At 37.1% G+C, this 60,948-nt stretch overlaps 3 protein-coding genes across 3 annotated transcripts; all 3 read right to left on the reverse strand.

Annotated features, from left to right (window-relative positions):
• Positions 1 to 17,043: 17,043 nt before the first annotated feature.
• LOC145764382 (NACHT, LRR and PYD domains-containing protein 12-like) lies at positions 17,044 to 30,154 on the reverse strand. The gene is made up of 10 exons (XM_082575998.1): positions 30,027 to 30,154; positions 29,512 to 29,658; positions 28,952 to 29,071; positions 27,898 to 28,020; positions 25,518 to 27,259; positions 24,719 to 24,874; positions 23,264 to 23,425; positions 21,454 to 21,615; positions 20,086 to 20,247; positions 17,044 to 18,415 (listed from the first exon to the last, which is right to left on the reverse strand). Exons 1-10 carry the CDS (start codon positions 30,148 to 30,150, stop codon positions 18,371 to 18,373), a joined length of 2,943 nt encoding a protein of 980 aa, XP_082432124.1. The 5' UTR covers positions 30,151 to 30,154; the 3' UTR covers positions 17,044 to 18,370.
• Positions 30,155 to 38,650: 8,496 nt separating this feature from the next.
• On the reverse strand, positions 38,651 to 41,778 carry LOC145765187 (uncharacterized). Its single transcript, XM_082576965.1, has 3 exons — positions 41,574 to 41,778; positions 40,685 to 40,811; positions 38,651 to 39,991 (listed from the first exon to the last, which is right to left on the reverse strand). The coding sequence occupies exons 1-3, from the start codon at positions 41,734 to 41,736 to the stop codon at positions 39,841 to 39,843; spliced, it is 441 nt and encodes a 146-aa protein (XP_082433091.1). The 5' UTR covers positions 41,737 to 41,778; the 3' UTR covers positions 38,651 to 39,840.
• A 781-nt stretch (positions 41,779 to 42,559) lies between these two features.
• LOC145764755 (transmembrane protein 143-like) lies at positions 42,560 to 56,348 on the reverse strand. The gene is made up of 8 exons (XM_082576419.1): positions 55,881 to 56,348; positions 52,960 to 53,273; positions 51,126 to 51,250; positions 50,435 to 50,551; positions 49,938 to 50,093; positions 49,256 to 49,437; positions 44,010 to 46,613; positions 42,560 to 43,211 (listed from the first exon to the last, which is right to left on the reverse strand). Exons 1-7 carry the CDS (start codon positions 56,038 to 56,040, stop codon positions 46,363 to 46,365), a joined length of 1,305 nt encoding a protein of 434 aa, XP_082432545.1. The 5' UTR covers positions 56,041 to 56,348; the 3' UTR covers positions 42,560 to 43,211; positions 44,010 to 46,362.
• Positions 56,349 to 60,948: the final 4,600 nt, after the last annotated feature.

Below are 60,948 nucleotides of genomic sequence, written 5' to 3' on the forward strand. Positions count from 1 at the left end.
TCGGAAATGAAGCTATGTCTCTATGTTGAGTCTGGGTGCAACCTATTTCGTCCCCTGAAAAATTCGTACCCTGAAATCGTGTAACAAAATCAAATTTCAACCTATTTCGTCCCCTGAAAAGAACAAGAGAAGTTTTGAAATGTTTGCGGCAACTCCGGTCAGCGACCTCGGCTATGTTTTTTTTTTCTCAATCTTTTCAGGGTACGAAATGTTCAGGGGACGACATAGGTTGCACTCGTTGAGTCTCTATGTTTTCTTGTTGCTAATTTACTTGTTAAATTTTTCCTTTGGAAATGACAAAATTACTACATTTTCTGAGTAAATTGCGGGCCCTGTGCGATCGCACGGTTTGCACACCCCAAAGACCGGCACTGGTCAAACCGAAAAGCTTTGGTTGGCTTCAGTTCAGAAAAGTTACTTTTATGCCACATAAGTGAATAAGGTTAGCCCATAAACTCACGATGATAATATCGTAGCCCAGGGTAAGCAGGGTTACTCAACTAATGTTAACAAAGGTCCGGTTTGACAAATCGAATGTTTTTAGCAGTCCAGTGAATAAATTATTTCATACGCAACCACAAAAGTTAAACTATCAGTGCCAGAACCGAACCATCTTTTTTAGGTAAAATGTATCTCCACTTGAATTTGTGACAAAGTGTTCAGGGGTCTTGATTTTGTTTACTCCCAGTAGAAATCTGTTTAAAAAAGCCCTGAAACGTGGCAATGAGGTTATTCTTCCAGAAGCCCGAGGTCCACCATTAACATCCAGAAGGTCCGGATTCGTACCGCGGTCCACTAGTTGAGTAGCCTTGTCGTAGCCAAAGGTTTAAGAGTCACACCCTTTGCAGAGATCTATGTGACGTAACAATAAATATTTGAATATCAGTATTAAACATCAATGCCATTATTTTTGATGCAACTGTCGTGGCGTCACAAAGGTTAAGGGGCGACTAAAATTATGCAAAAGAATTTTAGCAGATTTCTAGACATAACAAAGTGACGCACGGAATACAAACTGTAAGGCTTACTTGACATCGCACTTTACAAAGTTAATGTGCACTATTGAAGTACCCATGTCATAAAAAATTCTTGGACACAACTGTCATGTATAGGCATGTAGCCTATACTTTTTGGCTTAATGTACAATATAAATTTTATGCCACAGTAGACTGTCTATAACGCACATAACAATAGAGATATAATCTACCAACGAAACAGGAAAGCTGTTGAAGTTTGTGCGGCAGTGTAAATGCGCGATTCAAAGTTAGAATTACAGTAATAAACCTTCAAAGAAATGGCTATGGGGGGTCTTTTATCAATGATTTCTGAAAAGTAGCAAAAAAAGCATCATAGAAGTTACAAAAGAACTATTGTTACTTCGGTATTCATCAATGCAAACTAGTTATTTATTCAACACAAACATAGATTGACTAAGCAATAGCTCAAAAAAAAATAATACAACGGAAGCTTAAAACAGATTATCTAATTTGCAACAATAACCTTCCTCAGCCAGCAAATTAGTTTTCCTTAACATTGATTCAACGTTTGCAGACGTAGATGTAATGCAAAAAAAGACGAATTTACCAGCTGGGATCTACACCTAAGCATTAGCAAGTTACTAACATGATACGAGACTTTTGTGATTTTTCAAAAACTAGATGTGTTTTGCAATGAAGAAAAACTGGTTGATTTTAACAATTTTTAATAGTGATCGAACCAATGCGTGGCAGTCAAGGCAAAATCTTCCTAATCTGCAGTATGACAAGCAACTACTGGTTATAAAATAAATCAAACGTAATTGTTGGTTGCATAGCCCAAAGAAATGAGCCCTTAAACGACTCTGAAAAGAGCGGCGGTCCGCCTGAGAGCTTGAGGCATGTCTTTGGCAGAATATTAAAGGTATTGATTTTTGTTGTACAGAACTGATGCAAGCTTCGGAAAAAGTAAGAATGCCTCCGCGTTACGCAACTTGATCAATGTTGCATGAGATTTTGTCGAGCACCTTGCTGTGTCTTTGCAATACACCGACAAGCTTGAGAATGGACAGAAAGAGTCCTTGCCCTCTCTTTCACTTGATCTAATCTTTACCATCAAGTAGAGGCTTGATACGACCGTTCTGATGAAATTATTGAATCTTCAAACCGGTATAATTGATATGACTTGTTACGGTACGCGTATTTGTAATCTGCAGGCTGCTGCAACAGATGCAGTGTTTTGACCGGCAGAAATCTTAAATATATGACAATTTTCCCTATAAACCAGCTGACTGCAATCCTTGTGACCTTTTTAACACTCAGACAGACAATTGATTAGGCTTTGAACTTTGTTTAATAATTAATGAAAGAAAAAGTAACGGCAACGTGGGAATCGAACCCACATCGAGATCAAATCATTATGCTTGTCTGCGCTTACCGAAAAACTCTTTTAATTTGCTTGATAGAAGACAGTTTTGGGAAAGATCATGTGGTATCTGCAGTGACCTGCAGATTAGAAAGACGCTTACGCTCAGTCAAAACTTATGATTAGTATTTTATTGGCTATAATTTATATAATCTATAATTCATTTAGCTAAATTGACCTGCCTTGTTTGCACTTTTTTCTTGGAAATTAATCGCATGTTTGTCAGGGACCGATATAGGTAAAGCATTTCCTCCTCGCAATATAACTCATTCGAGAACTTTCGCACGAGATTAACCATAAACAAAATACGTGCACGCTAGAACTATTGAACAGAAACCGCAAAGCTATATTATGCAGATTATATCGCATTCTATCGGATGGCAAGCAACACATGAGATAGCATAGCCTAAGCGATTTAAGTCTTGAAAAAAAGAGTAAAATATCATCCACTTATTCTTCTACTGTCAAAATACAGTACGAGTTGCAATAATTGACTGCTTGAAACATACCGGGTAGTAGTTTCGAAAGAACATTTTTTGTTACTGGATTTAGAGTAGGGAAAGTAGACTACACTACAGTTATTTTGAAAAAAACATAACTTGACTAATTACTTAGCCTATGTCATTATGTTTTGAAGTTCACGATAAAATGTTTGAAAAACTCAAAACTAATACAGTAAAATAACGAAACTAAAATTCGTGAAAACTATTACACAACCGAGGTATTTTTGTATTTTAAACTGAAGGTAAGAGGCACCAGCGTCTGAATCGTCATTTCCACAGCTTTGTCTACAGGTCTACATAATAACTTTTTGTGCATTTGTTATAAAAAACGTGTAATAAAGTACGGGCTGAACGAATTGCGTTATATTGTAAAACAGCAAGCCGGCGCAATGGCTTAGTGGTTTAAGTGCTCGCCTCTGCTTCGGTAGATGTGGGTTCGATTCCCCATCAGCTTAGGTAGCCTACTTCCCCAACGTCGTTCGCAACCGCTGAACACTCTGCTCTCAGTGTCGAGGATAACCTCGTTAACCTACTACGGGTTAAGCGATTTGCGTTCGGACAACAAAGAGGAATCCTTCAAAAACCAGGTACCGGTAGTTGATTGACAATTTAACGTTAGAGCTTGGGAAGAAACAAGCAGCAGCAAGTGCTAAAAATGCAGAGTCAAAGTTCAACTCTTACGGACAAGTAGCCTACTTGTGTGCAGGTTTTTTTAAGGTTTGGTTTGGATGACCGCTAAGTAGTTTTAAGAGACCGCAAGTGTTTCATTTAAATACCAAAAATAGCCATAACTACATACAATCAACGCAACATAAAGTGAATTATTCGACAAGGCACAGCTTAAATGATGGTGACAGCGACCAAACAGCCTGCCCAACACGGCCGCCAAACAAGTTTGCTGCACAATCAAACAAAGTGTGCTTGTTGGCTTCTGCTTGTTATGTTTCCACACGTAAAAACTGATCATTATGCGCCATAAATCAGAAATAAACATTGACGAGTATCGAAGGTGCACTTCTTTTGTGAATAACTCTTTGATTCAGCTGTTGGCTGTACCTCCACTTATTCTTTTTTCAGGACGTGATTCACGTGAACTATTGATCGTAGCCTATATTCGTATTATCGACAAGACATAGCGAGAAACAACCATTACCCTTCTACTGTAGCCTAGTTGCAAGTCCAAATTTTGGGAAACCGCTGGAGAAATTTGGGAGACCCTTGCGGTCCCCCAAAACACCTCAAAAAAAACACTGCTTGTGTGTACGTTCGGCACGTTAAATAGACATTAAAACTACAATAATATTTTGCCCAAAAAATTTTTTTCAAAAAGCAAAAAAGTGAATAATTTTGTTCAGAAAGCTAGAAATCAAAGGAAAATAACAGAAGAAAGAATTGGTTATTCAACGGGTTCAATCTCCTCAATGACCGAGCAACAGTCGGAAGTTGTAGTTGAGATGAAAAAGTTGAACAATTTCACAAAGCTTTGCACTCGAAGTAGAACTGGAATGTTTGCTAGGCTATTTGTCATCGAACAAAATGCGCAGTAAGCTTGAACCGGCAAACAAGCTAATTGAAAACTATTCAAACTTAAGCTTACGGTACTTTAAGTGCTGACCATTGAAATCACTAGGGGTATTTGTGAACAAAAGGTCAGGGTAAATATTTTTACTAGCATAGTCCCATAGCTTGATGTGTGCACTGTGCAGATATAACCGTTAAGTCCATGATCCATACAATTTGGGTGTTTAAAGCACGCTACGGGGGCATATTTTCTTTATATTTGCTCATATTTCGCTTTTCTCGTGGCCTTGTTCCGTATTGTATCTGCTCATCAATGCTTCATTGTCAATGCGTTGGAGGTTTTTCGCGTCTTGCACACAAGTGGCCTACCGTACATTGCAAGGAACATGCTTGAGGATTGTAGTAGAAGTGTGCGAATGACCCAATACATTCTTTAGGATTGACCTATTCGGTTATGAAAAAATCAAACTTGAGACCTGGACAATGCGGGTAGAATGCAATTGCCTGGCTTTCTTTCACATGCCTCTTCTGAAGTCACATACAAAATACAAGTTACCATTTACTGTTCATAACCTATGAGAGCTCACTCCATTTTAAGACCTTATAACGGAGTTGGAACCTTTTCGTGATGTGGAGGCTTGTGTGAAGGATATCTACGTTTCATCAAGAAAATAACCTGGCAAAGACCAAGTCCAAAACAGACGCTAGAACAGAACAACAGTAAACGCAGGTAAACATCTTCCCATAAAAAATATTATTTAAAGACAAGATACCACAGTATATGTACTGGTACCATTGTACAATGCATTTTATAACATATAGCCTAATATGTACTGTAAGCTACATCAGAGACTGCTGGACTGCAAGTTTATTTACACGATCACGCATGGTCCTTTTTGAGAAATGTTTTGAACACCATTGACAAACAAGCATGAATCAACTTTTGAATTGGGGCGAAGACTTATTCACAAAACTTTTCCGCTCTGACCTAACCACGAAAAATGCAGAACGTGAGTCAGTTGGGGTTCGTCTCCTTTGTTTACAAATGTTACGGCCTAGCTTGAGAAAACTTGTCCTGAAAAGCGTTTTCGGTTGCTCAACAGCGATTCAAAACAAGCTGATCTTTTTATCTGCAAATCGTCACGGATGAATGAATGCAAATTCCTTTTAACAATTTTCACTGTTTGAATGCTCTTTGAATGCTCAAGATCTTCTCTTGTGCCACCAGTCAAATTAATAAATTTCTAAAAACATCTCATGTTTTTTTAGTTTTGCTTTAAACAGATTATTTTACAATTTATTGAAGATACCATTGGTTGCAGTGATTTTATTCCAAATAGCGTAATTGACATTTTATATTGTTTTTTTAGCGTTTGACGGCGTTAAAATGATGCAAAAATAATTTAAGCCGGCTTACTAACTTCATTCATCAAACATCCTATTGATTTCACCTGCTTGACAGCATTGCATTGGCACACAAATTTAGAAATTACACTAAAAATTAAATAAAACTACAAAGTAAGAAATAAAGTTGCTGCAAAAATTTCTGTGCTGCAAGAGGTCTTTTTAGAAAAGGATTTCAGGTTGTTCATTTTCAGTTCTTCGCAAGGTTAAATTGGGAGACATTACATCAATTTAAACTTTTCACTTCACTAAATGCCGTGTTTGAAAAACGAAATGCAAAAAGAACAAAAACTTTTTTAACATTAACACACCGATCGAACGAAAATGGAAGACGCCATACTCGAGTTTCACCTTTGTTTGGGGTTATCATGTCATTCTTTCATTTTTGTTTGATCTGGGTCTTAATGACTTTACAAACCCTCACATCTCCTTAAATACTTTCTTAACATTACGTTTTTCTCTCATTTCTTCTTCTTTCCATCATTAATGTGTTTGCTTCAGTGTATCTAAAATAGCCTACTTCAGTTATTTTTAAGATTGAAGTCCTGTCGGAAAACCTTTAATCTCTAACAAGCCTACACCCCATAATCGATACTTTTTTCAAATTCTTTTCAAATTTCAGTTGACAACTGTTTCATGATGCAATATTGTGGCACAATGTTGAAACAGAGACAGCATAAAAAGCTTGTTTTTTGTATTTGATGACGTTAAACTGTCACAAATTGGGGAACTGTTTCAAAAGAAGATAAGCCTAAGCGTGTACGGCCTAAGCCATCATGTGACAGACAAAGTACTCCTGTTTAAAGTGACAAGTAGGTTACACAGGAGTTGTCACAAAACCACTTGAACTATTATGCATTGCCAGCTAGCAAAAAGTGGCATCTTTTACATTGTTACAGCTTCTTCCGACGTTTAAACGATGTGAAAACGGTAGCTTTTTTGATTAAGATGGTTCCAAACATGCGGAAGAGAAGCAATTCCCAGCCAGCAAATGTGGTATTTTTAACGTTGATTTAACGTCAACATTTTACAAAGTTTGTATGTTGAAGGGACAAAATTGGAGGTGAGAAAAGGTTAGGTTAATAAAAATGGTCATTTGTCTGGCCCAACGTTTAGAAGGGTTAAACCAATATAAAATCGATCCATGTTACAAGCAACTATTACACTCTGAGGATTGTGGGTGCATTGCAAAAAAAATTTAACCCGATTTTAATTATGATTGCCTTTCTCACCTGGGTAAACAAAATAGGGAAGTTACTGCTATGGAAAACCTTCTTCCCGGTAAACATGAGCGATCGAAATACTAGCGATGCGCCTTAATCTTCCAAAAACTAGTATCGGCAGATGTAATACGATGATACAGATACTGGGGGTATTCTTTTGGAAACATAAGTTGCAAATTGCGGACAAGAACAAACGATTCAATGTTTTCTCGAATCTTTTGGTCTGAAAGTGAAACGCTAACAGTTCTTTCGAAAGCGAAACTGCTCAAATAGGCATAAATTCAGAATGTTGAACACTTGTCTAGGCGATGCTGACATTGGCAAAACATGTGAAGAGATCATACTTCACTAATATTAATACAGTCGTGAGTAAATTGATTGCAAAAACTTTTCTATTAGTTTACGGGAGTTATTTATAAAATTAATGTAAGCTATTGCCCTATTTTTAACATTAAGCTATGGCATTTTGTACACTAAAGAATAAAGCAAGGTCCGGTTATATTTATGTCCAGGCTATGGAAAACAACTCAGATGTTAAATGAAGTTGTGGCTAATCTAATCCAGTTAAAGTAGGCTACATTTGGCTGGCAGATGAAAACAAAAACAATTGAACACCCCTGGTTTAGAGTTATTGCTGTCAGGTCGATAGTGGAAATAGCCTACAATTGCTTTTCGATTGAAACTTTGGTTGTTGCTGAAAGCTTTTGATTTACGAAAAAATTGCCAATTTGTCATTCACGTAAAATTGGGGTTAGCCAAGAGTTATGCCATTGCTACAAAAATTGGCCTTTGTAATGTAAAAAAAAACAAGAAAAACATAAAATCCAATTTAACAGAAAAACGTTGAAGTTCTGTTTCCGTAACTTAAAACTTTTGAACTGTTTCCTCAAGCCAACGAATTCAAATCATTACTTCCCTATATTTCCATTTGAGTCATAAATTCGAAGCAATTGGGTTTACCAGGTTTCAAAACAAGACTATAATACCGCTATTTGTTTTGTCTTCAAAAGCAATCAAAAAATGGTATTGGCAGAAAAACACTGTTTACAAAAAATCAATTGCTTTTAAACTGAACAAAAGTGAAAAATCTGTGAGTTGCCACGTGGAGGTTGCCATTTTAAGGATAGTTTCTGTTTATTTTTGGAAGATTATTAAGTTAAGCAAACCACGGGTATTCACCATGTGTATCACTCTCATAAACCCAGCTAGCTTAACTATGTTGTCCTTACAGCTCAGACATTGCTTGTAGGTCTTAAGCATTGGCGGATTTGGGAGGAGGGGCGATTGGAGAGATTCCGATTGCCCCTTCCTCTAAAAAATAAACACAGAAAATTAAATTTTTCTTGCACTACATTTGCATGGTCGGATTATGGTAGACCTGCACAGTGCACATCCTTGTGTATTGTTGAAATCACCCTCAGTCAAATGCTATTTGTTCGATCTGGTCTGAAGAAATGATAGGTTATTCTGACTGAAACTTTTCAAAAGTATTTTTAGCCCCAGCGGTTACTTTTGCATCAAAATCTAGGCATGGACCATACAATTTCGCCTTTCATGCTTCAGAAAATATATTTTGTGACATGACGCTTCCAAAAAGATATTCCGAACAACAAGACGTAGCCCAGTGGTCGAAAACCTTTTTCAGTAAGAGAGCCATTAAAGCTATATTTTGGGAAATACATTTCCGTGAGAGCCATAGGTTATACTGTAATGCTTTAACACTTAATACAATTAACACGTGGTGGCACTGGTGAAGTTTTGAAAGTGGTAACGCGTCTTCGCAAAAGGAGAAAAACAGCGGGGGTTTTGGGGGGTCTCCCACAACAAAAACAAATAAAAAATTATAAATAATTTGGTGCATTCTGAGCGTATTTTTAGCTCTAAATTGTGATGAAAAATTAAGATAAAACTTTTGCGATTTGCACTTTAAACGATTGGATTTTTTTGCGAGCGAGATGCTGTCGTCAAAAGAACCATATATGGCTTGCGAGCCATAGGTTCCCGACCCCTAACGTAGCCTATCAAGCAAGCGCCAAAATTAATGATCTTGGCATCGGACGGTTTGTTCATTAGTGCACACGGTAACTTGTCTTCAACCGACCCCATTAGGCGAATATGCAACTTGTAGTTACAACACAACATGAATTAGCCGAACTGGAACCTCTGACACCTTCTTTGTTAATCTAGGACTGCAACATAGTTCAAGGGTGAATTTTAACATATCAACTTGAAAACGTGATTTGCAAAGTGGATTTGGCTTTTGTGCTTATCATTTTAACTTTATAAACCACGACTAAACCCTATAGACGGAGAATGATGGGGGGGGCTGCTAAACCTGGTAACAACTGACTAGATTCTAGTCTAACATAGATGTATAGGGACAGTCCAGACAGATGTACCTATACAGTATCAATATACAGGCCCGGATTTAGGGGGGGCAGAGGGGGCAGTTGCCCCGGACCCCCCGACTTTTGAAGGGCCCCTATGTGGAAAAAAATGTGATTTTGTGTTATTTTATTCCTTTTGACCTTTAAAGTTTCTGCAAAATGCTGTGCAGTACTGGACTGATGCTACTGTAGACGTAGAGATGGTTTTTACGCGCCGCAGGCGCGAAAAATTTTTTTTGCACGGGGCCTCCCGATCTAAAAGTGCCCCGGGCCCCCCATCAGCTAAATCCGGCCCTGTCTATATAAATGTACCTATACAAGAAACCCCTGTAGAATACATGAAGTCCCAAAGTTCACTAGTTTTTACGAATATTATGTTTTTCGTTTATGTAAACTTGTGGAATTAGCACAGATTTATTACAGAAATTGTTTGCAACTTTGTGACAGTTAATGTTTTCATACGAAAGCAGAAATTATGCTAGAAAAAACAAGTTGAGAAATTTAGCAACGTTTTAGTTTGCAAAATGGTCATGCAGTATAGCCATAAAATGTTAGTCCTATCGATCTATTCAATGTTATTCTCCTTCATTGGTTTGCTGATCCTATCCTAACTACAACAATCATGCGCAAAAATTAGTTTTCTGTGCTGCGATTCGCTGTGACTAATTGAGCTACTTATTTTCAATGTTGTTTAAACTAAATTTGTAATGCTTTGATCTCAAAGGCATATGTGTTGTATTTTGTGAAAACTTCGTGGCCATAGCACATATTTACAGTTCAGTTGCTTCAAATTTTATCACGATGCAATTTCAAGCTAATCCACGCATAAATAAAATATGAACATATTTTGCAAGAAAACAGGCAATATACCGCTCAGTCTAAGCCGTCAAGTTTTCTTTTAAGATTAAGTTCCACAAGTGAGGCCTATATCGCATGGTTAACCTTTTTGCACTGTCAGATTTAAATATTTTACACTGGCATTAAGTTTTATCTAACGGGCCAGCACTCCCTATTTGTTATAAAGCCGTCAATTCATACACAGGCTCAACAAAACTTTGATTTATTTCGTAGCATCCAAACTTATGCTTGGAAGTTCAAGATTTAAATTAAATGTACAAAAGCCAATCTTTGTATCCATCTTCAGGCATGCCTTTAAAGTGGCCGTCCACTACTTAGGTGAGTGGTGACTGGTGAGAGCACTGGTACGACGCTTGAAAGGGTGCTGGTTCGCGACACCGCCCAAGAGCATGCGGCAGTGTCTTTGTTTAGCTCGAAAAATGTTGAAAACAACTATTTTCATCATGTCTTACTTTAAGTGTACGTGAAGCCAATGTGTGAAAGAATCACCCTCGTGACAGGGTGATCGTTGCAAAGTTGGTAAAGAGTTCTTTCGAGATATCAGTTTAACTTGAGTTCTCACCAGGGCCGTTGACAAAGTAATTTAGGCCCGATACCAATGACAATTTTGAGCTCCAAATCAAGACCATTGTAAGAAAAATACGCTATATCTAAAAATACGCGGTGGTTTCTTTAAGTTTCTGGGGTCCTTAGAATTGTTAAGGACCCTTAATATCATCCCGGCTCTGGTCTAAAAGTACCCCGTATCGTTAGTACGGCAAGCATATTTGTGTTTTGCTAATCGCATCGTTGCAACCTTTCTAGATTTGCTTGAGAATAACTTTTGCGGTTGAAAGATAAAACATGAATGGAAACTCGAGCTTATTCTCTAGTGCAGGGTTCTTAAACTTTTTTTTATCACGAACCCCTTAAAAAAATTGGTTTGCGTGGATCCCCTTTGTGGCCTAGTATGAGAAACTTTTTTGATTAGCATGAATTGGACATAACGCAATAAAATTAAAATGAATTGGTAACAAAGTTTATGTTTTATTAAATTTAAGAAATAGCGAATGTAGATTGTTTTTCAATAACTTTGATTTAATTTCATTAATGTGAAGAATGCTGTTGAGAAGGAGCGATCTTTCTGGCGTCAGCACTACCTGACTACTCACTATAGAACAGCGAGCATTGTGTTTCGCTAACCATACCGGTGTAGCCTATGTGGCGGGAACTAGTGGTACGGTACTGATGATCCCAGCCTCATGGGCGAAACACGGGTCTATCGCTGAGTTCCTGCTACACTCGACTGCCGAGAAACACGTGAAGAATGCTGCTGTTTGTTTTCAACAAGAACATGAAATTGTGGCTTCGTGTTTGATAGGGCTGATAGGATAGTTGTTTGAACTTAATCTTTTTTTCTTTTGAAAAATTTATTCCATTTTTGGAATTATACACTAAGATTTCTATTGGGCCTTCATGGGCCTTTCATAACACTAGTCCGGGTACCCCTGTGGGTCCACGGACCCTAGTTTAAGAACCCCTGCTCTAGTGCCTCAACATGACGTGTTTTCATTGTAGTTTGGGATTTGGTTTCTGTTCACAATTTGTGCCGTTGAAGCAAAGTTGTTTCGTTTTAGCCGGTTCACAGTTAGCGTTTGAGTTGCATTGTAGTGTGATTATGTATTTTTAAGATTAATGTAGGCCTACTTTTTTAAATAAGTCTGGTCGCCACTTGCAACACGCTTTTTGTAAAATTTCAGAAAACCGCCAGAACCTTCCCTACAGGTTTTCTCTGATCACTAATCAACATCGTGGAATGATGTTGCAATGTTATTACAAAATTCTTCAAATATTTTATATCTGTAAAACACTGGGAGTTACTGCTTGACAATATTGAAAAATTACAGCATGTAGTTGGCAGGTAACAAAACTTCGCTTTGGTTTGGTATTTTTATATCGTGATTCATTTGTTGTTATCGCTTTGAAAAAACTACCTCTGGGGGAATTGTCAGCAGTGTCTCAGATTTCAAGAAAGCGCCTGTCGTAATGTCGTATTCCAGTTCGGTGTGTTTCTTGATGATAATGCTGCATAACATGTTTCCACTTTTCAAACCTTTTGTGCTTGCTTACTACTGCCCATTAGTGTCCAAATTTATTTTCATTTAAAAGAAATTTATTTCAAACAACCTTGCCTTATGGACAGGGTTGCATTCCTGGGGGGGGGCTCAGCCCCCCGAAAAACGAAAAGGCTTGATGTAGGGGGGGCTCAGGGGGGGCTCGTTCAAGCTTCCATTTTTCAGCTTTTCTGGCTGAACAACAACTTCTCGACTGAACAAGTAACACTTTAACAGCTTTCTCACAACAGAACTGCAAAAAAATACGAACATAAGTTGATAGCAATCGCCAATTATCACTTTTGTCAGAAACTCTCCACACTGGGATATCAACTTCGTAGTAGCTAATCGTCATGTCAAATGGACTGTTAATTCTCTACTTCAAATAAAAAAAGCTATTCAAGAAGGAAAGTATTCCTTTGATGAAGTTGTTAACTTGAGTCCCGGAAGTACAAAAAACTACTCCTTCAAAGGCACAACATTGGACCAGTTCAAAGCTCGACGTAGAGACTAGCCTACCCTTCTTTTGATCGTGTTCCAGACGGTTGTTTGCCTGGTCAAACGTCATGTAGAAACCGTTCGGGTCTACTGAATATTACGTCATGGAAATTCCTAAAACATGAGCCAAAATTGCACCATCGTCCGTAAGACTCGTGTCAAACCTGTTTAAACCTGTTTCAGTTGAAACCTGTTTGGACATGAAATGCTGCGTCGCGCTACTGCTGGCGTGCCTTTGAGTTATCACAAATTTTTCTGATTCATTCTTGAAGTTGTGTGTTGGAAGTCGGTCGCACATTTAACTGGTTTATTTGGTGCTTGCTAGCTGGACAAATTCTCCGTCTTTTATCCAAGTAATCTGTATCGTAGTGACAGTTTTAGAGATGTACGCATTGCATCTCAATTTCGATAGCCGCGGGCTAATTTTACAGAAATACACTGTTTGAAAAGAAGTTCAAGTGTGTGTTTCTTCGGTCATTATATACAGACGAACGGATTCGGGAACTTTATGTTAAAATTTTCCCACGAAGAGATTATGGTTTACCGCTGTGACCAGATCGTAATCAGTTTATTCAAGCTTTGGTTGAGAACATTGGAAGCAGGATGGTGGACACCAACAATGAAAATTCTGTGAAGAGCTTGGAAATTATTGTACCAGAGTTATGGCCTGCTGCAGTCGAAGTTCCATGGCAAGAAGGAGAGCAGAGATTACGAAAAATAGAGGAGAGATTTCATGTCATCACTCCTATTTCTGATTTTCGATTGTATGTTGACAATCCTTGTCATATACCAGATACGATAAAGTTGCTCAAGAACGTAGTAGCCTACTAAACATGATTGCTATAAGCAGAGGTGGGCAAAGTTACTTTCAAAAGTAACTGAGTTACAGTTACAGTTACTTGGCCAAAATAGTAACTGAGTTACCGTTACAGTTACCGATTTCAAAAATGTAACTAGTTACAGTTACTAGTTACAGTTACTAGTTACTTTCAGTTACTCATAAATCTCAACATAAACGCTGTAATCCAAATTTAAACAAACAATTATTTGCGGGAGGCGCATCCATTCTCCTCAACATTTATTAGATGTATCACGCACCCTGTGGTGCAAATTCTTTTCTAGTTACGCAGTTGCCTTTTCCTAATGTAGTTTGTTTTCCGTTTGTCTGTTTTCCACACTATTGCTTATAATCGTTGCGTGTTTCTTGATGCTTATAGTCAGTTAGTTATAGTTACTTTCAAAAAGTTTAAATTTATTACAATTTATACATATTTTCAGATTCCTGATGAGGGCTTAAGTTAAGCCGAAAACGTTTGACTGTTAAACTACTTGTAAATATGTAAACTATATTGTTGTAATGCTCAACCCTGTGGTATTGTTGTGTTTTGCCTGTCTTTGGTACAAAAAAGAAAACTCTCTTCCGAAACTATATTCTCTTTAAATTCTCGAAACAAAGGAAATAATTTGTTTTCCCTGCTATGACTCGAAGTTACTTAGACATCGACTTCCAATTTTGAATCGAGAAAACAATGATGTAATAAGGTTGCGAACAGTGAACGTAACACCGAGACTCCGGGTCCTAAATCCTCCAAAAATACGACTCCTGTACACCTCTGGCAGCTATACGACAAGCATGAACTGAGCTATCAAGTGTTGCCAAACACTTTTGCTAAACATTGCATAGAAAGTCACATATTGATCAATCACCAAAAGCAATTAATTTAACCAAATCAGTTCTCAAAAAGCGCTAAAAAAGAGCCAAATCGCCAAACCATAAATATGAAGCCAAACGTCTTAAAAAATCGTCAGATTTCTGGATTTTGGCGATGAATTTGCCAATATGGCAATTCTGCTCCATAAGATCACAAAACAAGAGCGCCGCGCATGGGCAGTGCTGCTCCGATACAGCTGCGAGAAGAATGCATTATTGAGCAACGCGTAGCAAACACGCATAAAGCATGACACAAACATGTGCAGAGTATAATGGACGGCAATTAGAAACATAAATTTCAATACAAAAGTAACTTGTAACTGTAACTGTAACTGTTGAAAAAGTGCTAAAATAGGAACTAGTTACCGCGTTTCGTTACTTTTGGAAAATAGTAACGAAGTTACCGTTACAGTTACTCAAAAAGTAACTAGTTACTTTTGTAACTAGTTACTGCCCACCTCTGGCTATAAGTTCTGCTGAAGCCGAACGTGGATTTTCACAAATGAACTTGGTCATCACACAGCTACGATCACGGCTGACTATATCACTTGTTTCAGCATTGTTGTTCATCAGCATCAATGGACCACCTCCTCATTTATGGAATGGCACTGCGGCAACTCAGAAGCGGTTGCAGACTCATCGGTCGGCTGTGGATGTTCAAGTTAAGCATTCTAAGCTGCCCACATTGAATGAACTCAGATCTCCGCAAAAACTGTTTGCTGGCTAAAATCAAGGACTGTCGTGGTGCTTTAAACTTAGCCCATAAAACCAAAGACCTGGCAGACAGGCTGTTTGTTTTGTGTAATCTCGTTTGCACCAACTTGGAATATGCTTTTGCTGTAATTGGAGTTTTTTAAACTGTTCGTTAATAACTAAATGAGATTTTAGTGTAACTGTCAGATTGGCAGCTTATTGGTTCTTATATATCAAATCTGCAACCACAAGCGCTCATTTCAAGAATTGCATTTCCTTACTTTCCTATTGCAGTCAATGTTTTTGCAAGTGTGCTTAGGATTGGCTCATACAAATAAGTTTACAATTGAGTTAAGAGATTGGAATTAGCTCATGGAAATCGAGTTTCAAGTGTAGGCCTACGCAGTAAAAAAAAAAGCAAAGGAGATTGCAGTGTAGCAACCAAGCCAAATTCCAAACTTATAATTTTATATCGGATTCAACCACGCTTTCACGTTTTGTTGCTTCTACCTTTTTCTGTACTTCAAGCTATGTTTTAGCATGGGTTGTTTTTCGACATGATGTTCAGAAGTAAAAACATACTGAACAGTGTTTCCTTTTAAAAAAGGTAAACATTGTTGGCTAACCTACACCGATTACTTAGCCTATACATACTTTGTCTATAACAACACAGCTAAGTGTTAGAGCCCCCCCAAAAAAAATTTTAGGAATGCACCCCTGCTTATGGACAGTACAGAATTAAACTAAGCAGATAACAAACTAGTGTCTGATCTCGGAATAGTACAACATGCACGTCACATGTATGTAAACAACTTCTTTTAATGCTACAAACTTTGTGAGTTTTGAAAAATTACACAGGTGAAAAAATGAATGAAATTAACATTTTTCGAGTAAGAAAATGGTAGGATTTTTTGGAAAGCCCACTGATGAGCACTGGACTGTGCAAGTGTTCAGCTGCACAGCAATCTTAAATCAAAATCCTTAAACCGACTCAACGACCTATAGTTGCTTGATTACCGTTTTTGCGTCAGTAAATTTAGGTTTGCTTCATCATCGGGCCATATCAAAAATATTTTCTTCTTCTTCGTTTGAACCATGTTCTTCGCCACTTCAAGGGTCGAGGGGCTCTGCCTTTTACCACCCTTGGGCAGTGGCGGCGACGCGGTCTAGATGTTTAAAAACTTTTAAACTTTTAAAAACGGTTTTAAATTTCATTCCTGCATGGCACTCAACAAAGGAGTGGGTTTAGGGAACTGACGTACTTCCCCGACGTTGTTCACAACCGCTGAGTACTCTGCTGTTGGTGTAGGGAGATAGGCCAGCTCCCTGCGGGCAGAATGAATTGCGCTTGGACAACGATTAGGACTCCTTCAAAAACCTGGCAGTTGATTGCGATTTAAGACGCCCTCAAGACTAACCCTGGGAAGAATCCCAAATTGCTCAACAAACAAACAGCAACCTTAACCAGCTCAGTGGCCGAGTGGTTTCGCTTTCGGCTCTGGTGCTTGTAGATCTGAGATCGATTCCAGGTCGGGTCAAACCGAAGACTTTAAAAACGGTACCGATTGTGTTCTATCCTGCATAGCACAGTGAGTATGAGTCGGGTAATAATGTGATAACATCGTAAACCTGATACAAATTAAAAATGAGCCCTATCGCTAAAAGACCTTAGTTGTTGTAGAGCGACAATAAATAAAACCGTAACATTATTATTGACAGCAACCTTAAAAGTAAAAAAAACTGTAAAACTGGTTGAAAGACATTGTCAGTCATTTATTTTTGTTCGGATACAAAACAACACGTACATAGAAAAATGAAAGCATATGGTGAGTATTCAATGAGTGCGAAAGACCGCAACACTAATAGGCGTGAGAGGTCGTCGAGTCTGCATTCTCTCTGATAATGTCATACTAATGTGATATTCTCACGTCTTGAGATAGTATTGCTCACGTCATGATACAAGATAAATACAAGAGTCAATGAATCCATCTTTTTATTGAATTGAGTTGCAACAATGCAACGTATATTACTTTAGTGGAAGACGTTGCATGCAAATATTCTTGTGAATGATTGTGAAGAAAAGATTGCTTCGTAGTTTGGAAGCATGGGTATGCACAAAACAATGACGCAGGGTTTAACCATATCTAAACATCATGGCAAATGGAAACGACAAATCAGTAGCCTAAGTCATAATCGACTTGGTGATGTCATATCTATAGGATTTGTAAAAAAAGTAAGCACCTCACTTAATCAGGGATAAGCAATACGTTGCATATCACCAATGTTGTTAATAGGGGTCTATGAAATATACTTGGACCCAGGATAATGTTAAAACCCCAAATTGTTCAGGGGTTGTGAAATGTAAAAAAAAAACACTGCGTATATTTTGAAACTGTATTGTTTTCTTTCGAGATCTCCTATTGTTTGGGAAGCTCGGGCTTCTCAAACTCACCGGGTCCAAATTATCCTCTAAATGGTCCTCCACAATACTTCTTGAAAGAGAAAACTTATCAGATTCATGTGTTTCTTTGGGAACAAAAGGCATTGAACGAACGATTATTCTTTGAAATTTGCATTCGTAAGTGCTTTCAAGGTAAATATTTCGTCGACACAGTAAATTAGATTCAAAAATACAGTAAAAAAAGTGCACTCAGATGTGACAATGTGACGTCAGATGTGACGTGATGTTGACAAAAATATTGCTTTTCTTAATCAAACGAACAAAACTTATGCGCCAACAGCAGATCTATTAAGCGACTGATTTAGCTGATTCAGTGATTAGATGATGGAGAATTATGTCGTGCGAAGTACATCGATAGCCTAGATCGATAAATACCGGTTCTAATCAGTGGATTGCGACTATTGCATCAAAGGAATGATTGTCCACGAATTAAACTTTTTATCGTTATTTTTATTTTTTTAAATCCGTGAGCGATCCACTGTTGGTGCATTAAAGCATAAGTGTCGAATCGTTGCTTGCTGGACAACCTTGATTTAAGCGTTTCAAGCATTTGCTGCTGAATGTTGCTCTTTAGTTTCTTTTTTTGACCTCCTTTCAGGTAGGTCAATCCATTCTTCTTCATTCCACTGGCAGTTGAACACACAATCCAATCACTCTCGGTTTCTGTAAACCACAATAAGATTTATGGTTATCGTAACAGCAACAATTAAACTGAAAGATAGTTGGTGTAACTCTGTTTGTTTGTTTGTCGTATCCAGGCTTATACCCGGTGATTGAAGATTTAGATTAAATGGAAGGCAAGGAAGCCAATATTCGTGTCCACCTTCAGGCATGCCTTTAAGTGTCTTCCCAAAGACACAGCTGCATGCTCTTGAGCGGGGTCGAACCGGCGCCTTTTCGAACGTTGTTCCATGGTTCTCACCACTCGGCAATGCAGCCGATGGTGTAGCTCTGTGTGCATCTCATGTATAGGCAAAACTTTGCTCAGTTTAACTACGTTTTTTTAGAGAACTACAAAATACTAAAAGCTTTCGCTTCTTTGTATGAATAAAAAATGGTCAACTGAGAAAATCAATTGATGAAACCAGCCTTTTACTAAAGCTATTGCAAACGTGAAACGTTGTTTAAAGAAGGTTCATACTCAAATTCAGCATTTTTTCTCGTGGCAAATGCTTATACTATGAGTTTCTGTGCGGGACTATGCTTGTTTTGACTTGCTAAACAAACAACTAGTCATTACTTTATTATTCCAATAACTAGAACTAGACGAGACTTGACCATATAACTGCGATAGAAATATCTCACTGAAGAAACGTTTGGCGCTTTATTGGCTACGATCTTGGACAAAAGAAGAAACACAATGATCAGTAGCGTAGCCAGGAATTTTGAAAGAGGGGGGCTGACAACCCAGCGGCGGGGGGTCTGGGGGGCCTCCCCCAGAAAATTTTGAAAAATTACTTTGAATTTGGTGCATTCTGAGAGCATTTCAACAAAAATGTGGTTACGAATATTCCTGTAAAATGGTGGTGTCTGGTGGCATAGCAAAAGGATAAGATCATGTTTTCTTCGGCATTTTTCGGAAATAAAGCTAAGTCTCTATGTTTTCTTGTTGCTAATTCCTGGCTGAGATGTTTGGTATTGGCAAAACTTGCTCTTTTAATGCAATTTTGTTTAAAATTAGGCAATTTTTTTTAGACTGAAAGCATCATTCTCAATATCGTGACGTCACACGCGTGCCAAAGGGGGGGGGGTTGTAACCCCCAAAACCCCCCCTTGGCTACGCCACTGACAATGATGATGTTTCTATCCAGCTTATAAAAGATCTCTCTCTCTCACAGGCAAAATTGAAGGAAAACGTGCCCAAGGCAGACAAAGATTAAAATATTAAACCAACAAAACCAAAACCAACATACACCTAATATATTCAGCAAAAGACTTAGAATCTTGGAAACCATTCATACAATAAGCAGTCAATGCTTGGAATCATGTACGACAATGAAACAAGATAAAAGATCAGTCTTTTCTAATATTACTGAAAAACTGGGACTGAAGTTATGGAGCAAATACTTTTTGCCAGTGTTACAACAATTTTCTGAGCTCTGTAGCTGCAAGAGCTTTTAAGTTGGCATTGTGGATGTTTAACTTTCATTCGAAATACCAGTAAGCCTTATAGTTTATTTTTTCTACTTTCATAGCTTTTTTACTGAGTAACGTTATTCAAAATGGACTGGATCTGAGCAGAAAGCAGAAAAACCGGAGGAATGCAAAATAGCTCCGGAGTTGATATTATCTTGATATGTATGAAATACTGTGGATAGTTTGATAATACTTACAGGATTTGGAATTATCGCCAATTCGTCTTTAATTTTGTCCATGCCAACGTGTGTTATGTGACAACAACTCAAGTCCAATTTAACAAATTTATTCAAACATTCAGAGAGAAAATGGGCGCCTTCATCACTGACGCTGTTATAGCTGAGATCAAGTGCTTTCATCTGAAATGGAAAATACGGTGATAAAAAGACGTAAATTTGTTAAAGCACCCTTTTACGGTTTTGTATCGCCGTATTTTACAAGTCACCAAACTGTTTTGAGAAAGGGCCAAATGGTGGGGAAAAGAAATACTCGCGGCGGCCTGATATCCATTTTGTTCACCACAGTCTGCAACCTGTGGTGGTGATTCAACAGAGTAAGTAAGATTTATTCAGCTGTGAGCAACTGTTGACATGTTCTAAAAATATCTCGCTAATTTATCATAAACTCTCTAAGTCACATAGACTTAATCTTTCAGAAATAGCTGTTTTCAATTTTTTTTGTAGAAAATAATGATGGGAAATGGTTAATATAATGAAAGTTAAACATTTCAATACTTCACACAGCGTTAACGTTTGACTGGATTCTTATTCAGCGTAAAAATCACATTTTTGGCATAGTTCAGTGGACTGGACGCACGAACCTCGCGACCAAGGTCTGGCCGCCGGCCATGTTTGGTAACCCCTCGACTAGAGGAACAGCAAAGGTGAAATAACGGATGTAGTGAAAGGTATACGCCTTTTGGATGAGTGGAAATAACTTTGTAATCTATGTTAACTTCAGATTATATTTCGGAAGTTTTTCTTCTGTAGGCTATGTGTATTTGGTTTTATACAAAAGGTTTTGTTGTTACGTCAAAAATAACGTTACGTTACGTCAAATAATAAGTTACGTCAAATAATAACGCGTTTTTACGTCAAAAATAATGCAACAACATTATGAATATTATTTTGTAAAGGTTGCTCGAATAATCAAACAACTTCAACATTAGAAAAGCAATAAAATATCAACAAGAAAAGTTTTTATAGTTTTTCTTGTTCGAAACTTCATTTAGGCAAAAGTAAAATCTTGTTGTAAGTTACATAAGTTTTTTCATTTTTTTCATTAAAGAATTGTCATTTTACCATACAAAATAATGAATAAATAAATGCCAAGTACTAGTGGCGGCTCGTCCTGATAGGTGAACTTCTTCCCTAGTGAAATTGGTGAATTTAAATGTAATGTAAAACATTTTTGCAGCCTATTTAAAATAGCCACGAGCCATCACTGCCAAGTATAGGTTAGCCACTAACAAGTTATTTCACTAAATAACCCTTCAGGATAGGCATTATAGGCTAACGAGAAAAACTTTTTTTTTAAATGCTAAATTCTTTGTGATCAAAACTCACCGGCTGGGAAAGTGATGCCATCTTACTGGTGAGTATTTTGACCCCTGCATCAGCTATGTCATTGTGGCATAGTTCAAGCTTCTGTATTTTGCGCAAGCAATCCGACAAATACTCTAAACCAACATCACCTATTTTGTTGTAACTGAGGTCAAGTCTCTTCATCTAAAAATTGATAACGGCAAAATGTTGAGTAATTTCCGTGTTTGCAAAACAGTTAGAAACATAACTGAAAACATGATTGCTACGATTAATGTTCATGAAAAAAGTCGTTTGGTTAGCTAACTTTTGACGCTCACTAAGATATTGCGCATGAACCGTCACAAAATATTGATATTTATACCCATGAGTAATTTGGTTTCCGAGTATGTAATCTTCACAATGCTTTGTGACATCAATACAGGACAATAGCATTGACTTTCCATGCAAAAGTTGGTTTAGTGGCTTTTATGATCACTGACATGTAGTCACAAGACGGTAATAATCACCTTTAAAAAATTTTGTAGCCCATAGGCTAGGGCCTAGCCTATGGGCTACAAAAATTTTATGTCAGCTTCTTAACATTTATCTGAAAGTTTAATTATTATCATTGAAATTAATTAAAAAAAGTCCCTGGGCTTCTGACAAAGTTTCTATAGTAGGCTATAATGTTACCCTGAATGATTAACTGTCCTGCTAAGGAGAACGGTTAACTGGAAACAATATCGTAAAGCGAAGGGAGAGGAAAATGACAGGGAGTAGAAACAGAGGAACGTAGGCTTAAGTTTTGTAATTAAATGCATAATTAATAATATAAAGAAATATAATTAAAACAATGAAAACTATTAATACTACAAAAAGTGCTCAATGCCAAGCAAAAAGTCAAAGCAGAGCGAATTAAATCAAATATAGTTATTACTATCTGAAGCCTTCAGATAGTAATAACTATATTTGAAGAAATATAATTAAATATAAAAACAATGAAAACTATTAATACTACAAAAAGTGCTCAATGCCAAGCAAAGTTAGGTGAAACAATTTGTAAAGGCTTCAGATAGTAATAACTATATTTGAAGAAATATAATTAAATATAAAAACAATGAAAACTATTAATACTACAAAAAGTGCTCAATGCCAAGCAAAAAGTCAAAGCAGAGCGAATTAAATCAAATATAGTTATTACTATCTGAAGCCTTCAGATAGTAATAACTATATTTGAAGAAATATAATTAAATATAAAAACAATGAAAACTATTAATACTACAAAAAGTGCTCAATGCCAAGCAAAGTTAGGTGAAACAATTTGTAAAGGCTTCAGATAGTAATAACTATATTTGAAGAAATATAATTAAATATAAAAACAATGAAAACTATTAATACTACAAAAAGTGCTCAATGCCAAGCAAAGTTAGGTGAAACAATTTGTAAAGGCTTCAGATAGTAATAACTATATTTGATTTAATTAAATATAATAAAAGTTATAGAATAAAGAAAAAACAGAATACATTGTACACTGTAGGCCTACAGTATATGAAAACAGTGTTGAAGGAAGAAAAGCAACGGGCCTGCGTAGAGAGGCAGCGAAATATTTAAAGAAGTTGCTTTTAGTGGTACAGGTAGATTTATCAAAAGATTTGTTCAAGTGCTTGTCGTTAGAATGCAGTAGACTTTGGTACAATGAGTATGGGCTTCATGAATCATGATGTATAATTATATACAGTAGATGTAGCCTACAGATAAAAAAAAGAAACTCACTTCAAAAGCCACAAAAAATAGAACATGAGAAGGCAACATTAGTTTAGTTCCAAAGAAAGATAAAAATGTCGTTGCTTACCGGATGCGTAAGTTTTGCAAGTTTACAAGCTAGCATCTTTACTCCAGCATCGGTGATTTTAATCTTTCTTAGCTCCAGTTCTTGTATATTACGAAAACAATCCGAGAGAAAAAGCAATCCAGCGTCGTGTATTTTGTTGTAACTGAAATCAAGCTTGATTATCTGGAAATATTGACGACAATGATGACAAAACCACAACAATAATGTATCAGGCTTACGGCTTGGCAAAAAGGTCTGAAAATTTATAAATAAATATTTTCCATATATAAGGTAAGAATGTAAGCCATAGAACGACATGAATGGAGAACTTAACTTACGTTGTCTCAAATTTATCTACTTTAAGTTTACGATTGTAGACCAATAGTATGGAAAAATGTAATAAACGATCACTATGTTATCAATGCATAAGGCTATTACTTAATAGCATTTTGTATTGATTATAATATAGCCAAACAGTAAACTAAGAACGGATATGTGGCATGAATTAGTGGTGCGATACTGATGAGCTAAGCCTCATGGGCGAAACACGTATCTAGCGCTGTCAATTCTTGCTACACTCAACTGCCGAGAAACACATGTATTTGGGAAAAGTCTTGATGGTTAGTGTGGAAGCTACACCGGTATGGTTAGCGAAACACAATGCTCGCTGTTTTATAGTGAGTAGCCAGGTAGTGCTGACGCCAGGAAGATCGCTCCTTCTCAACAGTAAACTAAGAAATTAAATAGTAAGTTAGCTAAATCTCGAGATATTAAAACCATACATGAACGGTCGTAAAGTAGCAAGTTCTGTAGCTGGCACGCTTATAACCACTCTCCTCTCCCCCCCAAAAAAATAAGCAAAAAGCAGCCAATAAGAGACAAACAAACATAAATTGTAAACAAATACAATGAAAATGTTATCGTTAGGTGCAAAAAATAATTTTTGTCAGTTTCAATGTCTGTGTGAAAGTGAAGGCGTCATAATAGATGGAGTAAGACAACCGGATGCGTATTTGTAATCTGCAGATCGCCGCAGTAGATGAGGTTTATTAAACCAATCAGAAGGCATGATTTAAATCAGCTAATTGCAATCATGGGACTCAAGCACGTGATATTGTGAGCGTTCTTCTGATAAAAAGTAAATTATTTGAAAGCTTTGCCGTCGGCAGCGTGGCCTAGCGGGTTGAAGGTTAGGAAAATAATCATTTCGATGACGTGGGTTCGATTCCCATCACTGCCATTACCCTTTTTTTTGTTCTGTAAGTTTCAAACAAATTTCAAGCAAGAACCAACTCTCTAACTGAGTGCTAAAAGGCTCACAATGCTGCAGTTAGCTGGTTCATAAAGAAAATTGTCCCATGGTTACTTAGTGTCTACCGGTCAAAACACCCCATCTGTTGCAGCGACCTACATGTTACAAATACGCCAACCGCACATAAAAAATGCTCTGGTGCTTGAATTTGAAGCAAATCTTACTGATTGCTGGGTCAGCTTTTTCGCAATTGCTTCGATTCCGACAGCGGTGATACCGCAAGAGCGAAGGTGCAGCTCATCGATTTTTTCCAGACAATGGGAAATCGCAACTGCTCCATTGTCACCAATTTTTGTCCTTGTGATGTCAAGCTTTTCTACCTTCAAGCCGTATGCAAAAATATTTTAAAGATTATTTTCTTTGCACTGATAATTTTAATCTGCACTGAAACGAAATCAGTGTAAGAAGAATAAAAGAAGGATTTATTCTGAAAATTGAATTTATTGTTCATGCATTGTTCACATGTACAATGTATAGCAGGATTCATGCAGTAGCGACCAGCGTTGACAGGAGGTCCAGGGACCTACGTTTGGACCCAGGCCCAGGATGTTTTTAGGGGCCCGTAACCTTTCCAAGGGGCCCAAACAGTATCTTGATTTGGGCCCCGAGAATTTCATTGGTACCGGGTCCAAATTATCCTTTCAACGACCCTGGGTACATGCGACACAAAGAACAGTTGCCTACAGACATGTAAAACAGAGTTCGTATAATAACATAGCCTACGTACGTAACTCACATGCCACAGTGCATGCAAAGCTGTTGGAATATTTGATACTTTAAAAGACAAAGATCACAAAACTTGTATATCTACGTACACGTCTCATATTCCCAGTATTGCTGGGGTAAGACCCGTATATAGTCTAGCAAGGATTGGATACATTTATAAAAAATAAAATAAACTTAAGCTATAGTCTAGTACGCTTATACTGTAAGTCACCAAATATTGTTCATAAAACTTCTTACCTTCATAGGTAGCAATGCAAGTTGTTGACACAAGAAATTAAAATCTTCTGATGAAATTAAAGTGTCTCTATGAAACTTGATATTTAATGGTGTTGTGGCATTTATTAAGAAGTATACCACATTGACAACATTGGTAGGCAATATTGAGCCTTCAAATTCAATGACTTCAGGAAAATTATTAGCAACTATTTCGTTTAATTCAGCATTTTTAGCTTCATGGACCCAGCTGCATAGCCTGAGGAATCTTGAACAAGACAAAGTAGTTTTCAAGAAACAATTGACGGATTTAAACAAAGCGTCCTTCCTTTCATCCCAGCTCTCGGAAATTTTTGGATACAAGACAGTCTCTAATCTGTCTATGACAGCGAAGTTACACAGGCCAAACATAAATTTGCTAACTACTTCCCAGAGAGGTTTGCTAAGCTTGTCGCTGTCAAAAAGACCGCAAAACTCTTCCAAAGGGTAAAACATCATGACGTAAATAGCTACAAACAATTCCTGCCATGTTAAATGAGTGAAACTGCTTTTCTTATCTCCTTGCAAAATGGTGCTGCGCAATCCTCCTTTGACGTAGGTGCACAGAAATGCTTGAAAAACATCGGGACTAATTTCGGCAGCTTTAAAATCTCTTTCATCAAAAACAATTTTATTTGCGGAAAAACCGTCCCAAGCTAATTTGCTTAGTCTCCATACCTCGCCTCGTTTTGTTCTGACGTGTTCTGATCGTACGAAAACATCAAGAGCGTGCACAAAAATGTCTGTTAGAGACTGAACATCGATCGTCCCATGTTCTTTTAGTCTGTCATACAGAATGCTCATTGTGATAATACAATTCACTGGAACATAACAGCTTGCAAATATATCTGGATTCAGCTTTAAATATCTTATCACATCAGCATATGAATCTTTACAAATTTGCTTGCATATATCAAGCTGAGCTTCTTCATTTAATCCTACAATATCTACAACAAAACGAGGCCTGTAATCCGTATGTAGATCAAAGAGCTGTCTGGGACGAGATGTTATCAGTTTTTTTGCTTTTGGAAAAATCTCACCAGTTAGTATTTTGGCAACAAATTTGTCAGCTTTTTGCAGACTGTACAAATCACAATGAGGTGTGTACTCAGTCAAACAAGCGGTGTTTGCTTCATCAAGACCATCAAAAATGAAAACGGCATCTTGGTTTTCTTGAAGCATTTTGATAAAATCTTTTTCGGACTCAGTGGTGAGCCTATGCTCCAAACCATGACAACCAGTCAAAATAAATTTCATCAGTGTAGTTTGGCATAAAAAGTCTACTTCTCGAAAAGGAATATAAAACAAAAACTGTGTTGTTGGTAATGTTTCTTTGTCTAAAATATATTGTAACATCAAGCGAGCTAAAGTAGTTTTTCCTATGCCTGCTTGTCCAATTAATCCAACAGTGTTGCCATAACGATGCACGTATTTCTGTCTAGCCGTTTCGTTGTCAGTTTCGTATTTGGATTTTGCTTCTGCTGCATCGCTTGCAGACTTAAAAATGTCTTGTAGCTTTACATCTCCTTGAGCTAACTTCATGACACTTCGAAAATCACTTCGCTGTTTGTATTGACCCTTTCTGTCCAGATTACTTAGTGTTCGTTCGATTTTCTTGGTCAGCTGAAGAGGAACTCGATTAATGCGAAGATTTGCGCTAACCGGAATGGTTGTTTTGCCACACTCTGCTCTTGCATGGTTTTTCAACATTGTCTCAATCAAGGAATCTAAGATAAATTGCAAATAGATGATAGTTAAAAATGACTGAAAGATAAAAGCGAGTTAATTTGAAGTGATTTTTAATAAAACCGAAACCTGTAAATAAATAGTTCTTGCCACATATCTTCTTTCAGAAGCAATCAATTAATTATAGGAAAGCAAACACCTTTTGGGCAAAGTAGAAAACCTTAAATCCCATGTCAAACCGGAATTGGCCATAGGCCTAGGCCTCGCCTACTAGCCTACTTGTGCAACGATGAAGTGGTTCTACAAAGTGAGCCTAACTATCTGCTCCTAGGCTATATCACTGACAATGGATCATTTTTTTGTAAGTTATGTAACAATGTCCCATTTTTTAGACTATTAATAAAATAGGCCTAAAACGATTTTATTCCGTACTGCAGTAGCCTATAAGGGCAGTATAAAGAAGCGTAAGCCGAAAGTTCATTGAAGGATATTTATCGATCATGACTTTAATTTACCGAAACAGTAATGTCTTGGTAGGAAACGCTCTTCTTGACATAAACTATCATAAACTATCTTACTATCATTGGGAATAACAATCACCCATGCTACAAAAGTTGGCTCCTGAAACGTTACAAATGTATTTTCGTGGTCAATTTATAGGCCTATAAATCTATTGCACCTTCGGTATTTGGAACGGAAACTACTTCTTTAGGCTCAGTTTCTTCTTCGCTGATGCAAGAACATGAGCTTGGCAGAAATAGAGGAGAGCTGATTTCACCGTTCCAATGTTGATGTTGAGACTCTGTGTCAACAATATTCACTGGGTATCCTTCGCTGATGTTGTTGAATTGCATTTCCATTAAAGTTTAAAACGTTAGTAAGAACATAAGCTAGCATCATACGTTTAAAGTACGGTACTATACATAACTTGCATTGTTTTAAACTGGCTAAGAAAGCATAGTTCAAAGTGCAAAGCCGATTCCCATTTTGTGTATCATGAAACAGTTTTTTGTATCATTGCCAAAAACCGAAGTATGACAGTAACATATGATTGGCAGTAGTAAGTATAGATTAACTCTATTTTTTGGACATCATCCAATTGACCTAACCAAAGGCCTACCACTTGCTATGTGATGCTTGCGGTAAGCCATTTGAACAAAGCTTTTTGTACAATTTCGTATCAAGAAAACTACAAGACTGAACTATTCAAGTAGAGATGAGGTTGATAGAAGTCAGGCCCATCTTTACAAACAAAATGGTCAAAATGGGCTTCTTCTGGTATGCTTTTTGTCAAAATCACTGCACTTGCATCAAAGTAATGCTAGCGGACGTCTTTTCAGCTACGTTGGCGCAAACAGAAATTGCATCACCGTGGATATAATATATAAATGTACGAAGAGATAAATAATATCTGCTAAGGAGTTTGTTAGCGACATGGTCGTTTACTGTATTTTTATTTCTGCAATGAAGAAGGAGCACTATCAGGCAATGTTAATTGGTTCAATTCTCGAAGGGTGCTTTTGAGCAACCCACTTACACTGACACTAAGTGGATCGAGTAATACCGGTGACAACACTTTAACAATAGACAGGAAACCCAACTTTGTCGAGCACGATGACCGAACTGACCGTTCAATGGTTCAAAGATTCTGCAAGTTTGCGAAAGTGCTCGGGCTAAGCTTCCAAGAAGCATTCTGAGTTCGCAGGAGAAGATTTCCAGAATCTGTTAATTACCTTCACTACAAACAACTTCTTTGGGAATTGTCATTGAGTTTGGTTCTGAACCACCTGGTGATCCAGAGAACATCAACGATGTGCTTCTTTGCGTCATCATCCGCTCTGGAACTTCCAGCTCTGCATTGCGAACACTTTTGGTAAAAGAGTGAGTTATGCAGAGTTAACCACTAACATTTGTATCAATTCTGTGATAAAAGCATGTTGTAAAACTCGCCTTGAAATGAAGAATGTCCTTGAATTTTTTTTTTATTGTTTTTGTCATCCTTCAAAGTCTAAATTTAAACTTTTGCTAATGTTTGTCCTGAGATAAGTTAACAAATTTTTACACAAGTTTGAATCCTTATTAATTTCAGAAGACAAGGCTGGTCGAGACGTTTTATTACATACTCTGGTGAACAACTGGCCAAGGCCAAAGACCAAATAAAGTAAAATTTTCTGTTAGGCGTTGCAAGTTGTTTAAAAGTTTACATTCTTCAAATTAGCTGCTATGCTGTGGTAGTAGTTTACTCATATCCAGCAAAATAAAGCTAGTAGCAGACAGTCAAAGCTACACAAACCGTCAAGTTCGGTGCTTGTATTCGTCACGTAAATTCCAGAACTATCCCTTATGTCGTATGTGGTATTTTCACTGAGAGTCCTCGTATAATAGTTGTTGGTCTGATGGGGTGCATAATTAATGTTCACTGCCACATTCATAGGACTCCCTGAAACCAAATTGACAAATTTAATTACAGTATGGTAAATAGTTTGGTTAAATAGCAAAAAAAAAACGTTTTTTTTAAGATTGACTGTTTCAAGACAAAAATCCCACACTAGACTGATGATAATAATTTTTGCATATGGTTGTGTTATCTGATTGGAAAACAAAGTTTGGTAAGCCTTTACCTCTCACTTTATTTACACATAGCGCATTACACCGATTCAATTGGACGCCACTATCAAAATTATTGAAGCAACAAAACAATTCTTCCCAAAAGCTAAAAGACGATAGCCTATTTGCATAAGCACTGCATTAATTGTAAGTTGTTTTGATTGCTAATATCTCATAAAAAAAAACAAAAAAACAACTTACCATTGGTTGAAGTAGGAAGCTGACTCAATGCTTGGGCTACAACTGATTCAAGTCCTTCCTGAGCTGGTGTGGAAATAGAAGGCCTTGTTTCAATGGATATTGCTGCTGATTCATTTGGATGCATTGCAACAGGGTATTGTACTGTATAGGCTTACAACCTTATAGTTTGCAACAACAACAAAAAATGAAAGCTAGTCAATAGGTAGCATTAAAAACCTGGATTTGCTATCAGAAACCTGGATTTTAAAATCAGAGAACCAAAATTGTATCTTCAGAAAAATCTTCTTTAGAAATACTCTATCCACAGAGCACTGACGCCTGACGGTCATGAAGAAGAGGGCCGAGAAAGTGTTAAAGTTGAGGTAAAAGTCCAGGGTCAGGATTCTTTCTGAGGAGTTCTCTTCATTTTTGAAACGTATATAACCGATTTACTACATCTTTAATCTTGTTCCACAAACTACACCTTTCAGTTAAATTGTCTTGTTTAATAAAAGTAAGCAAAGGTTTCATACTCAGTTACTAAGCTTTGGGGAATGAGAACATAAGGTTCTCGTTATACTAAGTCTTCGTCGCTAATGAGAGTAGGGTAGTCAGTTTCTCTCTTGGCCGCTTTTTGGTCAGCAACTATGTCAACCCAATTTATTACACCCTGGGTAGAGTTGAGCATTGTTTATCAACAACCAGCTAAAGCCCGGTATAGAACCAGGTTAATAATAGTAGGGTAGCTTTTGTCTCTAAACTCCGATACTGCTTCACTTTGCCACACTGTCCCTGGCTAGTGGGCTATGTCCTGTTTGTTGAACGTGACTCCAGGCACTTGTTTAACTCTTCGCTGCAGTGACATCTGGACAGAGGATCTACGTCAATGTTTCTTTCCTTTACCCATACCATTCGCAATAAATTGCTTTCCCAAAGCGTCTTTGAATTTTGTTTTAACGACGAAGTTAATGCGATAGCGCCCTAGTAAAGTCGCTAACTAATAACTATCATGTTTAATGCAGATCACTGGAATAGGCCTACTTGGCGGTTTGGTACGCTTACAGTTTGGCTGTAGCATTGTGCAGTGATGGACTATTTGTAGTCACAAATAGTTTTACCACTGTTGTTCATAAACAGCAAACGTGAAAAGTGAACCACAGAATTTGAGAATTTATTCTTTGTTTAAAATAAATTTGTCGTTTTACTTACAGTACATAGTTATGTCTATTGCTTGACGACATAACGAACAGTAATAAGTATATTTATTGCATTAGATCAGTCACCAATACAGGTTAAAAATAGATTATTCTATTTTCCACTACACACAGTTGATGTGCGCTTAGAATATAAACCTAAGTTTCTTGTAGAAACTGCTTCCTTGATTAGATTAATTCTAGTAAACTTTGAAACAATCTAATAGACATTGTGCTTTATATGCAATGGAGCCTCAGAACGAAATTTTGTTTTGCTGACACATAGTCATGTGTCGTTGTTCAATCCAAACAGTAACAACGAAAAAATGTCATGTGATTGGCCGATCTTGAGGCGCTAGGAATTTTTCTACCCGTGATATTAGATATGTAATTTTTGTTGGTTCAACCTAACGTTGCATTTTAATGTTCATAATAAGTTTCATCTAAGGTTTAATAACTTGCTTTAGTAGGTGGAAGGCCAATATACCATGGTGCAGGTTTTTGCGCAAAATCTAAGCATAACAAATATGGTTGTGATCAAACACAGCATATAGTAAATAAGTACACAATCTTACTGGTATCGTACAATCCTTGTTCTACACCCGGATGTTGACAATATCTTTGTTTTTAACAAGAGGTGAGGCTTATATACTCTGGCACCTAGTGAATGGAATAATTCCTCAGCAACAACTATCGAAAAATTCACTCATCCATCTCGGTAACCAGCCCTGCGTCAATGATTTAAAGCCTCTATAAGTATGCAAAACTGTCAAGCATACCCTATCAGAGGATTTGTTAGTCCGAGAATAAAGATTCAAAACCAATCCAAACAAGTTCAAAAAAATCAATGTTAATCAAGACTACCCTATTTACATTTTCACCGGTAACTGCAGTATTCAACCAATAAATCAGAAAGTAAAACAAGAAACACACTGACCACTAAACACGAATTGCATGCGATGCATCACTGATAGCCTACTTTGCGCATCATGGCATAGCGCACCCTTAGGGTGAATGACTGTACATATTGCCATGGTTACTAGCGTTGGTGAAGGGGTCCAGGGGTATTGTTATATTAAGGTCTAGTTTCGCTACTTGAGTGTTGTTCAAGGACAACAAGGCCAGGCCTGCACAACTAAAAATGGTACAAGGGTGGCAACAAAAATAACTATATTTGGCTAGTAGGATGCAAACGTTGTTATATAAAGGGACCATCGGGTTAACAAATTTTATTCAGATAGAAAAAAAAAATGAAAATAATCGCCCTAAATGTAACCGCTGAAGGAGCGTATCACATTATTTTTTTGTTACATCTAAAAACATTAATTGGTGTTTATTTAAAATCGAATTAATAATAAACATACATGTAATTCATAAAAAGATTTTCCCGGCCGCATGTGGCTCGCGCCGCCGTATGTTATGCAGCTTATATCTTTATATCTGAACTTGGCTTTATATAAAAAAAAAACAATGTTTTAAAAGCTGCTGTTAGAAGATAAGCATCCCTTCTTTATTAGCTTGGCTATTTTTCATAAGTTACAAATTAATTTACTTGAAAAATGAACTTGCCTGGTCCGACCTTCAAGTTGAAAATGCGGCTGAAAGCTAAACAGCCAGCAAAGTTACAATCTTTGCATCGTTTCAACGTCGATCGATGGCAACAAAAGATAGAAATGGAAGCGTTTTTTGGCTGGTTAGTGAATACATGAGTTTCTACAGCAAGACAATATGTCAAAGACAAAACGACTTACTTCCTTGTTTGCTGTCATTGTAAAATAGTGCAGTAACTTCTGTAGAAAATCTAATGCGCCTTCAGAAGCACCTTTCTATCGGCATCTACTGTATAGCCAAAACAATATGACCTTAGCCTAAATGTCTCAACGAACCTGGCAATTTGAAAAATAGTAAGAAAATGATTTAAAGTTTAAATTGTTTTTAAGGTTTTGGGAATTTACGTTTGTTTATAAATCATCCTCGCTTATGACAACACCTTCCGTTTTGAGTATTGCTAGAGTTACCTAGAAAAGATGGATATGATTGTTTTAGAAGTACAGTAGTTTTCAGATCAATGTGATACATGCATCTATTGCAAGTCCATGTCCGATAAAGATTAACATTGGATAGCGGGTAACAGCCTGGCTAATAGCGACACGGACAGTACCATTGACAAGGGGTCCAGGGTTAGAGGGTACTTTTAGACCATGTCCTGCATGATATTAGGGGTCCAAAACCTTTCCAAGAAATTGGAGCTCGACAATCTCATTGGTACCGGGCTCAAATTATCTTACTGTACATTGTAAAAAATTGTCGGATATTTATGTTGTTAAAAATCAAACTTTGCTTTACAGCGTTTTCATAGTAAACATATATCAGCATAGGTTAACACAGGACAAAACATTTAATGTAGTAAATTAGCAAAAGCAAGTTACTGTACATTAATAAAAAAAAAACTATGGATTTTCAGGGAAATTCAAATAAATTAAACTTTGCACGGCTAAATGTTTTTTGTTTCGATGGCATATGCGTCATCTGGGAAAATTCCAGACTTTACAAAGAATGATGTAAGATAAAGTGAAAACAACTTTTTCAACGGCTGAGTCCAGTTGGTGCTGATTACGTCATAGCTCAAAAGTTGCTTTATGAGCATTTTCATATCAGCAACTCGATTTTCAAAACCTGTCATTATTTCTTTGTGTAGAATTTTCGGTAGCTAGCTGTACCACAGACTAAAAATAAGGACCGTTGAAAGAGGTAATATGGGATCAGTAGCAATGAGATCCCGGGGTCTCTAAATTTCAAAGTTTCTACAAAAACAAATCTACAAACAAGAAAAATCTAAAAAAAAATACAATACTTTTAATGCCATCAAAGAAAGAAGTATTTTTTCAACAAAAAACAAGAGTTGTTGGATTATTAGATACAAACACACTACAACAAAATAATACACGGTGACTCCTTCAAGATCCTGGCTCCTAAGAAAACTGTTTCGAACCACGAAAATTACCCCGGCTCCAAAATTACTTTTCGGACCCCTGTATTAACCCTACTGCTATACAGGTTCATGTATTGTTCTGCCGGACACGTATTGGTCTCATGTTTATAAATTTTTGTTTTTTTTGTGCAATGTTTGTTTGAAAAAATCTGTGAAACATTTAACTTTTGTTTCTAGATTCGCAAGTGACGCCAAATGTCTCATCGAGCACAAAATAAAATAATTCCTTGCTATCATAGCTTCAGAAAAACAACTAACATGAACCGGAAGTTTCACCAGGCATGCATTGTAAGTTCAATTAAGACATGATGATCTTGTGAATGGGCTATTTTAGCTATATCAACAGCAGACGATGCAGACTTCACAATTACTATTTTGATTTAGATCGTGCTGCATGCTACAAAGTGTTGTGCAATGTTTATGTTCATAAAACAGCCTTCCAACAAAGCTGCAAGGCATGTTTTTTCTTGATGACATAATTAGCCTATGGAGCTACAGTAATCTACTTTTAGTTCAATACAGCAGCTTATTTGAATTGTTTAAATTTACAAGTATGCCATATTTTTTTGCAAACGGAAAACAAACTGCAAGATCAAGGCTACACGTTTGTAAAAAATCACAATTAAATCTTTTAAAACTTGGAACGTTGGTTGGTTAGTTCAAAAATTGGAAGCTTACAAAGTTTTGTCTAAGCATACGGGCTTAACGTTAGTCTCCAGCCCACTCACTAAGCAGCCTGCTCCAACTATCGATTTAAAATTAAATAAAAGCTATCGGACATACCTCAACACTCTACAGTCTACACAGAGATGGACAAGGTCGCCAGTTTTAGTGATCTTGAAGATTAAGATCTGCTTTTAGATAAACTGCCTTTAAATAAACCTGCCTTCAGATAAACCGCTCCAAACAAGAATACAAAAGCTATTCAAAAAAGAGGCAGCATATGTTTTCACATTTAATATATTTGTTTATACTCAGACCTTAAACAATTAATAATAGTTTAGTACTAGTTAATTTTCTGCAATAAACCACTTTACCTGACCAAAGTCGGCTACAGAGTCCAGTTTTTTTTTAGCATCACCATTCTAAAATTTTTAAACATCCAAATTTGGGTCAAAGAAAGCAAACATTTTTTAAAATTTACAAAACAAAATTGTAAACAAAGTTAAATCGTTTTCTATCACACGTCAACATAAAATATATACGGAAGTTGACTTATTTATTATAACTAACTCAGAAAACTTTTAAATTTTGAAATGGCAACCATGACCAAGTTATTAAAACTTCAAATCCACTTTTCTTGCGCACATGTCTTAGGCTACTAACAGTGGCTTAATGTTAGTCATCATCATCATCCGTCCAGTCGTTTACGACTCTCGGTCACTCTATACGTCATCTTTCTCCACATCTCTCGATCCCACGCAGCCTCCTTCAATTCATGCACTCCCATGCCACTGTCATTTACAATCGTGTCAAGCCATCTTGTTTTCGGGCGCCCCCTTCCTCTTCCTCCGCTCACCAAACCAAGCATGATGTCTTTTTCCATTGATTTGCTTCTCATTATGTGGCCAAAATATGAAAGTTTCTGCTTGACGATTCTAGCTTCTAGGGATATGTCCGGTTTAATTTGTTCAAGAATTTTCTCGTTTGTTATTTTGGCTGTCCAAGGAACACGCAGTAACCTTCTCCAACACCACAATTCAAATGCGTCAATCTTTCTTCTGTCTGTTTTGTTCATTGTCCATGTTTCGCATCCGTAAGTTGCAATTGGGAATATTATAGTTTTGATCAGCTTCTTTTTTGTTTCTAATTTTATATCCTTGCTCTTCCAAATGCTATTCATTCCAACAAATGCATTTCTTCCCAGCGCTATTCTTCTCCTTATCTCTGGTGAGTTATTAGAATCCCAGCTTATTTTTGAGCCTAAAAATATGAATTCATTCACTGTTTCAATTTCTTGATTTTCGATCTTGATGTTTATGTTATCTGCTTTACCAGTTGTTATAATTTTTGTTTTTTTGATGTTGAGTTTCAATCCAGCCCTTTCACTTTCCTTTTTCACTTTGATGATTAAGTCTTCAAGATCTTGTGCGTTCTCGGCCAAAAGGGTAGTGTCATCTGCATATCTCAAGTTGTTTATAATTCTGCCACCGATTAATGTTAGTAATTTGTCACTAATTACTTTGTACATTACGAGTTCTAAAAAAATGCCTTTATTTTGTTAGAAAACTTTAATTTTAAAGTGCTCTTAATCTTATTGTTTTTTAAGATCGAGATCACTAAAAAAAGTGATCTGGAAGATCAAGATCACGCCCATCTCTGGGCCTACACAACTTCAGAAAAGAAATACTTCACTGTTACTTCGGGCCTGCTTAGACTCAGTCCTCAGTGACACAAAAAATACAAGCTAGATTTTCCCACTTCCGGAGGTAGGCTACGTCAATTAGCCTATGCGTCATGATGTTGAGTTTTTGCAATCTATTTTTATTTTAACAATAGAATCTTGCTAAAAACAAACTCATCTGCTTAATTGTATTTGTAAAATTCGCTGACATCTAAATTAGCCTTACATTAAGTTGCTAAAGAATTGTATCTGTATATCGGTATCAATACAACACAACTGGTAGGTTGCGAGATCGTCTATTTATTCTATTGCATTTGTCGTGGTGAACATTTTTCAAATTGACAAAAAAATGGGTTTTGATCGATTCTATTGCAAGCTAACCAGGCAGCAATGATGACATTTTTTTAAATTTGTCCTAGCAGGGTAATCACCTACAGTCGCAAAAATGTTTGCTGATAATAATTTTTGCTAATTGCAATTAGCCCAGAAGACAACTCTCTGCTTTTTGATAGCATTGGCCAGAACATATAGCCCACAAATTTGGAATAACAAACCAGAAAAAAAAAAGATAAACCGTTTAGAAAAGCGGGGTAGGCTATCTCGTTAATGAAATTTTCCATAGTTGCTCTTCCATAAAAAATCAATTGCAAAAAAGTGCAAGATGATAGCAGCAACAGTAAGCTATTGTACCAGTATTTTTCCACACGTCCAGCCAAGAAATTGCACCATAAGCTATGCGATCACTTAACAGCTTACTTTTTGCGAGGTGCAAAATGCGTATCTAAAGAGAATAGGATAACATTATTATCTATTTAAACAAACTTGGGTTGTCATATGACTTTTGTTTAATACTGTAATATAATTGATACGCTCACTAAATAGCTGAGATAGCTTACAACTTCTCTAATGTAATTTATTACGTCACTATCTTTACTTATTTTATAGAGCCATCGGTGACAGATTGTAATAAAAAGCTTTGAAAAAGTTTTTAAAATGTTTCAGAAATTTTCTACCAAGGAAAGCTATGTTTAACTATGTATTTGAAAAAAAATGAGCAAAACTGACGTTATTAAAGTGCTAACAAAAAGCTTTTTTGGAAGATAATCTTGTTGCAGTAAAATAGTGACTTAGAATACTTATCCTATTAACTCATCTCTCTCTCAAACTATATGATACACAAGCTGCTTCAAAAACTTAGATAAGATTTTATTTTACATAACTTACAAATTCACATCTTCTAGAATATAATTGTGCGCCAAATGGTGCGCGTGGTCTGCGCGAACTGGCTGACCAATCAATTCAATCGACTGAATGATTGTATCACGCGTATTTCTTTGACTTCTCTTATTAAAATCAATTGTTTCATTAGCAGTTTTTCCGCCATTCAAGTTGCTTTTTTTCAACTAATCACGATAAACGTGAATTATACTGAAAGTTTACCAATTCAAGATTTGCTGGCTATTTTTCTTAATTTGAAGTTCATTTTTTTCGCGATCCCGGTGTTGTAGGTACAGCCGCAATGTGGGCTGTAGGCTAGTCTACTATGAAATGTCGTCGAACAAAGTCAAAGACATCTGAAGACGAAGCATGCGAAACACAAGCGTATTATTTTACGCGCCAAGAAGCGATATTGAAGCGAAACTGGTTTCACTCAGCAACGAATCCAACGCTTTCACTTAGCCTCTAAGCAAGTCGAGTTGTAGTAGACTACCTACATTCCTATTTCCTACAACTGGTTGTCTCTGTCTTGTCTATAGCAGCCACCATATGCTCTCTCCGAGCCGAAGGTAGACTGTCATTTGCTTCCACACGTTCCTCTGTTATTCATAGCTACTAGCAACCATAGATTGAAAAAAATAGTAGAGTAGGCTATTGAAATTGTCTATCTTAGGTCGCGAGATTTTCACCAAACTCAGATTTGAGTCGCGCTTAAAAAACTTTGGGAACCGCTGATCTAGCCCGAGTCACCGCCATTGTTCACCGAGTCACCACCACTCCAAGGGTGGTAAAAGGCATAGGAGTGGCAAGAACGAAGGTTTAAAGGCAAACAAATTTGTCTAAAACTAGTAGAGAAACTGAGGGTGTGCGAAAAACAACAGTTCGTTAAAAATTAGCAGATAGTCTAATATGTTTAATGACTATTAGTAGTCAATCAATCCATTTGCATATAAAATGTAACCTTTAAGCTGTGTTACATTTCCTTTGCATTAAAATGTACACACCAGAAATTTAATTTCCATTATATGAGTAGGTTACCTACTTTATTAGAACTGATTGCAAGAAAATTTCACGTTATTTACTAGGTTAAACTTTCCACAATCAGCATTGTTTGATTAAATAATTTAAATTTTGAGGCCCGAAATCTTGAGGCCTTAGGTTTCAGCCCTTCCGGTCTACTCTGGAAAGTTCCTCGTCACAAATACTTCAAAGGGTGAATAAGTAACTGCTTAGATTTAGCTTATAGCAAACAGGGCATCTTTTATGTTTTAAAAATTTCATTCCCTGAGGTTTTAGCTTGTAAGTTACAGAATTAGAAGACACAGAACATTGTTACTTTTTATAGTGCAAAGATAGGTTAACATTTCTACAAACAGTAAATTTTAAGTACAAAATCAATCATAATACGGTATGTTACCTAATCATGTACGGTACGTCAACTAAAAGTAAGTTTAAGTAGAAAACTAATAATAATACAGTAATCAACTAATCATGTACGGTACGTAAGCAATGATTTGACGTGTTGCGTTCTTTCTGTTTTCATTGCATAGGCCTATAAAGTTTTCCTGTTATTTTCTTGACTCAGCCTCCAAGTTGGTAATTTCTCAAGACAGCTTGGTCAAATAAGCAATCGCTGATGGAACCGTACTCCAGCAAATCACAAGAAACCTCGCGTTAGCACTTGCAGTGCATTTGAAGATACAAAGATTGCGAAGGCACATTGAAGTGATTTGCGTGCCATGCAATGATGCAAGACACACAAAGTAGCCTAACGTCATATCCATTTAGCTTCAGCAGCGCACAAGTACGCTAACTGTTTCGAAAGGTAGGCCATTTTTCATAACTAGTGTCACAATGAGTTGCAACGAATATTGTACAAATAAAATAGACATTACAACCAGTGGCGGATTCAGTATGAGTGAGGGTAACTGGAGCGTTCGCCCTCTATAAAACGCAGTAAAATAACTGTATTCACAATATCGGCTACATGCATGGTTGGATTAATATAGATTTACATATTACAGTATGTATTGTTTTATTGAAATCGCTTTCGCTTCCATAAAAGTTACTTGCTGGGTTCACTTCTGATTACAGCATAACATATACAGAGAGAATGAAAGCATAGAGTATGTAGAAGTGATAAGTTGTGATTGTTGTTAAGCCCGAAGCTCCACTGAAAGTGCTAATAGGAAGAGCATTGCAATTATCCATATTGAAACAACAGGCTGCGTTACATGACCTGCAATGAAACGAATAATTGTTGAAGAAAACAATGTTGCTTTTGCTAGCTTATTTTTTAATCTTTTGAAGAAGGCAACATGAATTGCAATAAATAAAGTGACTTGCGTTCTTCTGGTGACTACAGGCCACTAGGTAACCTCCTGATGTTAAGGATGATACCAAGCTTTTATTGCCGGCCTATAGGCTAGTCACCAAAAGAACGCTAGTCACTTTATTTGTCAAATGCATGGTGAACAGTTTCACTCTGTTTTTATGAATTGCAGTGTTGGAAACTTCTCGTAGGCTACATGCTTTAGATTTTTTTGAAAGTGAAATGATTTAAAACCACAAGAAGTTATGCAGTAGATTGATTTTTACTAGCATGTGATGCGCATTTAATTGCCCTCAAAAAGTAGTTTACAAACATACTTTGAATGAGGTGTGATATGAGGTGTGATTTTAGAAATTACGGAAAAGCGCAGAAAGACGAGTTTGAGTATTTTTGGTGTAGTAATACGCGCAAATCAGGCCAACAGTTTTTTTTAATTTTTGCTCACCATAGGCTACCAGAAACAAATAATAATTTGTAATTGACAACAATAAATAATAATTGACAACAAACTTATGGGATTGCATAACATTATTTAAACGTGCGATAGGCCACCATTTCAGGAAGCCAAGTATTTTTAAAACAAACTGAATAATACCGTACATTATGTTGTCGGAAGCGGCAATAACTCCTCCAAACTCTGATCTGGCAACCATTTCACATGCAGCCCGGTCAACCATACAATCAGTAGATGGATAACATCGTGTTCCAACCAAAGGGGAAGTGGTGCCTGGCATAGAATAATATTTATGCATAGGCTAAATACTGGGTTAGGAAAGATACAATTGAGTCACTATCTCTTTTTGATAGACTTCAAGTTTTATGGACAAGTCGGACAGAATCCTGGTTCTCAAACCACCAGTTTGGGGTACCTGGTCCAGATAAAGTGATTGTCTCGGTAATGTCTCTTCAACCACTTACTGTAAATCCTGCATTAGCACAGTGGGGTGAGTAACTAATGTAAAATATGTTGAAAGTTGAACATAAGGCATAAAAATCAAGGTATGCTGATGTCATAATTACCCAACATCGTTTTTTTGTTTGTGTTCTGCTGATGCGCTCCCCACTTTTTACCTGAAAGATGTAGCCTACACCACAACTGACACGCCAAGAATAAGCTATTTTGTGTTTCTCTTTTGTTAACAAAATATTTAAGAACCATCTCTATGAAGCTTGCAACAATTCGTTTTACTTTTAACAATTGGTCCGCGTACCTGCGTTGCTTTAAAAAATTGATAAAAACGAAAGCCACTTAAACATGTTAATTCGCAGAAAAATTCCAATTGCAGCAACGACATCGCCAACCAGAGCATGTTTTAAGCGGCTACCGTAAGCGATTATTTAGTTTTTACAAGAATATAGGTAGCTAACCAGACAATAATTATAAAAGTGCTATGAATGCCCTCGAGAAGTTTTCCTGTAGATATGGTAAAGACAAGATGTCCACACCCCAAATATATTTATATGCATAGGCTATTTTAAAAAAACGTACCGTTCGTAGTTAATTCAATCCTTCCACAGAATTCACCAGCAGAGCACATAATTGAAGTAGCACTTGTAGTTATACCAGTTAAAAATAATTGACAGGTCAAGCCTTGGACGCAGGCAATGCACAGAAAGCCACACACAAAGGCTACCAAAGTAAGCTGGGTCATGTTTAAGAAACTGGTTGATTACCGTACCAAAAACGTTTATCTGCGACTAACAGTAAATTTTTTTAAATGATTACGAGTTTCCATTAAAACACTTTCTTCATTTTGATTAATAGAATTTACCTTTCAATGCTCCTGCTCAACAATAAAGTGGTCTAGGCTACCGTACTATAATTAATTAGGTACAGTGTCGTGTTTGATCAACCATCGTTTTTTTACTGCCACAACAACGTTCGATTTGAATTTTGGCTAATGTTCTCTCAAGGCTGTTCTAACAGTTCATGTATTCGGTTAAATTGAGGCGACACTATCCAATTATGGCGACACATCATAAGAATATGTAAGTGTTTTCTTCGTTCTTAAACCCTGACAAAAATTCTTGCTCTAAATATGATCCAAAAAGTAACCAAAAATCCTCTGTCAACGCTACTGGATTTAAACAAGTAGCCTAATGTAGGCCGTTCGGCTGGGCTGTCTTCATCTGCATCATGATGTGCTGAGAGCAGTGCATATCTGCGAATGAAGCAACGCTACATAAAGACGCGTTATTATCTTACAGTAGCCATCCCACGGTTTATTTCGCTTTAACTGATCACAATAAGAGCTCTAATTGCCTGGGCAATGACTCTTAGAAATAGTTGCTTTATCTGGAAACCGCCTCCAAATTATAAGCTGGGTCTTTGTTACGACTCACTTACAAAACTGAAGAATTGTAAACGGGGAATACCATAGGCTCTCCACTCTCCAGACGTTGAATCAATTTAAAAATGACGAATTTTGCTTCTGGGTGTTGTACAAAAGTGCTAAAAAGATTAGAGAAAGAAAATGCAATTGTTATTTTAATGAGTCAACAAAAAAACAATCAAGTAACAATGGAAGCGAAATCTTTACCAACAGCTACAATTGAAGAAAGTGTCATGAACGAGCCACTTTGAAAGCTAAAAAATCTAACAAAAGCTTTCACTACAACAAATGTTTGTGAATATTTATTGACTTTTACAATCCTTAGAAGATTTGCGAGCAAGCTTAAAGCTATTGTACTGCAATACGTAGCGTATCCCACACACAAAAACTGTTTGCTCATACAGCGGCTATTGTTGGCATACAAAAGCATTTTTTAACCTTCTATTTCAAATGCTTCATTAAAACACAAAAGCTTGCTGTCAAGATGGGATCACAAAGTCGTAGTCTTATACAGGTTCGACTCTCGGGGTGTGACTCTTGAACAACACACTTTCAGGACTGCTCTACATTCAGCGGCACCTAGTGAGTGGAAGGCAACAAGACTTCAACAATCGGAAACTTCTCCGTCAATCTCAATCCCTGCGTCAAGAGCCTCCACAAGTATGCGAAACTATCAGGAATAACCTATCAAGGCTTTGTCAGTCCCAGGATAAAGATTCAAAACCAACCAAACAAGTAGCGGATCCAGAGGGGGGTCTGGTCAGGTACCTTTCCAAAACCGAAATACAGTAGAACTCGGTTAATCCGGATCTTCGCCTAATCCGGATAAAACTGAAAGTACAAATGATTTGTAATCTTTTTCTTGAGAAACAGCTTCGGATTATCCGGATTATTTAATCAGGATCTTCGCCTATTCCGGACAAAAGTTGCGCTTTCTCTATCGCTTTATCCGGATTTGCCCGACAGTTTAGCTATTTTATGCTAAAACGTAACGTGGCTTATTGCGAGAAATTTCTTATCTATTATTCCGTTAATGTGACGCAATAAATTATTACGGATTTCTTCCTTTCATGAACAGTAATCCCTCCTAACGCAAAATTCGTGCGCAAATGCCCAAACTCGTACTGTAACTTGAAAAGATGTCGGTGGAATTTCCGGCCGTATGTCGGTGACGTTTTTCCAATAGAAGACTTTGTTTGACCGTGATTTTTTGTAAGTTTTCCATAGAAACTCGTCTTCCGTAACTGTTTTCAAAAGTTTTGTGACTACAGATTATTCCGACACTCATGTTTGAAGATATAACTTTTGCCAGTGTGTTCTTGCGTTAGACGCAGAGTCTACAAATACATTCGTTTTACATGCATGCTGTATTTCAAAAGAATTTTATCGCTAATGTGGTGATCGCGCGTCTCGGAATTGGCAGATGACCACACTAATGCGTTTAATTTTGGTGATTTTTACCGATACCCTTCTATCTAGGTAACGTCAGGCTTGATAGAACCGTCATCGGTTAATCCGGATCTTCGCCTAATCCGGATGGAATCGCCGGTCAGATCGAATCCGGATTAACCGAGTTCTACTGTAAAATGTACTTTCTTTCCCTTCTGCAAAATTTAATCACATTTCGTTGATCCAATCAGGGGCATATGATGCGCGTATTTACAGAAGTCGTGATAAAGGGTACCGGTAAGAATTTTTGTGCTTTTCAAAAAATGAGCATCATTGCAATGTTACAAAGTAACACATTGCTCACTAAACAAATCAACAATTAAATGAACTTATTCTAGCATTAATGGTAGTATGAGCTAAAATAGGCCTTGTATCCCTCTCTACTAAACAGTAGCCTAAGGCAACAAAAATACTGTGAGACACCGAGAAAGGATTTTCGAAAAATTTCAGAAAAAATTACGGTCGCTTATAATGATAGGCTGTAACACTCATACAATTTTAAGCGACAACAAAGAATATGGGAGTCCTAAACAAGCAAAAAGCGATAAAACAAGTTAAAAATAGTCAGAATTTTCTAAAGGGCAAGCCACATGTCAACCATTTCGCTTTTAATATCTCAATACCTATCCCACGTTGTTTCTTTCATCGGAATTTGTTGTTAAACTTCTGGTGACCCTCACTTTTGCTTGTAGATCCGCCACTGACCGTATGTTGCATGGACTACTGCAAAATTCCCCTACGTCGTTATGTCCTACCTAAAATGCCAATATAAGTGAATCGACATCACAACTGATTTCATACCGTTTTCTGCTAAATTGGTCAGGTAAGAGTTAAATTTTCATTCGAATCCACATTGCTGTATGGTGGACTATCTACAGATATACGAAGAAATGGTAATCTAAAACAGGGCTTCCCAAACTGGGTAACGAACTTATAATATACAAATTTTACACAAAACACTGCATATTAACACTTATGTGGAAGATGCTGTGAAAGTTATTAACTTTAATAAGAGTCGTGCACTCAATAGGCTACCCGTGTTTTGTAAATTTATATAGTGAAATATGGAATAGGAGCTTAAAACCATCTTTGCTGCATTGTAAACGTGGATTTAAAAACTAAAGTCAATCTGTAAAAAGTTATTAGTGTTAAAAAATTAAGTTGTGATTTTTCCAACGGAAAAAAGTTTAGACTTTGTCCGCCGTTTTTGTAAAGACGTTCTTGGAAAGGCTTTTCAAATTATGCTATTTGTCAGGTTTGCTTGAAAAAGGGAAACGAATTTAATTTGTCCTTTCAAGGAGAAAACGTCCATGTTTTTACATTGAAATCTAAAGGTGGAGCGTTCATTAAAAAATTAAACATCTAGAAACAAAAGATTGAAAATGATTTATTTGAAATATTCTCGTTTATTGAAAAGTTTTGGCTAACAATGGCGTGGAATCAAACGATATTAAGATTCTGGTTACCGACACTTGTCAAGACTGTGGAAAGAGTTTAAAAAAGTATTTTCTTCTAGAATTGGACACTATCAATTTAGAATGGATGCAAAACCTATTTGCAAAGCAAAAACAAAGTAGGCTATCGAGCACCTCTCTTTCAAATCTCAAAAAAAATTTGCAGATCTATCTTTTGACTCTAAGTAGTGGCTTGAAATTTGCTGGAAAAAAGTCACACTTTTTGGCTTAGCCCAACGTTAGAGGGGAATATTCACCATTCGGCTATATGGCTTAGCAATAACCGCACTCCTGCCGTTTGTCTCTACGTATAGCCCATATGTACGTGTCAGTGTTTTCAATGTTGATAAAAAGCGTTCCAGCGGAAGTAACATTAAACTGCCTTGAGACCAGCATTGACAAACATTGAGCGACGGCTAGACTTGCTTTGTAGCAGAGAGAAGTCGCACCCATCACACTGAATAAATGTGTTGACTTTTTGGTTTTGTTTCCAGCAGGCTACAAGTAGTAAAGTAGTAGGCTTCGATTACGGATAGCTTGTTTTTAGTTTTCGTTTAAATTAAGCCTTTCAATAAATATCACAAAAGTATATTTCGCATTGTTTGTCCTTTTAACCCTAAAGGGTCGCGGAAAATTTTAGGAGATTAAAAGGGGTCGCGAAAAAAAAAGTTTGGGAAGCTCTGATCTAAACATCGTTTATTGCATTGACTTTATGTACAAAAACATGTAAATGTGCATTTGCAAATTGCATGTTGTCAAAATAAATATAATGAATAAAGCTAAAGTAATCGTAAGCTCCGAATGCAAAAGTTTTTTTTATGAACTAAAAATAGTAAATTATGACTGTTTTTGCATATTTATATGTGACCTTAAATTAAGAGCATCAAATTGCGTTAATCACTCACATCTCGTGTGTAATTATTTGCATGCACTTCGAACAATAGAACAGAGAACAAACTTGCTTTAACACAAAACCTTCTGGTAGGTAGTCTTCTCCCTCTTAAACTGTATACAATAAACGCCTTGTATGAAATATCACAGGTCATGCAGAGGCTAGTTCATTAATTGTGTTCAACAGGGTCTCTATTGCTTCACTGGGCTCCAAGACTTCTATCACAGCATATTGACTTTCTCGTGAAGAGGAAAATACTTCACACTTTATCAGGCCAAGACGGCGCAAAAAAGAAAAGGATGAACCAAAGTTAAGGTCACTTTCTTCAATTTCTCTGCCATTGAAGGAACTCAGCCATATACAAGCAGCTTTCGCTACCTTAGGCTCAGTCACAATTATACCTGAAAGGAAAGTAAACTTAATTGTAGTAGTTGGTTAATAATAATAATGTTATAGTTTTATTTATTGTCTCTCTACTACAGCTAAGGTATTTTAGCGACAGGTCTCATTTCTTTTTTATATCAGGTTGACGATGTCATCACATTATTACCCGACTTATTCTCAGTGCGTTGTAAAAGAAAGAACACAATCGGTACAGGTTTCAGTTTGACCCGACCTGGAATCGATCTCAGATCTACCAGCACCACAGCCAAACCACTGAGCTGGTGTAGTAGTTGGTTACAGGCAATACCAGGGATGGAGGAACCACGTAGGCCTCGTAGGCCTGGGTCCACCTACTTTATTTTCTGGGTGGGCCTGGCCCACCCACTTTTGAAAGCCAAATTTCTTTGAAAAGGTAGCGAAAACGGCAAATCAGAGAGGGAGTTCCAAAAAAAGGTCTTCACTCATTTGATACACAGTAGACCTAGTTTGATTAATCTTTGATAGCTCATTGATGAAAATCAATCTTCAAACGTTTCTGTTGAGCTCACATTGATGGGCAGCACGTCTGGGTGCGGTTGATGTGACTGGTGGAGCAATCTATCAATCATTATAATTTTTCTCTATGCTCTTTATGGTGAGAACTGTGATATCATTACATATGCACGTACTGTATAATGCTGCATATTATTACTCCCAGGTAGTATTATAACTGTGTGTGTATTGTTGCCTTTTTATTTGTGTGTAGGCCTACACATCGCCACATTTTGTACAGCGCTAGAGCAATTCAACAATTTTGTAAATTTTTTTGACCAAATCCGGCCCAAAAATGGAAATTTTGCCTGTTGGCACGAAAGGCAATTATGAAAACGCAATGTGTAAACCAGGGGTCGGCAACCTTTTTGTAACAGTGGGCCAAAGCCAGTGGCGTAGCTAGGGGGGGGCGGACCACCCCGGGCGGCACGTCTGGGGGCGGCACTTTCAGACTACAATTTTTGATTCAGATTATAATCTGATAAAAAAAACGCATTTCATTTTCACATGCTTTTTCTTGAAGGGGAGGCAAAATCTGAATCAGCCCCGGGCGGCACATTCCCTAGCTACGCCACTGGCCTAAGCCAAACTTTTCATGGTCTTGGCGGGCCGTAGCCTAATAATTGGCCTACCAGTTTTATAGATTCAGAGGCATGATTTTAAGGCGTTGACGTAGCCTAATGTCTTCAGAATATCGGCTAGTAATATCCTTGACGGGAATCAGCTGAAAAAATTCCTAAACATTAAAATATTTGTTTACTGCACGCACACATACTGCCAGCTCAGCCGAAGGCTTATCTGTCGTGTCTGTGCTCTCATCTATTGCCATTGCGAAGAACTGTAGATATACAATCACTTTTTGCTAGATGTTACGTTCGCCGATATCGTTACGGTTCTTATCGAAACACTTAGGCCTATATCTAAAAAGTAGTTTTTTTTTCTCTGGACATATGTTTAAATAACATCCATCTTACACCTTTCCCAAATTCTCCATCACTATAGGATTTCTTGTCTTTTGCTACTGATTGCGCTACCTTGTAGCTAGCAAAAGAATTTTATGATTCATTGGTTTTCCTTTCCTTTGAAACAGAGAAATTTACTGTTTGAAAGCTACTTTTGAGTAGACTAACTTTGCCGTTGCTTGTTTGACCCATTAACTTGGAAAAAATAATATGTCTTGTGTCATTATAACGCATTATGTTGAGTTCTTTGTTTATACAAGCAGAAACGCTGCAAATCAAAGACGTGGGCCTACTAAAATGATTAATGAAAAGTACTTGTTCTTCCATTCGATTATACCCTAATAAACTACTGGCCTGGCCACATATTATTATAATTTGTGAGCGGCGGGCCGGATGATTGTACTTGGCGCGTCGTAGGTTGCGACTCCTGGTGTAAACGATTTCAAATATTAGGAATGCAACAATGTTATGGGGCGCCTGGGGGGAAAAGCCCCCCAGAAGTTGGATGGACTTTGACTGCTGCGCCTCTGGGCCCACCTACTTTTAAAATGGTTCCTCCATCTCTGGGCAATACTATTATAAGAAAAAGATTGAAAAGACGTGTACGAATTCTGGTGTATATCTTGCTGCAATTTGATGCTTTTGTGAAAAACTTTGAATAAAATTTACATTTTTTTTTGTTTCGATAAACGCTGCAATGTTTATAGCAGTTAAAGATTGTTGAAATATCGTATGATGCTATGTTCTTGCTTTTCTTTATATCCAAAGTGCCAAATATGGCACTTATAAAGTCATCTTTTGACACATTGAGTGGCTCTATCAACTTTTACTCTAACTTATTTGTTGAAGATTAAAACCAGGGGTGTTAGCACCATTACGTAGTGAAAACCCGTTCTTAGGGTATTTGTTGATGCTGAATCATTAGGAGTATCAGTTAAAACATGGCTTTAAAGCTGTGATTCATTTCCAAGGCTGTTAACCCGCATTTTAGATTGTAGCACAAAAAGTTGTAGCCTACAGTAGTACAGTTTCAACCAACAAAAAGTAGCACAAAAGTTGCCCAGTTTCAACCATTGCATGATCTTTTTGAGAGTAACAATAACGCAATTTTGCTACTGCACAGTTAATAGCAATAGTAATAATAATAATGAAACTATGTATTTTACGTGATTGGTTCAATCTTAGCGCGGTTCCGTAGACAATTAAAGCTTCCTGCCAAAACCTCTCTCTCGTTCTGTTCACAACATCCAGTACAAGCCCAGCATTGTTAGCAGTGCTCTTGTAGTACAGCATCCTTTTCCATGACAATATTGATCGCTTAACACGGGAATTATACACAACTGCTGTTCTGAAAAATCGTTTATGATTCAATTATCGTCGTTGAAACTCAGTAGGCTGCATAAAATTGACAAGTCGTGTAATCAACGTCGAAAAATCCCGACATTCTGTCCCAAGGAAACTCTTCTCCAAAGCTCAAGCATAAAAACGCTTATTGAAATACATCAGTATGGTCCTCATCATTTTGTCAGTAGGCCAAGACAAGAGCCGAAATGCACAATTTTGAGAAACTAAAACACCGTGCTTACAAGTTAAGAATTTTGCACCAATGCAACTAAAAACTCAATTTTAGCAAAGATTGGTTTGTTGAACCGTAAGAAAATGAATTTTTTAAACCCATGAGTTTTTCTAGAAGCATCACGTGAAAGCTTACATTATTCGTTTTCCGAGTGGTAGCCTAAACTACTAGGCTACGTCATCGCAGAGCAGCGTGCTTATTTTTTGGTATCTTGGCAGATAGTAACCCTAACTATAGCTCGTAAAAAGATGCTTAGCAAAACAAGCGCAAACCTGTATGAAATGGCTCCGGAAAAGATGGCAAGAATAAGCAAGATATCAAGTTTATGGTCTGTTACAAATGGTAAGTAGATGTCGAAAAAGCACAAAAATCCAGGAAATGCAATAAGTGTGTTCAAAAGCCAACGATAACGCCAAGGGAGTCTAATCCTGGAAATAAAAGTCGGTTATTCAACGTTCTTAATACGACAAAAATGGTGCTACAAAAAGCTATGAATACTATATTTGACCTCAATAACAACTTTTGATCTTTCGCTGCCCTTCTGATTGTGCCTTCTGTTACGCAACGTATTGCTTCGTTCATTCTATTATACTGTATAGCGCTATCAAGACAAAGGAATTAACTGGATTTCGAATCGAACCAAGAAAGCACAAACTAAGGCATTAAGCCTGTAACGCTTTGGTGAAAGTCATTCACACAAAGAAAGTTTAAGAAAAATAGCTTCTAAGCTCTGGCTGAACTACACTAGAGGGAGAAAGGGATTGCCTACCTGGCTTCCGGTAACAGGGCTTCGAAATGATGAACAGGAATGTCCTTGAATCCTTTTAGAATCATGTTACTTGACTTACGGCTTCTTGATGCTACAATCACACGTTCATGTAGCACTCTAAAACCAGCTCGTTGTCATCATGGTGATTTGCAAAAAGCTAAGCCAGACTTGAATTTAACCCCTTCTCCAGACAAGAACTTTGAAAAATACTATAAAAAATTTCTCTCGATGGTCGTGTACTTGTTATAGTGTAAGATTACTGTCAAGGTGTGACGGATAAAAAATTGTTGCAGTTGTTGAATAAAAAAATATTTACACAAGTATTTTCTTAACCATTAAAAAAATGACGTGTCAAACAGCATTACTAATTAAAGCTTTGTTTTCGGACTGAGAAGGCCACCTCCGCTGAAGGGAAAGCCACCCTCAAAGCACGTTGCTTAAAATAATGAATACCTTGCATGTTGAATCCACCTTGCTTGATCTTAAGATTTCTTAATTTGTAGAACCCTTGGTTTATCCGCTCAGCAATGGAAGGTAGATTTTATGTTTTAACATGAAGTTTCACTTTGATTTTAACGCATTAACTGCTAATCACAAAATTTAAATGCATTATGTGCATACAAATAAAAGCGTCAATTCATAACAGCAGCACAAGCACCAACATTTTACAGTTGCTTTAAAGTAAGTTCACCCATGATGCAAGCCTCCCTTCCATGGCTCCCATATCCATTTTGACTCTTTTATCTCTTTGTCCATCTCCTTGCGACCCCTCACCCAGAACCTCACAATGTCGTAGTTTTCTAAATGAACCTCCAACTGTTCAAAAAAAGTGTACGTAAGTTTATTATTAAAGCGTAAAGTGCAAAAAGAACATAAAAACAAAAGTATGGTAGAAACTTAAATTAAATAGCAATGTATTGGGGACTATTATACAAAATAACCTAAAAACACTCACGAAATATTTTATTGCTTTGCTAATACAGTAATATAGCCAAAGGTTCATACCCAAATTACGACTTTTATTTCATTCAGTAGATAAATTCTAATCAAATTTTATTGTATCAGTCATATGCTGTTGGAAATGAGTATTTGTCAGAAATTTCTGCACCTTTTATGCTTTAAAAAACTCGAATGGACTTTAATGGGCCCAGGACGACGAGGAAAGAAACTGGCCACCCCACTTCAATAGGGCTTTGGGTAACTGTATACGACAGTTTGTTTTTCAAAGTCATACAATAGTCGATAACAGTAACAGTAATAGAATGCGTTTTTTGGTTACAGGTATGAGTTTCAAAATCGAAGTTTTAAGTTAAATTTTACACGTTTCTCCAGACTCAATTTTTGCGTCTGAAGCAAAGCGTTTATTTTGAATTGCTCACTGAACGAACTGAAGTAGATGGATAAACTCAGCATCGCATACATCAGTTGGCATTATTTATAAGTTTTTTCAATCGCAAAGGAAAATATAGTAAAGGTTAAAATGGCAACCAGCATTGGTGCACGCAAACCCCTTATTTAAAATTTTACGAGACTATTAAATTTTAAACTCACAATTAAGCTGTTTTTTAATAGGAGCAGACGAAAAAGTTTCAAAATTTTAGCAAAAACATAATTGAATCTAACATCATGACCCAGTATTCAATTCATCCATGCCGAGCTTGAGGAATAATTTTTGTACCATATTTTCTATATTGTTAAGTATTTTGCCACATTTGTGCCGATATAAAATTGAATTTTTTAAACTTGGCCCAGTGTGGCCATTCATTAAATTGAGCCTTGTATGCTCATTTTTTAAAAATATCATTAAGACATAAAATTATCTGTTTGAATTTTATGCCCAAACTTCAAAGAAATGTAAAAATATCGTTCGTTTTTGTTTTTGCTTACGCGGTAATTTTCTACACAGTTTTGTTTTTTCTCCGCAGCCGATTCTAGCAAGGATTGACAGCGATCAGCAGGTAATAGCCTTAAGAAGGGCCGTAGGCATTTTTCTCTAGAACAGCGTACTGTGCATGGTCATGAGAGAAATTAAGGGCTATAATCGAAAGGGCACCACTCCGCAATCGACGGCATGTCAAGTGTCTTGTCAAAGATACAGCCACATGCTCTTGAGCGATGTCGAACCAGCGTCCTATCGAGTATCGACCAGCGCCCTATCAAGCATCGAACCAGGGTTCTCACCCTCAATACAATGCACCCGCAAATGACGGATACACATAGAGTTTGTTTAAAAAAAGTCAACATTTGTTCCGTCTCAACACGTTGTCTGGTGAGCACATGGCTTGTAAAGTGTTTGGTTTGCACCAACATCATGCGCTCATCGTCATTGAAATATGTTCGCACTGGCAATCTACAACAAACTGCACTGAGATGGTAGTTTGTGGTCGATAAGAAGATTAAATAAAACTAAATAGGCTACAAAACTCTAAACATGCCAAGTTCAAAATCCAAAAGTAGGGTATAGTCTCAGTAGTCTACGCAACCACGTCCTGGTGACCTGGTCCTGCATTACATAACTTACTTACATCAAATGTTCCATACTTTCTGTGATAAGTAATGCGGTTTTCTAATGTTTTTTGAGATATTTCTTGGTACCCGGCCAGTTTTAAAATGAACGCAAACTGATCTAAAAACAAGCGTTCGTTAAGATATTGCTTTTCGAAATGTTCTGTAGTGTCTTCGTGGCTGGCATCGTATTTACGGTTGGGCCTATCCGGATCAATTGATCGAAACTTGTAGAGCATGTTCTTAGCATCCTTTTGGGTTTTCAAAACGACGTAATTCTCCAAAAGTCGAGCAGTTTTAATGAACTTCCGGGCTTGTTCCGTGACAATTGGATCTGAAAGAAAATTAAAGAAATGTTGTAAATTCACAGTCCTCAGCCCACTAAAACGGTTCGCGATTGTTTAAGAGAGTAAAAAATTTGAAACAAAATCAAGGCAGAATTTTTATGGTATAAAATAACTTAAAACACTTAAATATCTTATTTTCTGAACTTTATAATAAGCATTATAATAAGAACTGAAGCATTATAATAAGCGTTTCTTCGAAGAACATGTTACCCATTTTTAATTATTTTAGTAGGGTAAACACAACGACAGAAGCTCAATCTGTGCAATTCTCAGAACAAATACAAGTGGTAAAGCAGCTGCAGATATGAGTTTGGTGTGAATAAAAAGAAGTAAAATCGCAACAAGACACGTCCAGACCAAACGTGGTTTGTAAATTTAGCTTGTAGATGACGTTTCTTGGTGTCGTAGATTAGCTGCTGTATTTTATCCACTATTAGGTTAAAATTTCTTTTGCGCCAGCTGTGAATCTCAATTTATTGATATAATTGTACAATTAGTGGCGTACGCAGGAGTCATTGGACCATGCCATCTTGGACTCTTATTTTTAGTTTATATCAGGCAATTTACTTTAAAACTTAACAATGACTAGTTTTGTATCTAGCAGCAGTGCCGGTCTTTGGGGTGTGCAAACCGTGCGATCGCACAGGGCCCGCAAATTAGGGGGCCGCAATTTACTCAGAAAATGCAGTAACTTTTGTCATTTCCAATTGAAAAAATTCGATTCACAAGCAAGTACCGGAATCCTTGAAGTCAGTTGCGGCTTTAGGAATTAGCAACAAGAAAACATGGAGACTCAGCTTTATTTCCGAAAAATGCCAATAAAAACATGATCTTATCCTTTTGCTATGCCACCGGACAGCACCATTTTACAGTTAATATTCATACCCAAATTTTTGGAACATGCGCTCGGAATGCACCAAATTCAAACTAATTTTCTGGGGGAAGCCCCCCAGACCCCACTCCGCTGGGTGTTGCCTTCGGTAACGCCTAGAACATCACACAACTAAGGTGAAAGAGCTATGTCCATTGAGTCCTGTCTTTGTCATGAGTTACCAAGGGGGGTGGGGGGGGGGACTTATATACCAGTCCCAGGTATACAAGTTCTCTAATTTTCGCAAACCATCATTTTTTCCCGATTAGTTTTCTTTTTTCAATTTCTCTTTCGCCTGAGTCGTGTGATGTTCTAGGTTTTTCCGTTGCCTTCAACGAACACGCCGCCAGGCTTCGCTCGCCGGCCGTCAAAGCCCCTCCTCTTTCAAAATACTTAGCTACACTGCTGAATTGGATCATTGTTATTGGGGCCCGCAAAGCACATTCCGCACAGGGCCGGAAATACCCTAAGACCGGCACTGCTAGCAGCAAACAAAAAGCGCAACATCGTACATAATAAAAGCTAAAATCATTTTGCATTTTACTCTATTCGTATTTATAGATGCGAAGCTTGCTGTAATTATTGAATCTCATTAGAGCTGCCAAATTTGCAACGCTATTGAGTATTTTGTCAATGAGTTGGCTATATAAAATCGGAATTTTCAAGTTTGACCCAGTGTGGGCACTTTTCAGATTGGGACTAGTCACTAGCATGGCCATCTTTTGGCCAACATATGCCCGGTATTGTATAGCCTATTCATAACAAAATTACAAGCCTGCTGAATGTCGATACAAGCGCTGCTGGCCTTGGCCTACTGGTGATATCGCAAGCTATATAAAACAAGTAGGCTACTAACAGGTTCACATTATGCAGCAAGTAGCATTTTTGCAACGTCTTTAAACACTAGTTTCGCTACCTACTCTATTTTTAACCGATACTTTTAAATACTCATTGTCAAGGTTGCCATTTTCTATTGGACTAGTTTTTGGGATTAGGGTTATAATTAGGAGTACGGTAAGGTTAAAATTATGGTCTAGCAACCCTTTAAAATGTCTGTAAATCTCTGAAAATGCTTGATAATTTTTAAGAGTTGCCAGATCGGCCAGATAAGGGTTGCAAGCTACTTTTGCTTTCTAGCTGCGGAAAATTTTTAACAGTTGTGGAGTGTTGTATCGTTAAATCTTTTATTTCATGTTAATTCAAATTTACTCCAATAGAATAAATACTAATTTTTATATCCGGCAATTTTAATATAATGTTACAAATATCTGGCAACACTGACAATGAGTGTTTGGTATTTAGAGGTAGGCTACTCTTTTTAACTGCAGTGCATCATTAGGGAACGTTCAAATATTACGTAACGCCTTCGAGGGGGAGGGGAGGGGGTTCAAGCAAAACGTTACGTAACGCTTTCGAGTACGGAATGGTAGTTTTTTGTGCTGAATTCGTACTGAAAAAGCGTTACATGGGGGAGGGGGGGATTGAAAAAAGCGTTACGTTGGCGTTACATGGGGGAGGGGGGGGGTCAAAAATTCGGAAAAAAAGCGTTACGTAATATTTGAACGTTCCCTTAGGCTACTGTTGCATTCCGACAAAGAATAAATAATGAAATAAATAGAGATGAAATTTAGAAGTAAGCTGCACCTACAGGCCCAAAGGTCTAGAAATTTCGTCATCGATTGATTGCCAATGACGGGTTTTACCTAGCAAATGATGGGTTTACCTGGGTCAGCAATATTGTCTTCTTGAGCAGTGACATAGCTTTGACATAATTCTTGAATTAGTTTCGAGCTACTCGAAGAAACTATATCAGGCTTAGCAGAAAATCGTCTCTTGCAGGAAGATAGCTGCAATCCCTGCCGGTGCAAGAACGTCCGAAACATTTCCGAGAACTCAAGAGTCAATGTTGTAAGGTAGGTAGCCTACTTTAAAATATAGGCATCTGCTCATCTATGCCATTGTCAGCTGGGATAGTAGCCTATACTTCTCCAACATTCACAAAATACCGCAAATCAAAACTACCGTGCAGTAAACTAAACTAATTTTTAAAAAGATTTTAATTGAAGAAAATTTGATTATGACGACACACATTGTTTGTAGCTTTGTCTCCTTTTACGTACAATTTCAGGCCTCGAAATATCCGGCGGTCATGGCGGACATGACCTCCGGAATGACCTCGAATGTCTGCCGAAGCCGACTCATTGGTTGGTCATAAATGACCGCCGCAAAATTCTTGACAAAAATAGAGTTAATGCAGCAAAAATATATTTTAAATTTGAATTGTTACAATTGTTTGTTAAACGCGCACAAATACGGTAGGCACTTTAACATATTCCACTGGTCGACGCAATCATGCGTGACATAGTCTACGATTTATCTTGGTAGTAGGGTTGCCAGAGGTTAATATAAAAAAGAGCCCAAGCTTATGCAAAAAGTAGCCCAATTTTTTTGGGGGTTCTAAAATGGAGCCCAAGCAAAGAGATAGGCTATTATACAAATTTCTTCCAGAACGCTTGATCATCAGTCCCAAAATATAACTGTTTTTCCAGTTCTTCACATCTTTCAGACATATTGGCAATCATGCATTCACTCAACTGTTTGTTAAAATAGCTACAAACAAGTACCGGTACCTAAACACAAAAAATGGCTTAATTGCTTTTCGTTGATGAGCTAACGCATCAAGAGTGTTCCTCTCAAGACCATCAACAGTTTTGATAACACACCAAGGTCGATCACCGTAGAAACTATCTTTTTGTCTTTTTTTTTTTTACTCATATAAATTGTTAAAAAATATTCACTAGCCTTTCTCCTCTTTCTACATTTGTAAAAACTCTATCAAGGTGTTGAGACCATGCCATAACTCAGTGCTTCCCAAATGGTGGGTCGGGAAGCTATTTCAGGTGGGTCGCAAAGCATTTCTAAATGTTACTGAATGTTAAAATTTTCTAAAAAATACCGACATTACTATGGATCTCACCAGACGCAGTTTGGTCCTACTTCGCCATCACAATAATTGTGCACCCTGTTTTCTATTAGATCGTGAAATTATTGCATTATCATTACGTAACAATTATGCAACAATGTATCGGTAACAAATACGTAACAATTAGATGTGTTGTGTTGCATTAACTATTTCAGTACGTAGGCTACGCCAGTAGTGATGTTCGCATTTCAGTACGTAGGCTACGCCAGTAGTAAAGATGCCATAATAAAGATGTCATTATTTCATTGTGGGTCGCACAATAAAACTTGCATTAAAAGTGGGTCGCGCAATAAAACTTGCATCAAAAGTGGGTCGCGAACTGAAAAAGATTGGGAAGCACTGTCATAACTGATTGTCCTGCTTTGGCATCATGCACGTTACAGGGTTGCCAGACTGAAATTTGTAAAAAAGGCCAAACTCACCAAGAAAAAAGGCCAAGTTAAGACCAAATAAGTAGAAAAAAGGCCAAAAATAAGCCAAACTCAAACAAGATAAAATAAGCATTGTAATCACGGTTGCCAAACTATGAAAAGGTCTTAATGCAAAATAATACAAAAAAAAGGCCAAAACAAGGAAAATATTAGATAAAAAAGGCCAAATGGATAGGCTATTTACCTGTCTACATATACTGTATTCAACATATTTACTTATATTTTATTGGATTATTGAAGAATTTCTTCTAAACAGAGTTGGTTTATTCATTTTCTGATGAAATATACAAATTCTCATTGTTGCAGGCTCGTAGCCAGCCGGGGGCCAGGGGGGACTCAACCCCCTGAAAAAATTTTGCTCCCTCTGGCAAAATCCCAACGTTTTCGAGCAACAGCTACAATTATAATGATTTCGCCCATCTTTTCCGTTTTTCTTTTTTCAGCCCCCCCTAAAAAAAAGTTGGCCCCCTTGCTCTGCGGTCTGGCTACGGCCCTGCACTGTTGTGCAATTCAACATATTTGGGGTGCACTTGAAGTCTTTGCAACACATTTTGTGGTCCAACAGGTGAGAACGAATTCTTATGATAACTTCCAATAGTTGAATTTGTGCTCTGTTTCTAAGCTTTGTTTTTACAGCAGTAGGCCTAACTGGTGAAAATATGACCATGATAATGATACTTCACCACATCACCAATGTGATCAATTAAGCAAATAGATGCATGGCACGTTATGGTTAAACTTAGATCAATTTCTGCTATTTTTTCTGAATCAGTGACTTCATGGACAAATTTAGTTCAATATCTTGGACTGGATCGTCATGCTATTGTCTGATTGTTTATCTATTTTTTTTAACGTAATATGCCAAATTGGATATTTTTTGTCACTTTAATATGGTTTAACGTGTAAAACATACGGTAACCCAAATTTATCATATTACTGGGACATACCACTACTACATCCCAGCTGGCGATGACTGTCATTTTTGCATTAGTTCAACGTTAGCCAACGTTGGATCGGTGTGGAAGTGGCGAGTTTAGCTGACAGGGGTCAAAAATTATCGCTTTATCAACGCAACTTTTATCAAAGCACGCTTGATATCTTTAAGACATAACTTTCCTGGGTATAATTGAATTTCCGCAAGATGATGATGTTGTTTTTTGCTAGTTTGTTTTATTTGTTTTTTGTCATTGTTTCATGTCGTCAAGTTATAGCCTATCTATTTTGTGAGTCGTGCAAGGCCTGGTGCGTTGCGCTTGAAATGGCTTTGCCCGTGGTAGGATTTCTTTGTGGGGTTTTCTTTGCCTGCCTTGCTCTTTGCTATGAGCTAAACGCATCAAGACGTGTTCCCCTTACGACCATCAGCACTCTTGATAACGCACCATGGCCGATCTTCATAGCAACTGTCCATACAAATCTTCAATATATCAGCTAAAGTTATGTAGGCTAATAAAGTTATAGCCTATATATGTTTATTTGTTTTGTAACATTTTTTATTTTTTTATTTCCCCTTTATATCTTAAATTTTTCTGAAGGTGTTGCGACCGTGCCAAATTTTTTTCAACTCAATAACTTACTTCGATCACAAGCACGTTTTAACGTTCGCGTTTTGTCGCTTCTACCTTTTTCTTGGCCTTTGCTATGTTGATGTGTATTGTTTTGATATGATGGTCAGAAATAAAAAAAACAACTGAACTGAACTGTAGTGAGAGAACTTTAAGAGGAGTTTGGTATTTTATTTAGGTGTTTCTTGGTTTTTTTCATCTGTAGAAATGTTGCTTAGCTTTGGCAATATATTCACCTTGCACATTACACAGTACTCGGCTGACAAGCCGACGGTTGTGTTAGACTACCGATCGATTGAAACGTGAACACGTTACGTTTGTGTAGGCTATAGGCTAGGCTACCTACTTTTGAGCGTTGACATTATAATTCCAAAATAATATAAGGCAAAATTCATTACAAAGATCATTAATAGAAGGGAAAATAAACGGTAAAAGAAGTAAAGGCAGACCAAGAATGATTTGGACAACAAACATCACAAATTGGACAAAATTAACTTATGAATGTGCAGTACGCACAGCTCATGATCGAGAACAATGGCGCATTGTATCCAACCCTCCATACGAGGAAGGAACAAAATGATGATGATTTATCGATATTTTATGACTTGTACCGGATTTTAATAAATTGTAGCAAAAATAATTCTGAAAGTAGCCCAAAAGGTAGCGAGTATAAAAGGATTGTAGCGGATGAGTTTTAATCCGCTACAGTGGTGACATCTGGCACCATTGGCTGCCTTACCGGGTGAGCGCAGTCTGACTCGGCGCCGGCGTCTCATTACGACTATTAAACAAGCATAGAACATGTATTGAACAATGGTGAATATGGTTTCATCTGGTAAGGTTACGATATATGAGAAATATTGATTATTATGCATTTTGAAAAGTAAATTTTAAAAAGGCCAAATCTAGAAAAAGGCCAAACGTATAATTTCTAAGGCCAACAGACTTTAAAAAAGGCCAAATTCAAGAAATTTGGCCATAAAAAGGCCAATCTGGCCACCCTGGACAAAACCGAAAGAGATGTAACAATCATAAATGATATCCAATCCACGCGTAACAATCAAAAACAATGGAAATGCGTTTCAATAAACGAAATGGAAACGAGCTTTACACGACCTTAAATCAGCGTTGCCTATTAAATATTTTTATTATTTTTTAAAATCAATCAATCAATGTTTTATTTGTCAGTAACAGGAACATAGGTAGCCTACATGTTTGAAATATGCAAATAATATACACAATGCAAAAGTTATACAAGTTCCCATACCGACAGGGATACAACGAGACGACCATACGGTCTACTAGTCAATTGCCACCCTACGGAAATGACGATTTTGCCATAATACGCTTACAAGAGAAAAAAATAAAACGTTCCCGCGCTTCAACATACGCACTAAAAAAAAGCGTATTTAAGATAACGTAGACCTAAACACAAATGACAAGTTGGTTTCCATAACATATCACTTACGATGCACTGTAGCTTTGTAAAATTAACGTTTTGATCTCTTTTTTGAAACAATGAAATGATAAGTTTTTTAGCCTATTTGGAACCTCTGACCAGACCATTGGTCCCAATACCTGCATGGACTTGTTGCCAAGTTCTGTGTTTGATCTATTTATAAAATAGTTGTTGCTTGTTTGATATCTTGTGTTATAGCCTACTGATGAATGGATGTAGCATTTGTAAATAAATCACAATACGGAGACGGATACTGATTCCTATGAACTTTGTACATATGTTTTTTTTATTTCAATGTTATGCATGTCTTTTAATTTCAAGATGTTCATTTTGAAAAATAAAAAATTAGTGTGAGC

This window comes from Aplidium turbinatum, chromosome 2 (genome assembly GCF_918807975.1).
Source record: "Aplidium turbinatum chromosome 2, kaAplTurb1.1, whole genome shotgun sequence".
Taxonomy (NCBI): Eukaryota; Metazoa; Chordata; class Ascidiacea; order Aplousobranchia; family Polyclinidae; genus Aplidium; species Aplidium turbinatum.

Excerpts from the sequence above, each read along its gene's own strand:
- LOC145764755 (XM_082576419.1), bottom strand. The coding sequence starts at position 56,040 with ATGTTTCGGACGTTCTTGCACCGGCAGGGATTGCAGCTATCTTCCTGC. Across the intron at positions 50,552-51,125 it reads AAGGGAGGCTTGCATCATGG|AGTGCTACATGAACGTGTGA; the intron begins GTGAACTTACTT and ends AGCTGGTTTTAG. Across the intron at positions 50,094-50,434 it reads GCCCTGTTACCGGAAGCCAG|GATTAGACTCCCTTGGCGTT; the intron begins GTAGGCAATCCC and ends TTTTATTTCCAG.
- LOC145764382 (XM_082575998.1), bottom strand. The coding sequence starts at position 30,150 with ATGCATCCAAATGAATCAGCAGCAATATCCATTGAAACAAGGCCTTCT. Across the intron at positions 21,616-23,263 it reads TTGCAAAACTTACGCATCCG|ATGAAGAGACTTGACCTCAG; the intron begins GTAAGCAACGAC and ends ATCAATTTTTAG. Across the intron at positions 20,248-21,453 it reads TGGCATCACTTTCCCAGCCG|ATGAAAGCACTTGATCTCAG; the intron begins GTGAGTTTTGAT and ends TTTCCATTTCAG.
- LOC145765187 (XM_082576965.1), bottom strand. The coding sequence starts at position 41,736 with ATGACCCAGCTTACTTTGGTAGCCTTTGTGTGTGGCTTTCTGTGCATT. Across the intron at positions 40,812-41,573 it reads GATTGAATTAACTACGAACG|GCACCACTTCCCCTTTGGTT; the intron begins GTACGTTTTTTT and ends ATTCTATGCCAG. Across the intron at positions 39,992-40,684 it reads GCCGCTTCCGACAACATAAT|GTCATGTAACGCAGCCTGTT; the intron begins GTACGGTATTAT and ends GTTTCATTGCAG.